The following is a 72,089-nucleotide window of genomic DNA, read 5'->3' as shown; positions in this document are numbered from 1 at the left end:
TTCTCACAGTTAGGCCGGATTCACACGAGCGTTGCGTTTTTGCGCGCGCAAACAACGCAGCGTTTTGCGCGCGCAAACACTATTTGACAGCTGCGTGTGTCATCCGTGTCTGATGCGCGGCTGCGTGATTTTCGCGCAGCCGGCATCATAGAGATGAGGCTTGTCGACGCCCGTCACTGTCCAAGGTGCTGAAAGAGCTAAATCTTTCAGCACCCTCGACAGTGAATGCCGAACACAACAGCGAAAAACCTGTTAAAAAAAAGATAAAGTTCCTACTTACCAAGAACTTCCCGGCCGTTGCCTTGGTGACGCGTCCTTGGTGACGCGTCCTTGGTGACGCGCCTCTCTTGACATCGAGCCCCACCTCCCTGGATGACGCGGCAGTCCAAGTGACCGCTGCAGCCTGTGATTGGCTGGATCTGTCACTTGAACTGAAGTGTCATCCCGGGAGGTCGGACTGCAGGAAGGAGACAGGAGTAATCGGTAAGTTAGAACTTCGTTTTTTTTTACAGGTTCATGTATTTTGGGATCGCAAGTCACTGTCCATGGTGCTGAAACAGTTTAACTCTTTCAGCACCATGCACAGTGAATGTCCCCCGACGTCGCGGACCGGAATTTTGTTTGCGGGGTTCGGCCAAAACGAGTTTGGCCGAACCCGGTGAAGTTAGCTTCGGTTGTCGGGGTTCGCTAATCGCAAAGACACTCCGTTTGGATGTTCGGAAACAGAAAAGCACGTGGTGCTTTTCTGTTTACATTCATCCTTTTGACAGCTGTTGCGCAAACACGCAGTTCGCACGGAAGTGCTTCCGTGCGACATGCGTGGTTTTCACGCACCCATTGACTTCAATGGGTGCGTGATGCGTTGAAAACGCTGAATCAACGGACATGTCGTGAGTTTTTTGCAACGGAGCAACGCTGCGCAAAAAACGCTGCCATGTCTGCACGGCCCCATTGTCTAATATAGCTACGGGCAACGCACGTGAAAATCACGCGCGTTGCACGCGCGTATTTTACGTTCGTCTGAATAAGCCCTTAAGGTAGCCCCGATGAGATGCACAACCAAATTTTCTGTCATTTTATAGATATTTTTGTCAGCTCCTTATGTAGCTGTTAATCTTTTCCTGAATAATTTTGTGATCTGGTGTGTTCAATCCCATTATTAAAAACCCCTCTCTCATTTTTGTTATTACCATCGCTAAATATCTTTCCGTCAAGACAAAAATGACCGACACCACAAGGTCATAGAGTACAATAGGTTTATTGCATGCAATAGATGAGCAGCTTTGAAACATAAATTACTTTTTTTTTTAATGTAAAAATACAAAGTGTCTGTAAAGTACAATTATACCGCATTTATAATAATACATTGCAACAACAATAAGTACAAGAGGCATTACAATGAATGTATCTTCACTGGCAGGGGTGCAACCACTTGGGTTTCCCAGTACCTGAGCCATTCATAAGGAGCAGACTTAAATTATAAAATTATGTCGGCCACCACTAGGGGTAAATCTCTATGCAGTGAGCTCCCCCTAGTGGTAGCTGTAGGCAAAAATGTTTTTATCATGTAACTTCTATGGCTGTGTTTCCGGGATCAGGGAATTTAGAGTTTTGTATCAGAAGAAAAATAAATCTGACCCGTATTAAGAGTTCTGGATCTATTTAGAATAAATCTAAGAAAATTATAGGAACATTATCCTAAACCACCTCTACTATCCCCTGCATTCTCCCAAACCACAAGGAATATTAGCTGTTAACCAGGGTTAACAATGGTCTGTAAAAATTCTTGGACATTCTGTAAAATGGGGTTAAGGCATTTTGCCATCTCCACCATGGGCACCTATGTGCTAACCCCCCCCCTCCCCCTTCAAAAGTTGTTTGCCCCACACTGGGGTGGTAAGCATAGGGTCATATTATAATCTGCTATCTAAAACTGCTAGAAAGGCACAAAATGTCCAATTGCTCCAGCAAGGCAACTCCAGCTCTTCATGAAACCCATACAAAGCATTGGCTCTATAGAGCCAACGAACTAGACTTCATGGTCCACATCTAGGGTGGTGTGTGACATCATTGCTGGTTACGCCCAGGAACTTGTATTTACACCTCTGATTATATTCATGATTATCTGCCTGTCTTAGATGAAGGATCTTTGGTTTTTGATGGGGATGAGTTATGAGCATGAGATCCACTGGTTGAGTTCATGTTGGAGGAAGAACCTAGGATAGAACTGCTATTGTTATTGTGACTAGTTGCGGAAGAATTAGATACTGGACCATGAAAGGTGATGTTAGAGTTAGAGTTAGATACTGGACCATGGGAGGTGATGTTAGAGTTAGATACTGGACCATAGGAGGTGATGGTAGAGTTGGAATTAGATACTGGACCATGGGAGGTGATGGTAGAGTTAGAGTTAGATACTGGACCATAGGAGGTGATGGTAGAGTTGGAATTAGATACTGGACCATGGGAGGTGATGTTAGAGTTAGATACTGGACCATAGGAGGTGATGGTAGAGTTAGAATTAGATACTGGACCATGGGAGGTGATGGTAGAGTTAGAGTTAGATACTGGACCATAGGAGGTGATGGTAGAGTTAGAATTAGATACTGGACCATAGGAGGTGATGGTAGAGTTAGAGTTAGATACTGGACCATGGGAGGTGATGGTAGAGTTAGATACTGGACCATGGGAGGTGATGTTAGCGTTAGAGTTAGATACTGGACCATGGGAGGTGATGTTAGGGTTAGAGTTAGATATTGGACCATGGGAGATGATGGTAGAGTTGCTGGTGGTGCCAGTGGCATTATTGGGAGAATTGGAGTTACTGGTTGAGTGACTGGTGGAGTTAGAGAAACTTGTACTGGCAACGCTAGAAACACTGCCAGCATTACTAGAACTATGACTGTTGGAGTTGCTGGAAGAATCGGCAGGGCCAGGAGGAACGTCAGCATTTAATTGAAGCCCAATGCGGTTACACAGGCCTGAACTGCAGCAGAGTACGGCTATGTTGCCTGACTGGGCGGCTGGGTCCGGGTCTTCACAATTGGAAGCACAGTTTCTGGAAACCTTCTCTTTTCCATCTGAAATACAAATCATGATGAGATGTCATTCTGCTTCCCTGTATTTTTGGGGGCAGGAACATTTTTGAAAATAGTGGTCAAAGGAATTCTGCAAAGTGGACATTTTTCTTGCTCGTTCACATTAATATGTTTATACTTCTATAGAAGAAAACCTGGCGCATTTTTGGAGCGCCAGGTTTTCTTCTATAATATTACGGAGTTGAGCCCTACCTGTGCAGCCCCTATCCCGAGTGCCGTGGTTTCTTCAATAATTATGTTTATACTTCTGCCTGACTAGTGTTGAACTGAATGGTCAGGTTATCGGACAATAGTCAAGACCCTGGAGACCACCTGAACTGTCAGAGGGGAGGTCTACCTGAACCGGTCAATGGAACTGATCATCACCATTGACAACCATACACGGCACCATCTTGAAGCCCTCAGAAGAGATGCCACTCCTTCCCTTTCGCAGAATGGATATGAAACAGGTCTCTTCTTGGTTGGAAGACCTTCCCAAGATAGGCTTGTTTAGGGTCAACGCTTGACCAAATCTAGGATCATAAAAAATAACCAACCCTGTAGGACAGTATCTTTTTTTAGTAGGGACATGGACTGTTATGCTGGACAATACTGGGATTCTGACATACGTGATACCTCCACCTCATCCTGGGGGGGTCTTACCCCTAACAGAGTGATGTCCACAGAGGGATCGACAATGTATCTTCACAGAACAGCCAGGACCATGTGCTCTGCGACACTCACCTGCACCCGCGCGGGCCACCATGGTCTTGCACGCTCTCTCCCCCGATGCGCACTCTTTTACATCTTTGCATTTTGCAAAGTTACCTTCCGCCGTACAATGATAACATTGCATGGACCGAGCTGTATAAAGAGAGTAGGAGGTTATTATGAATGGTGACCGGTTACGATCTGCAATGGTGGACACTTATTGACATGAGCTTATCGTGGAGCCATCAATGTTTCTGAGCAGCATAATGAATCAACAAATACTCAGCGGACATCGTAGTCATATGATTTGGGTAACCAATCTTCCCTGTGACTGGTCTCCAGATCCAGTATCCAGAAAAGTTGATATCCGGGAGGACTATCTGGAGGACTGGCACACGTCCTACCAACCAACACGTTGATCTTTTTAAGCGGTAGCCTGCCCATGATTGATATAGACCAGATTGTATGGATCGGATTGGCTCCTGTGCATTACTATATATAGATGGCAAAATTGTAAAAAATTTCTGAGTAATAAACCGGATCCCCCCTATTCTCCTGTAGTAATATGAGAAGAATGGCGCTGACCTCATATGGAGGTGAGATCTGGAAGACATAGTGATCCGATAATGTGCAGATGTCTCAGGTGTGGAGGGCGCAGCTGATATTATCCGGATCACTGAGCCAAGGAAAGGTGAGTCATGAGTGGAGTTACATCACCCCAATCCTTACCCGGCCAGGAAGAGGTTAATGGAGGCTTTTCCCGCTGTGCGATTGACTGGAGTTCTTCAGGTTTTAGCGCAATAATCCTGCAGGTGATAGCGAATAATTCTGCAAATACTTTCCTGCGCTTCTTACTGATATAAAGTTGCAGCATTTTATACTCCGGTCACATACAGAGCTGCATTCTTATGACTGCAGCCTCACTGCTGCCTCCTGCTGGTTCAGTATTTGTCAGCAGCATGCAGTCTTGTGACACTTTGTGGAGATGTATACAGGGTATAATCACAATGCTTAGGCCGGGTTCCCACGGGACGGATACGCTGTGTAAAAACAGCGTAGCGAATCCGACCTGGAACACGCAGTACGTTCCGTCCGAAAACCGCACCACATTGTGGTGTGTTTTTTTTAATGGAATTTTCGCTGCGGAATGCAACAGTAAAAACCGCTTATACTTACGTAGATTGTTGTTATTTGCCGTAGTTTTGATTTTTGCAGCGTAATCGCTGCGAAGACGCCACAAAAGTCGCAACGCTTGGCTTTCTGTTGCAGTTTTTGTATCCGCATTGAATTCAACGGGGAAAACCCGCAACCGAAAATCAACAAAAGCGCAGCATAAACTGACATGGAATTAAATTCCGCACCGCAGGACAATTTATTAACGTTTACGCTGCGTTATTTTTGTTAAATCTCCTCCACTTGGCTGCTACTGTAAATGCTGCGGAATCTCCGCACAGAATTCGGTTGCGGAAATTATGCAGCATTAACGCTACGTGGGAACCCGGCCTTAGCGTGAGGTACAAATCAGCTGCGCAGCTCTGGGTGTGACTCAAGTCCAAGATATGGTGTAATAGCTGAACTGTGAATGCAGCTCTGAATGTGACTATAGTGTAAGACATAGTACAATGCAGAATTCTGAATGCAGCTCTGAATGTGACTGAAGTATAAGATATAAAGTTACGGCGGAATTGTAAATGCAGCTCTGGATGTGACTGGAGTATGACATAAAGTAGTAACAGGGGAGGTGTCAGTGATTAAGAATACTTGATGTAATTACAACGCAGCTCAGTAATGGCGTCAAGCTTCATGGTCGTGGGTGGGGTCAGGATCGTGCAGGGAGACGCCCCGATGCAGCATTTAAAGGACCAAAGCAAAAGCTGCACGTGCCCATTCATGTGATTTTAGAAATGATCCTAGAAATGCTGTGATGAAGCTGTGGTCATGGTCTCTACATGTTTTCTCTGCCGTCTTCAGGTCAATAAAGGGGGGAGGGCACGCTGCAGCCTGAATACAGCCCCTTATCTCCACCAAAGACCAAAGAGAGGGGGAGGGCACGCTGCAGACTGAATACAGCCCCTTATCTCCACCAAAGAGAGGGGGAGGGCACGCTGCAGACTGAATACAGCCCCTTATCTCCACCAAAGAGAGGGGGAGGGCACGCTGCAGACTGAATACAGCCCCTTATCTCCACCAAAGAGAGGGGGAGGGCATGCAGCAGACTGAATATAGCCCCTTATCTCCACCAAAGAGAGAAGGGGGGTAACTGCAGCCTGAATATAGCCCCTTATCTCCACCAGAGAGAAGGGGGTGCCTGCAGCCTGAATACAGCCCCTTATCTCCACCAAAGAGAGGGGGGGTACCTGCAGCCGGTATTGCCCCCGCGCTTAAAATCCAGGGCCCTTTCTCAGGTATTTATGGGCGCTGTGTTTTACCAGCGGGGCCCGGCCTGGCACTATATCCTGTGGGGCACATCCTGGCACTGTATCCTGCGGGGCCCGGCCTGGCACTGTATCCTGCGGGGCCCGGCCTGGCACTGTATCCTGCGGGGCCCGACCTGGCACTATATCCTGCGGGGCCCGGCCTGGCACTGTATCCTGCGGGGCCCGGCCTGGCACTATATCCTGCGGGGCCCGGCCTGGCACTGTATCCTGCGGGGCCCGGCCTGGCACTATATCCTGCGGGGCCCGGCCTGGCACTGTATCCTGCGGGGCCCGGCCTGGCACTGTATCCTGCGGGGCACGTCCGGCTCTCGTGATATCCACATTTAATAACATGAATGATTAGAATATTGGAGGTTTTATAATTCAGGTTGACACATTCTTAACCCCTCCTTACCCTGAGGGAACCCCCTGACACCTACTTTACGTAACCTCACAAACAATTAATCTTCCCACCTCTGAGGTTGCGCAACGTGTCCTGCACTTTCATGACTGAGACGTTATACAACAAGTTCTTATTCTAGGATTACGCCTTAACCCCGTGTGTACCATGAGAAGTGCTACGAAAAATAATGGACGCCGTTAGAGCGCCAACATAGGTTATCATCCAGCTTTCCCCAACCCTGACTGGCAAATCTGCCTGATTATATAAGTGATTGAGTTCCAGAGGATTCCTACATGAAACTTATGTGGCTCTCACTCTGGTGGACCCATTCACTTGACTGGCCTCATGTAATACTGCAATTCCCCTGTAGTGGTCGCTGTAGAGCAAATGAGCAGCCAGTGGCAACTACCACCAGAAGACGTTTGCCGGGGTCTTGGGAGCCTGGATGACTTCTATATAAAAGTCATTGTCTGTGATGAGACATCGACATTAAGAGGTTAATAATATTTCTTACCGTGGTCAATAAAATCGAAACAAATCCTCCTCATTCCAAAGCCGTGATATCCACGTAATGCGTAAATTACTGCGCTTGTCTTTTATGCTGCACTGACATTAAATCCACCATTGGCGTTATATTAGAGACCATGAAATAGTAATATCTACTCCAATCGCATCCAAAGCTGCATTTTCTGGTACCGTTGTATGAGCTCGGATGACAATTACACAGTCAGAGCTCAGCTGTTAAATGTCTACGCAGTGCAGGTAAGCTGCAGTCTGACACCAAGTGTCAATCAGCAGAATTGTGAATGCAGCTCTGGATGTGACTGGAGTATAAAACATGATGTAAGCCTAACTGACAAAGTGGGTTAGATTCCGACTGGTCAGCAGCAAAAAAGGACACATATACGTCTACGGCTGAGACCTCCCCTGCGTTGTAAAGTTCTTACCCAAGTCCATGCAGAAGGCAGCGGCCACCAGACCGATCACAAATCCTTTCATCTCGAGTCTCTGGAAGGAGTGAATACGAGGAACACGCGGTGGTTCCCATATATATATAGTCCCTATTCTTCTACCTTATTATCATAAATGTATCAAAAAGAGATGTTTATCGTAATTAACGAAGGTAAGGCGTGCCGCGTAATTATAGAGGTGATAATATAATGACCGATTCCCACAGGGAACTGATTGTCTGATGGAGAGACGCGGCCTATTCATGGCGCCGCTGACGGGAGACGCCTCTGACGGTGACCCGGCTCCAGACACGTGGACCTTAGTCACAGTTGGGAACATGTTGGAGCCATTAGAGCTCGGAACGTTTTATATGATACTAAGTTTATATCTCGTCTTCTTTCTATTATTAGTTTATTGGTTATTATGTTGCAATTTCCTCTCTTATATTTCAAAATCACATTAAAGTCAATTTGGTTGCCGGCCCGAGATCAGGACGGGAGATGGTGAAGCCCAGTTGGGATGATGGGGGTTATTGATGCTCCATAATAAACAGATCATTTACCATTATTATGTGTAGGGCGTTTGTGAGCCCTTGGGTGAAAGCACGGGCGTAACTCTAGAGGGTGGGGACGGGCAACTATGACCTAAATCATCATCACGATTAATGGAACATGTGACCTCGATTACGATTATTGAACGATTATTTAGGTCACACCCCTTTTTGCATGCCACGCCCCCTATTTGCATGCTACGCCAATGAATTTATATTTATATCCTGAGCCTGCTGTATACAATATACACCCTGACACTGCCCCACACAGTATAATGCCCCCATAGTGCTCCCCACACAGTATAATGCCCCCATAGCTGCCCTCCACACAGTATAATGCCCCCATAGTGCTCCCCACACCGTATAATACCCCATAGCTGCCCCCACAAAGTATAATGCCCCCATAGCTGCCCCACACAGTATAATGCCCCCATAGCTGCCCCACACAGTATAATGCCCCCATAGCTGCCCTCCACACAGTATAATGCCCCATAGCTGCCCTCCACACAGTATAATACCCCATAGCTGCCCTCCACACAGTATAATGCCCCCATAGTGCTCCCCACACCGTATAAAGCCCCCATTGCTTCCCCCACATAATGGCCCATAGGTGCCCCCACACAGTTTAATGCCCAATAGCTGCCTCCACACAGTATAATGCCCCATAACTGCCCCCACACAGTATAATGCCCCATAACTGCCCTCCACACAGTATAATACCCCCATAACTTCCCTCCACACAGTATAATGCCCAATAACTGCCCCCACACAGTATAATGCCCCATAACTTCCCTCCACACAGTATAATGCCCCATAACTGCCCCCACACAGTATAATGCCCCATAACTGCCCTCCACACAGTATAATGTCCCCCATAGCTGCCTCCACACAGTATAATGTCCCCATAACTGCCCTCCACACAGTATAATGCCCCATAACTGCCGTCACACAGTATAATGCCCCATAACTGTCCTCCACACAGTATAATGCCCCTATAACTGCCCTCCACACAGTATAATACCCCCATAACTTCCCTCCACACAGTATAATACCCCATAACTGCCCCCACACAGTATAATGCCCCATAACTGCCCTCCACACAGTATAAAGCCCCCATTGCTTCCCCCACATAATGGCTCATAGGTGCCCCCACACAGTATAATGCCCCATAACTGCCCCCACACAGTATAATGCCCCATAACTGCCCTCCACACAGTATAATGTCCCCATAGCTGCCCCCACACAGTATAATGCCCCATAACTGCCCTCCACACAGTATAATGCCCCATAACTGCCCTCCACACAGTATAATGCCCCATAACTGCCCTCCACACAGTATAATGCCCCCATAACTGCCTCCACACAGTATAATGTCCCCATAGTGCTCCCCACACCGTATAATACCCCATAGCTGCCCCATACATTATAATGCCCCCATAGCTGCCTCCACACAGTATAATGCCCCCATAACTGCCCTCCACACAGTATAATGCCCCCATAACTGCCCTCCACACAGTATAATGCCCCCATAACTGCCCTCCACACAGTATATTGCCCCCATAGTGCTCCCCACACCGTATAATACCCCATAGCTGCCCCATACATTATAATGCCCCCATAACTGCCTCCACACAGTATAATGCCCCCATAACTGCCCTCCACACTGTATAATGCCCCCATAGCTTCCTCCACATAATGGCCCATAGCTGATCTCACACAGTATAATGCGCCCTTAGCTGCCTCTACATAATATAAACCCCCTATAACTGCTCTCACACAGTCAGTATAATACCCCATAACTGCCCCCATATATGCACCCCACAGTAAAAAGTCCCCCATAACTGCCCCCATGCTGTATAATGCCCCCACAGCTGCCCCCAAAAGTGGGTAAAATAATGATATAGATACTCCCCTAACCCCGTTTCAATGACGAGTGGAGGAGATCCCTCCGGTCTGTGCAGTTCGGCGCGGACAGGCACGAAGACGTCACTGCCTCGCGTCCGGCGATACATAGTGAATGGTAGAGCAGGGACCTTACAGCTCCCGGCTCTATCATTGGATTCAACTCTATCTGTGTCCTGAGGGTACAGTATAAAACCTGGAAAAAATAATTGGTAAAACCTAAATTCGCAAGATGACGCTGATTAATTGTGCTGAACTTCGATTTGGATTATTTTTCTATTAATTGCCCAGCCCTACTAGAGGGTGCAGAGGTGGCAACCACACCCGGGCCCTGGAGCCGGAGAGGGCCCAAATGCCCTATTAAACTATTAGGGGGCCAGGGAAATACTTGGAAGTCTTGGTCGTGCTCTTCCACTATTATAAGTGCACATGATACGTGGGGCCCTTGTACGGATTCTGCATTGGGCCCAGGATCTTGAATTTACACCTCTGGACGTGCATTGGGCTCCCCGTCTACCCCACCATTGGCTTGAGACGCATAGAGAAGGTTTATGTAGATCACCATGACCCCCTCCCCCCGAAGCCCAATGGTGTCCTGGCATATGCCTAGGTTTTTGCCGCTGCTGACGCCAGTCCTGATCATGTACTGGGCAGATATGTGGCATAGCAAGTCACTTCCAGTTGGACAGTATGGCGGAGAAGACAATGTTTGTAATGGGGCAGATATGGTGGTAATGTTGCTGCTGAAGCAGAGCCAACTGCTTCCGGCTCCGTACATAGTGTTATGTGCCATAACATCCGGTGCCCGCAAAGCACCGGAGCTGCTGATCGGTGCGGGGTCCCGGTGTCGGACCGATGATATACTGATGACCTATCCGATTGGTTAGGTCTTCAGTTGTCAGAAGGTGGAAAACCCCTTTAATAGAAATGAGTGCAGTGCATTTTGGGAAGGCTGCCTGCATGTCATGATGGGGATGCCTGCCCGAGGTCATGTCATCCTTTTTTAATCTGTAAAATGGCGTCCGGCACTCAACTGCGGTTGCATCTGAAACTTTCAGAATTTGCCGAACTACATTTTTTTTTAAAATTCGGACCGATTCGATTTGTGTAGAGTCCATACGCTCATGTCTAGTTCTTAATACACATTTTGATCAAACGGAATAAACCACTTTGGCCTCACGCGCACGATCGTAGTGGTGTGCACGGCCCGTGATTAGCGGCTCGGATGGCCGCGGAGTCTCATCCGCGGGCCGCTCGCAAATCATGGGCCGTGCACATTCATTTTAATGAGCCCAGACCGCAAAATGCGGCCGTTATAAGACACGTCCTACCTTTTTTCGGTCCAAGCTCCCGGGCAATGCACGGGCCGTGGAAACCACGGTCGTGTGCATGGGTCCATAGAAATGAATGGGACCGTAATTCACCCACAGATTTGCGGGTGAATTGCGGCCGCGAAAAACACGTTCGTGTGCATGAGGCCTAACCACTTCTCGGCAATCTCTTTTAAGTGGGTCCATACCTGCAAGGGGAGCAACCCAGCTGACCAACAGCACCGCGGCTACAAGGCTCAGCTACCTCTCTATATATTTTTGCTTAGCAGCAATAGATCACTGAACAAAATTGGATGTGAGGTCCATATCTATTTGTTCTTGTTGGTATATATTATGGATTACCAGACTAGGCTCCCAGGGATATATTATATTATTCATTCTCTAGACTCCCAGGGATTTTTTTTACCACTATACAACCAGGGATATATTACATTATTGACTCAATAGGCCACCAGGGATATTATTAACCACTACACAACCAGGGATATATTACATTATTGACTCAATAGGCCACCAGGTTTATTATTAACCATTTCACAACCAGGGATATATTATGTTATTGATCCAATAGACCACTAGGAATATTATTAACCACTACACAACCAGGGATATATTATATTATTGACTCACTAGACTCCCAGGGATATTATTAACCACTACACAACCAGGGATATATTATATTATTGACACCAGGGATATTATGAACCACTACACAACCAGGGATATATTATATTATTGACACCAGGGATATTATGAACCACTACACAACCAGGGATATATTATATTAATGACTCACTAGGCCACCAGGTATATTATTAACCATTTCACAACGTGGGATATATTATGCTATTGACCCAATAGGCCACCGGGGATATTATTAACCAATTCACAACCAGGGATATATTATGTTATTGACCCAATAGGCCACCGGGTATATTATTAACTACTACACAACCAGGGATATATTATGTTATTGATCCAATAGACCACTAGGAATATTATTAACCACTACACAACCAGGGATATATTATATTATTGACTCACTAGACTCCCAGGGATATTATTAACCATTTCACAACCAGGGATATATTATGTTATTGATCCAATAGACCACTAGGAATATTATTAACCACTACACAACCAGGGATACATTATATTATTGACTCACTAGACTCCCAGGGATATTATGAACCACTACGCAACCAGGGATATATTATATTATTGACACCAGGGATATTATGAACCACTACACAACCAGGGATATATTATATTAATGACTCACTAGGCCACCAGGTATATTATTAACCATTTCACAACCTGGGATATATTATGTTATTGACCCAAGAGGCCACCGGGGATATTATTAACCAATTTACAACCAGGGATATTATGTTATTGACCCAATAGGCCACCGGGTATATTATTAACTACTACACAACCAGGGATATATTATGTTATTGATCCAATAGACCACTAGGAATATTATTAACCACTACACAACCAGGGATATATTATATTATTGACTCACTAGGCTCCCAGGGATATTATTAACCACTACACAACCAGGGATATATTATATTATTGACTCACTAGACCCCCAGGGATATTATTAACCATTTCACAACTAGGGATATATTATGTTATTGATCCAATAGGCCACTAGGAATATCATTAACCACTACACAACCAGGGATATATTATATTATTGACTCACTAGACCCCCAGGGATATTATTAACCACTACACAACCAGGGATATATTATATTATTGACACCAGCTATATTAATGTTAAATCACTTAACAAAATGGAATTATGTTGATGAAACTACTATTTAGGTAGAACTGTATAAAAGGTTATAACAACCAGAATAGCAGACATAGCACTCGCTATACAATCCAGCTACTGGGCTGGCGTGCTATAAGGGTATATTCACAAGTGGCAGATTTGTTGCAGTCCATTTCATCCATCTGAATGGGGTTGTTTCTGCAGTATGTGTATGGATTTCTATAAACCCCCGCCAAGATAAATGGGACAGGCACAACAATTTCTTCAACAAATCTGCTGCATATAAATACATCCTTAGGCTAAGTTCACACGGGGCAGATACACTGCGTAAAAGCATGCAGCGTATGTCCGCTGCGGATAACTGTAGCACTGCAGGAGACCGCTGCAGCCTGTGATTGGCCTGTGATTGGCTGCAGCGGCAGTCACATGGGATGAAGCCTCATCCCAGGAGGCCGGCCTTCTGACGTCATCCAGGCCGGCCTCTTGGAATGATATTTCATCCCATGTGACTGCCACTACAGCCTGTGATTGGCCACATTGGTCACATGGTCATATCTGGCCCCACTGGAAGGAGGAACACAGACTTCTGGGTGAGTATGACATTTTTTATTTTTTCTGAGTTGCATTTTTTTGCGGTGGAATCCGCTCAGTATTTACGCAGCGTGTGGAGGAGATTTGTTTTATCTCATCCACTTTGCTGCTACTGTATTTGCTGCAGATTTTCCGCAACTAATTCTGTTGCGGAAAGACCGCAGTATTTATGGAAAGTGTGAACTGACTTAAGGTGCTTTCACTGCCTCACAATGTCCCCAGTAATGACTGAAACGAGTGCTCACGCAGACTTCTCATTTTCCTGTGTTAGAGAGGCTGTCAGATGAGAGCTGCTCCATTCTCACCTTCAATCTTTCATCTCAGGGTTTTCTGCATGAGGTTAGTGACTCACCAATCACAGCCCCACTTGAAGCTTTCCCATGCAAACTTAGCGCAGGAAAGCTGTGATTGGTGAATCCAACTCACTCACCCGTCACTCACTCCACACGCCCGCCACCACTACCCTCTCTACCTGATGTCACTCATATTTAGGAGCAGAAGGAGGGCGGACGGAGCCAAGTGAATGACGCAGTGGCGGTCTTAGTGAGGTCGGTGCCAGCCCTGGAGTGGATCAGTCCAGTCCCCTGACCTGGACTGGTCCAGGTCAGATGACTAGACTGTTCCACTCTTGGCACCGACCTCACTTGGCTCCGTCCGCCCTCCTCCTACTCTTTTCTTGTTGGCACTGCGCATGTACATTTTGGCGCATGGGCAGTGCAACGTTTCGGGGGATGGAGACTAAATCACAGACATTGTTGTTTTCAACCAGACACTATAGACAGCAATAAAAAAAAAAAAAAGTTTTTTGCAGACTGTCTGTAAATTTTTGGACGGTTGTCAGCCCTGCCCTGGACACCAGGCAATGAGTCAATAAACCACCTGACACCAGGGACTAGGGTATCAACCCACTAACCACCAGGGACTGAGACACCAAACCAATGAACATCAGCGATTGGGGAGCTAAACCATTGGTATCTATATGTCGCTAAAGATCTTGTCCCACCACGTTACACCATTGATGGCACCCAATGTCGCTGTAGAGTACGGGGGTCCGGTTTTGCCCCATTCGAAGTTAGTAAAACAATTGTGAGAGGAGTTTCTGTAGATTCAGCAAAAATCAACATGGACTTGGTTTTCTATTACAATTTATTGGGGTAGAAGGTTTATTATATAGAACAATAAGTCCTCTGTCCCAATAATGGGTAACGGGCATCATTAAATGGTCTACAGAAGGGGGCACAGTTACCATCTCACCAGAGTGACCCATGTCCATCTCCTGTATATAGAAGGTCTTGTGGCACATGATGGGAGATGGCACTTCTCTCCATGCGTCACCTTTAGATTTGAATCGGTTTAATAATTATTTAGGGACTATGATGTATTATAGAGTATAATGGTTATCAGATCCACGTAAGTTCATCCCAAACTTTTCCACCAGGACTGAAGCCCATGACGACGGCTAAATGAGGAGTCCAAGGCAGAGTAATGCCAGGCAGGGGATTAGTCCTCCGGAAAGTCCTCTCTTCATGATGCTGGAAGAATAATTTGGGGAGTGATCGGTATAATTTGCGTAGAGTTCATAGAGGTGATTACACAGATTCCCTTTGCAGCAGAACACCTGATTTTCTTGCCCGAGGGCATTGGGGTCACTTTGGAAGCAGCTTCTGGCACAATCTCTGGTCACCAACTCTTCTCCGGACACAAAAGGATATCCTGGAAAACAGGTGAAAACAAAGTTTCAACGAGTTGTTGTACTTTGTGTGCGCCCCCTATTGGCAAGAGGCATCAAAACAATAAGCCAAAGAAATACACTTTTTAACGACCTTATAGTTAAACCCCTTCCCATATCCCCTATTGGCAAAAGGGCAACCATGTATTACATGTCATGCTACAAAGCGTCCCCTGGTGGTAACAGCTGATTAAATAACATTCACCTCTAGGGGGAGCTCACTGCATCTTTCACACCCCCAAGCGGCGGCCTTAGGCAATCTTTTGTCTCCTTCGCGGCAGGGCCGTCTCTCCTTCACGGCAGGGCCGTCTCTTCTTCTGTACCGGTCTGTATCTCTGTCAGCTCATATTTATTGTACTTGCTTCTTGTTATTGTGTGTTCATACGTTATGTATTTACACCCCTCAGTATTTTATATGTACAGTGCCCCGGGAGTTAACATTTTGTTTTGTTATTGCTCCAATGTATCTAAAAATAAAGCAGCTTTGCAAATAATCCTCATGAAAATGTTCCTACCGTTTTGGGTCTACAGCTCCTATGCAGATTTATGCATCTCCATGGTAACAGACAACAAAGCCAGTGTAGTCTGATCCTGCAGTCATCCTCTCTTCTAGCTGTGCCCTTCTTCTTACTCACATGTATTTGATATATTGTCCAGAAGCAGGGGACATATATGACTATATGATAAGAGAATATGACTGCAGGATCAGACTACGCTGGGTTTGCTTGTTGTCTGTTGCCATGGAGATGCATAGAAATGCAAAATAGCCGTGCATGCAAAACGGTAGGAGATTTTTAACGAGGAATATTTGCAAGATTGTATCATTTTTTTCATTTTAGATGCATTGAAGAAATCAAAAAAATACTTGTTGCGGAGATGGATATCGTTTTTTACACCAGGGTAAGAGTCATGTGACTGGATCATATATTTAATAGACTTATTTTCTCTTTTAAGGCCTCATTCAAACATATTTTAGTCAGTATTTTGCATTATAAGTCAAAACCAGAAGTGAATCCTAAACAGAGAAAAAAATATTTGCACCCCTGCCGCGTTTTGAACTCCACCTTGGTTTTGGGTTAGAAATATGGATGCAGCAAACGGACCAAAATACGCACCTGTCATATATATAGAGCGTGTTCACAGGCTTACAAAAAAACATCCGAAAATACGGAGCTGTTTTGTAGGGAAAATAGTTCCTGATTTTCAGCCGTTTTTTAAGCCACTCGCGTTTTTCGCTGCGTTTTTTACGGCCGTTTTTTTAGCTGTTTTTCTATAGTCAATGAAAAATGGTTCCAAAAACAGCTCAAGAAGTGACATGCGCTTCTTTTTCACTGGTGTTTTTTTACGTGGCGGTTTTTCAAAACGGCCACATAAAAACAACGGCCCGTCGGAGCAGAACGCAGTTTTTCCCATTGAAATCAATGGGCAGATGTTTGCAGGCGTTCTGCTCCCGATTTTTTCGGCCGTTTTTCGGCAGTTTTACGGTCCGAAAAATGGGCAAGAATAAGCAGTGTGAACATACTCTGAAAAGCGGCTCCCGACCTGTAAAAGCCTTTGATTTAAAGGGAACTCCGCGTCTGCAAAATAGTTTGTCTACATAAAATGCAAAAAATGTTTCGACTTTTCGCTTTACTTATGTTCTGCTGCTTTTTTAATGATGTCATTCTTTACTTTCTGGAAGGGTGCAATGTTTGCCAATGTATAGGTATAGGGGGGCACACGTCGCCCATAGGTCCCCATTGTAAACAAACCCTACGGTATACTTTTCTTTACTGTATTCCTCTGTATAGGACTGAACAGTAGACTATATTTTCATATACGTGGAAAAAAAAGGTCTGCCGACACATATGGACCCAGCGGATGCCAAGCGGTAAACGGGGCTCTACAGATACGCCGACCATAGTGCAAAAACTATATACGAACAGAACCTGAGTGAGACCAGCTTGACACGAGCAGTCGTACCATCGTCCCTGTGTTTCTGGAGACTTAAAGGGTTTGTTCAGGATTAGAAAACATGTCTGCTTTCTTCCAGAAATGCGCCACACCTGGCCATGGGTTGTGTCTGGTATTGCAGCCTGGATCCTTTGAAGTGGCGCTGTTTTTGGAAGAAAGCAGACATGTTTTTATAATCTCGGACACCCCCTTACTTAGGAGCCTTATACACGGTAGTTGTATACGGATCGCCCCCTAGTGGTGGCTGAGATTTTTACAAGTGTGCGTGGGTGAGCAGAGGATCGACTCTCAGCATCTTAGAAGAAACGGGAGGTTCATGGAAACAAATGGTGATTTGTAAAGTAACAACTGGTTCACGTTAAAATAAAACAGGACGCGGTAAAGAACCTGCGCTATCGGGGCGGAGGACGAGACGGGAAGAGAAGGGAATCCTCAGCTGTGTGCACATGTGAAGGATCCCACACCCATCCAGCTCCTCATAACAAGATCTACCACTGGCACTGCCAGAATAATGCCCATTTATACAGTGCCAATTCTTATTCCTCACAGGTCCAAATCACAATGCACCCAACTTTCCAAAGCACTGAATGACATAAAACTCCAACTAGCCTCCATTCCTCTCCTTACATCACATAAGTGAACAGGTCAGCGCACCCTCTCCTGAATTACTCTGTGCTGCTGGGGGATACTGCTCTTTCCACTATATAACTCTCAGTCGGTGAGCTCCCACAAGATCAGCCCATTGGCTCCTGAAATACTCTGTGCTGCTGGGGGAATCTGCTCGTTCCACTATATAACTTTCAGTCTGTGTCCTCCCACAAGATCAGCACATTCTTCTCCTAAAATACTCTGTGCTGCTAGGCTAAATCCACTCCATACATATAAATGGGGCTGTTTCTGCAGCAGGTGCATAGATTTCTGCAAACTCCATTCAGAGGGATGCGTCAGTTGCAGACATTGTTTAAACACATCTGCCCTGTGTGAACACACCATAAAACTCCCAATCAGTGACCCCCACTTCCCTCCTCAGAGCATGACACTGCCCCTGTAACATGCAGTCCTGTCCTCACCAACATCATCACATGAGTGGACAGGTCACTGCCACACACCCTACCAACTCAACATACCCCTCTCCTGAAATACTCTGTGCTACTATCCTTTTTTCCCCCTTTAAACCATTTTCTTTAGGCTAAAGAAGGTGTATCATAGTTGATTCTGTTAGATAGGTAGTCACCTATAGGTGGCACTAGAGAGAAAGTTTTCTTCCTTCTGGAGGAGAGCTATTTTGCATAATTTTCCCAGGGAGCATTGCCCTAAAGGCTCTCCACAAGCTGCCTCTCTGCAAGGAGAATCAGTGGTTGTTGAACATAAACTAATGGTGTGTTGACCTGACGTGGTTAAAAAGTGTTTTTTGGTGTATTTCTGGAAAATTCTTTCTGACCTATAATTTCTCACAGCTGAGGGTTTGTCACAATTCTATCCAGTGCCGACAATACTGGCAGATATTCACCCACAAAGTGTCCACAGCTCCAGGGATAAGGCCCTGTTCACTGCCGATCAGGTCCTGGAAGCTCTTGCAGCAGTCACATGCCGGTGCAGCAAATCGCTGGCCTCAGTGGTAAAGAGCGTGGCCTCAGCGCTGGAGTGGGGGGCACTTCTATCTGCTAGTTCATTACTTTATACCAGCGCCTGCCCCATTTAAGTTTTATTTCTATGAGATTGGACCGGCCCCCTCGATCGTTCCACTCACCGGTGTTTACACTGAGGGTGACTGTCTTGCAACCCCTGGACTCCTCCGAACACTCTTTAACTTGTTTGCAGTTCTGGACTTCAGTTGCTTCATAGCAAAAATAACACTGAAGAGAAGAATGTCCTGGAAGGAGAAAAGGGAAGGAGAACTGTAAGTCACATGTAATAGCAGCGAAAGATCCGGACAGAACCGTCACTTATCAACTACCGAGCGCCCCGAGCTGCGAAGGAGGATCCCAACCGCGCGGCACGAAACAAGATCTTTACTGATACACAATGGCGGCCATAATGTGGACCCCAATCACCGAACACTATAATACACAGCGCCCGCCATATAAACACTATGGATAGAAAACGGCAGTCTTACTAGGACACACGCAGGAGTAAGATGCCACAGATTTATTTAGGGGCTCATGCCTCTTTGTTGCATCCTTGGCTGTCCGTGCGGCAATGAGTAATATATGCCAACCTGGAGCGGATGTAGATTTTCACTATAAATTTCCTGGGGAAAATGATAATAAATGTGTTGGGCTCCACCCCCTTCCACTATGCTCCACCCGCTTTTCAAAAAGTGTCAAGAGTGGCGGAAACGGACCAAAAGTCGCATAACTGGTGTAGAATTCCCCCTATGGGGCAGATTTACTAATACTGTGGGGAACATATTTAAAGGCTTACGCTGTAATAAATTTGGCGCATTTCCTGCCAACATAAATAAATATGAGACTGGCATTTGAAACACCAGTCTTAATATATCCCCCCTCCCCCCATTGTCCTAAATATAGACGGCTGAGAAGTTGACTGGATGCACCTGTTGATAAATATAAAGTAATGCTCCCAGGACACAATAATAGTAGTAACACATACACATGAAATGGTATAAAAGTGGGGATAACGGAACAAGAGAAGTACCTGGCTATTCTTGTTAGGGTAAGGCCACATGGAGCGGCTGTGACAAGGTCGCGACGCGGCCAGGCACAATATTCGGCGCGGCTGTCAAATACCCTATTAATGGGCACGCATTATTGCAGGTAAAACGGCCCTTAATCGTGCGGCCATAAAGGGTATTAATTAATGGGCGCGCAATTTTGCAGATATAGCAACGTTTTGACCGCATTAACGCGCGGTCATTAACAGGGTGTTTGACAGCCACGCCGAACATGGTGCCCGTGCGGTTGTTGGCCGAGTTGCAACCGTGTCAGGGCCACTCCTTGCGGACTTACCCTAACAAATAAGCTAAGGAGCCGTTCTCAATGTCAAGCAGCAGGTGCAACAGCAAATAGAATTTTAGGGTGTAAAAAAAACGGATAAAAACCCCATTAATCCAATGTAATATCACCTCCTCTATAAAAGTTTTGGGCTCTACAAAAGATATAGGAGAACTGGAGAGGGTTCAAAGTCGGGCGACTAGATTATTAAATGGGACGGGAGGTGTCGCTTACAATGAAAGGCTGGAGAAATTGGACTTGTTCAGCTTGGAAAAAAAAGACGTCTTAGAGGGGATCTTATTAATATGTATAAATATATGTGTGGTCAATACAGAGAACTAGCAGGGGATCTGTTCTTTTCAAGGACTCCACAAAAGGACGAGGGGACATTCATTGTGTGTGGAAGGAAGACGTTTCAGACATCAATATAGAAAAGGGTTCTTTACAGTTACTGTAGTCACACTATGGAATGTCTGACCCCAATAGGTAGTGATGGCGGATGCTACGTCAGTATTTATAAAAAGATGATTATATACTGACGAATGGCATTGAGGGTTATAATTAATCAAGGAATGAATGACGTGTAAGTTATTGAGAAAGGTTGACCTTGATGAACAGGTGTCTTTTTTCAACCTATATAACTATGTAACAGTGGCTCATGCTGGATGATAAATTTGGCGCATCAGAGACACTTTGCTTTATTCCACCTTTTGGTTGGCTTACTTTAGAGAAACTGAATCAAATGTTGGCACAAGGCGGCCTATATCAAACCACACCCCTTTTTATTTAAGCCACGCCCTTCTCGATAGGGGTTAAAAGTGTCTAAAACGGTTAAAACATTTGGCATACGACATGTGCACAAGAATTCTACCATATTTTGATTCGTGAATCTGCCCCTATGGTTCGTATTAATTGTAATTAAAGCTGGCGAAAATGTATGAGCTGAGAACACTATGGCAGCTATTAAGGAGTACCTAACTTTTCAGGTGACTTTTCATAATAATCTGTCATATGAGTGTACATGAGGAATAACGCTATTACTGACCGTTATATGACTTGTATTCTGCATCTTTTTTAGCAGTTTTCTCCTCGTCTGGCTTCATTTCTAATTTTCAGTTGTCTCTAAACTAGTCAGAAGAGCCTACGGTAAGGGTATGTGCACACGAGGTCATTACGTCCGTAATTGACGGACGTATTTCGGCCGCAAGTGCCGGACCGAACACAGTGCAGGGAGCCGGGCTCCTATAATCATAGTTATGTACGACGCTAGGAGTCCCTGCCTCGCTGCCGGACAACTGTCCCGTACTGAAAACATTATTACAGTACGGGATAGTAGTTCCACGGAGAGGCAGGGACTCCTAGCATCGTACATAAGTATGATGCTAGGAGCCCGGCTCCCTGCACTGTGTTCGGTCCGGTACTTGCGGCCGAAATACGTCCGTCAATTACGGACGTAATGCCCTCGTGTGCACATACCCTAAGGGCATGCCCCCACGTGGCGGTTTTCCTCCGCAACTGTTCCTCCTCCGTTGCAGATTCTGTGGCGGATCTGCCCAAAATGTGCAGTAAATTGATGCGGACTAGCTGCTGCGTATTGCGGTGAAAGTACTTCCCTTCCCTTTCCCTAGTGAAAGTTAAAGAATTTCATACTTACCGGCCATTGTCTTGGTGACACGTCCCTCTTTCGGCATCCATCCCGACCTCCCTGGATGACGCGGCAGTCCATGTGACCGCTGCAGCCTGTGATTGGCCTGTGATTGGCTGCAGCCTGTGATTGGCCTGTGATTGGCTGCAGCCGTCACTTGGACTGAAACGTCATCCTGGGAAGCCAGACTGGAGGAAGAAGCAGGGAGTTCTCGGTAAGTATAAACTTCTATTTTTTTGACAGGTTGCTGTATATTGGGATCGGTAGTCACTGTCCAGGGTGCAGAAACAGTTACTGCCGATCGCTTAACTCTTTCAGCACCCTGGACAGTGACTATTTACTGACGTCTCCTAGCAACGCTCCCGTCATTACAGGAGCCCCATTGACTTCCTCAGTCTGGCTGTAGACCTAGAAATACATAGGTCCAGCCAGAATGAAGAAATGTCATGTTAAAAAAGCAAGACGCATCCGCAGCACACATAACATGTACATGACAGCTGCGGACTTCATTGCGGAATTTAGAATCTCCATTGAAGTCAATGGAGAACTTCCGCAATGAGTCCGCAACCAGTCCACCGCTGGTCCGCAACATCCATTGTATGCTGTGGACACCAAATTCCGCACCGCAGCCTATGCTCCGCAGCGGAATTTTCAGCCTCGTCTAAACGAAACCTACTAAAAAGAAGTGGAAGGCAATGGAGAAACGGGTCCGCTGCGGATTAACGCTGCGGAGTGTCCGCAGCGGAATTCAAGAGCAATCCCGCCACGTGGGGCTTTGCCCTAACTGCTATCATGTCTCCTAAATACTGCACACAGAGAAGAGGAGAATCCTGCGCTCTTCTCTCTATCTATCAGAAATACAGAAGCTGCAACAGCAAGAGAAGATTATACAGCAGTAATGAGCAATAAAGCTGAGAATCCAGCACTGGGGTGAAAGATAAGGCAAGAAGTGACCTGCACTTCTTTTTCGCGGCCGTTTTTTTACGCGGCTGTTTTTCAAAACGGCCGCATAAAACAACCGGCCTGTCAATTTTTTGGCCATTTATAAAGGGCGAAGTATTATAGTAGTTTTGTTCTTGTATATAGGAGCAGTATTATAGTAGTTATATTCTTGTATATAGGAGGCAGTATTATAGTAGTTATATTCTTGTATATAGGGGTAGTATAACAGTAGTTATATTCTTGTATATAGGAACAGTATTATAGTAGTGATATTCTTGTATATAGGAGCAGTATTATAGTAGTTATAATCTTGTATATAGGAGCAGTATTATAGTAGTTATGTTCTTGTATATTGGGGCAGTATTATAGTAGGTATATTCTTGTATATAGGAGTAGTATTATAGTAGTTATATTCTTGTATATAGGGGCAGTATTATAGTAGATATATTCTTGTATATAGGGGCAGTATTATAGTAGTTATATTCTTGTATATAGGAGGCAGTATTATAGTAGTTATATTCTTGTATATAGGAGCAGTATTATAGTAGTTATGTTCTTGTATATAGGAGCAGTATTATACTAGTTATATTCTTGTATATAGGGGCAGTATTATAGTAGTTATATTCTTGTATATAGGAGCAGTATTATAGTAGTTATATTCTTGTATATAGGAGTAGTATTATAGTAGTTATATTCTTGTATATAGGGGCAGTATTATAGTAGATATATTCTTGTATATAGGGGCAGTATTATAGTTGTTATATTCTTGTATATAGGAGGCAGTATTATAGTAGTTATATTCTTGTATACAGGAGCAGTATTATAGTAGTTATATTCTTGTATATAGGAGCAGTATTATAGTAGTTATGTTCTTGTATATAGGAGCAGTATTATACTAGTTATATTCTTGTATATAGGGGCAGTATTATAGTAGTTATATTCTTGTATATAGGAGCAGTATTATAGTAGTTATATTCTTGTATATAGGAGCAGTATTTTAGTAGTTATATTCTTGTATATAGGAGGCAGTATTATAGTAGTTATATTCTTGTATATAGAGGCAGTATTATAGTAGTTATATTCTGGTATATGGGGGCAGTATTAGGGCGGGTTCACACATGGCGGAATTTCACTTAAATTCCGCTGCGGACACTCCGCAGCGTTAATCCGCAGCGGAGCCGTTTCTCCATTGACTTTCACTTTAATTTAGCAGTGTTCGTTTACACGATGCGTACAATTCCGCTGCGGAGCATAGGCTGCGGAGCGGAATTTGGTGTCCGCAGCATGCTCTGTCTGTTGCGGAGCAGTGGCGGACTGGTTGCGGACTCATGGCGGAATTTCTCCATTGACTTCAATGGAGAGTCAAAATTCCGCAATGAAGTCCGCAGATCTTATGTGTGCTGCGGAGCGTATTGTTTTTACTACCATGACATTTCTTCATTCTGGCTGGACCTATGTATTTCTAGGTCTACAGCCAGACTGAGGAAGTCAATGGGGCTCCCGTAATGACGGGAGCGTTGCTAGGAGACGTCTGTAAATAGTCACTGTCCAGGGTGCTGAAAGAGTTACGCGATCGGCAGTAACTGTTTCTGCACCCGGGACAGTGACTACCGATCTCAATATACATGTATCTGTAAAAAAATATATAAGTTCATACTTACCGAGAACTCCCTGCGTCTGTCTCCAGTCCGGCCTCCCAGGATGACGTTTCAGTGTAAGTGACGGCTGCAGCCAATCACAGGCCAAGCACAGGCTGCAGCGGTCACATGGACTGGAGCGTCATCCAGGGAGGTCGGGCCGGATGCCGAAAGAGGGACGCGTCACCAAGACAACGGCCGGTAAGTATGAATTTCTTTGACTTTCACTAGGGAAAGTGCTGTCCCTTCTCTCTATCCTGCACTGAATAGGGAGAAGAGAAGCACTTTTCCTGCAGTCCGCAGCGGCCAGTCCGCATCAATTTTCTGCACATTTTGTGCAGATCCGCTGCAGAATCTGCAACGCAGATTCTGTGCGGCATTGATGCGGACAGTTGCGGAGGAATTCCGCCATGTGTGGTCATGCCCTTATAGTAGTTATATTCTTGTATATAGAGGCAGTATTATAGTAGTTATATTCTTGTATATAGGGGGCAGTATTATAGTAGTTATATTCTTGTATATAGGGAGCAGTATTATAGTAGTTATATTCCTGTATATAGAGACAGTATTATAGTAGTTATATTCTTGTATACAGGAGCAGTATTATAGTAGTTATATTCTTGTATATAGGGGCAGTATTATAGTAGTTATATTCTTGTATATAGGGAGCAGTATTATAGTAGTTATATTCTTGTATATAGGGGCAGTATTATAGTAGTTATATTCTTGTATATAGGAGCAGTATTATAGTAGTTATATTCTTGTATATAGGAGCAGTATTATAGTAGATATATTCTTGTATATAGGGGCAGTATTATAGTAGTTATATTCTTCTATATAGCGGCAGTATTATAGTAGTTATATTCTTGTATATAGGGAGCAGTATTATAGTAGTTATATTCTTGTATATAGTGGCAGTATTATAGTAGTTATATTCTTGTATATAGGAGCAGTGTTATAGTAGTTATATTCTTGTATATAGGGGCAGTATTATAGTAGTTATATTCTTGTATATAGGGGCAGTATTATAGTAGTTATATTCTTGTATATAGGGGCAGTATTATAGTTATTATATTCTTGTATATAGGGGCAGTATTATAGTAGTTATATTCCTGTATATAGGGGCAGTATTATAGTAGTTATATTCTTGTATATAGGGGCAGTATTATAGTAGTTATAATACTGCCTCCTATATACAAGAATATAACTACTATAATACTGCCTCCTATATACAAGAATATAACTACTATAATACTGCCTCCTATATACAAGAATATAGTAGTTATATTCTTGTATATAGGGGCAGTATTATAGTAGTTATATTCCTGTATATAGGGGCAGTATTATAGTAGTTATATTCTTGTATATAGGGGCAGTATTATAGTAGTTATATTCTTGTATATAGGAGGCAGTATTATAGTAGTTATATTCTTGTATATAGGAGGCAGTATTATAGTAGTTATATTCTTGTATATAGGAGGCAGTATTATAGTAGTTATATTCTTGTATATAGGGGCAGTATTATAGTAGTTATATTCTTGTATATAGGGGCAGTATTATAGTAGTTATATTCTTGTATATAGGAGGCAGTATTTTAGTAGTTATATTCTTGTATATAGGAGCAGTATTATAGTAGCTATATTCTTGTATATAGGGGGCAGTATTATAGTAGATATATTCTTGTATATAGGGAGCAGTATTATCGTAGTTATATTCTTGTATATAGAGGGCAGTATTATAGTAGTTATATTCCTGTATATAGGGGCAGTATTATAGTAGTTATATTATTGTATATAGGGGCAGTATTATAGTAGTTATATTCTTGTATATAGGAGCAGTATTATAGTAGTTATATTCTTGTATATAGGAGCAGTATTATAGTAGTTATATTCTTGTATATAGGAGCAGTATTATAGTAGTTATATTCCTGTATATAGGGGCAGTATTATCGTAGTTCTATTCTTGTATATAGGGAGCAGTATTATAGTAGTTATATTCTTGTATATAGGAGCAGTATTAGGGCAAAGCCCCACGTGGCGGAATTGCTCTTGAATTCCGCTGCGGACACTCCGCAGCGTTAATCCGCAGCGTTAATCCGCAGCGGAGCCGTTTCTCCATTGCCTTCCACTTCTTTTTTGTAGGATTCGTTTAGACGTATCTGAAAATTCCGCTGCGGAGCATAGGCTGCGGTGCGGAATTTGGTGTCCGCAGCATACAATGGATGTTGCGGACCAGTGGCGGACTGGTTGCGGACTCATTGCGGAAGTTCTCCATTGACTTCAATGGAGATTCTAAATTCCGCAATGAAGTCCGCAGATGTCATGCACATGTTATGTGTGCTGCGGATGCGTCTTGCTTTTTTGACATGACATTTCTTCATTCTGGCTGGACCTATGTATTTCTAGGTCTACAGCCAGACTGAGGAAGTCAATGGGGCTCCCGTAATTACGGGAGCGTTGCTAGGAGACGTCAGTAAATAGTCACTGTCCAGGGTGCTGAAAGAGTTAAGCGATCGGCAGTAACTGTTTCTACACACTGGACAGTGACTACCGATCACAATATACAGCAACCTGTCAAAAAAATAGAAGTTCATACTTACCGAGAACTCCCTGCTTCTTTCTCCAGTCCGGCTTCCCAGGATGACGTTTCAGTCTAAGTGACGGCTGCAGCCAATCACAGGCCAATCACAGGCTGCAGCCAATCACAGGCTGCAGCGGTCACATGGACTGCCGCGTCATCCAGGGAGGTCGGCCTGGATGCCGAAAGAGGGACGCGTCACCAAGACAACGGCCGGTAAGTATGAAATTCGTTTACTTTCACTAGGGAAAGTGCTGTCCCTTCTCTCTATCCTGCACTGATAGAGAGAAGGGAAGCACTTTTACCGCAGTCCGCAGCAGCTAGTCCGCATCAATTTACTGCACATTTTGGGCAGATCCGCCGCAGAATCTGCAACGCAGATTCTGTGCGGCATTGATGCGGACAGCTGCGGAAGAAATACGCCACGTGGGGCCATGCCCTTATAGTAGTTATATTATTGTATATAGGGGTAGTATTATAGTAGTTATATTCTTGTATATAGGAGCAGTATTATAGTAGTTATATTCTTGTATATAGGAGCAGTGTTATAGTAGTTATATTCTTGTATATAGGGGCAGTGTTATAGTAGTTATATTCTTGTATATAGAGCAGTATTATAGTAGTTATATTCTTGTATAGAGGAGCAGTATTATAGTAGTTATATTCTTGTATATAGGGGCAGTATTATAGTAGTTATATTCTTGTATATAGGGGGCAGTATTATAGTAGTTATATTCTTGTATATAGGGGGCAGTATTATAGTAGTTATATTCTTGTATATAGGGGCAGTATTATAGTAGTTATATTCTTGTATATAGGGGGCAGTATTATAGTAGTTATATTCTTGTATGTAGGGGAAAGTATTATAGTAGTTATATTCTTGTATATAGGGGGCAGTATTATAGTAGTTATATTCTTGTATATAGAGGCAGTATTATAGTAGTTATATTCTTGTATATAGGAGCAGTATTATAGTAGTTATATTCTTGTATATAGGGGCAGTATTATAGTAGTTATATTCTTGTATATAGGGGCAGTATTATAGTAGTTATATTCTTGTATATAGAGGCAGTATTATAGTAGTTATATTCTTGTATATAGGAGCAGTATTATAGTAGTTATATTCTTGTATATAGGGGCAGTATTATAGTAGTTATATTCTTGTATATAGGGGCAGTATTATAGTAGTTATATTCTTGTATATAGGAGGCGATTTTTATTAGTAAAAAAACAAACAAATATAACATTCCATCAAAATTCTAAAGCAAATGATAATTTTAACAGAACTCATACATGACGATGTAAAATAAACTAGAAAATAACTTTAACTTAACAAGAGTCCATTGCTGTTAAAAAGGAAGGAGGGAGAAAAACCAACAACAAGTTTGCATTATACAGAGAACTAGCATTATTCCATATATACATTCCTCCATAATGCGGTGTTTTTCTCATTTTTCCTAATTTCTAGTGATTTGATCCACCTTAGCTCTGACATGATCAGGTTCACGGCTGACATATGGTGAAATGGCTCGTTATAAATGGACATTCTGGTTCTTGTATGCCACTGGTAATATTTGACTACATTAATTATCAGATACGAGGTCCCCCGGTCAATGTTATTTACATTAGCTGGTACTCCATAAATAATTTCTGGGTATTTTAGAGACTGTAGTCTTGGGATTTTTAACTTGCAGGATATTTCTTGCCATATATTTTGTCCTTCCCAGCACTCGGTTATAAAATGCTCCATTGTCTCCTCCTGTTGACAACCCAAGGGACACTTCCGATCTGACACACTCAAATATTTTAGATTCCCTTTAACATAAAGTTTCCAATGCAGTGACAGCCATGCAATGTCAAAACGTTTACCCGGGAGTCTCGCTCCATTGAGAAACCTCAGACTCTCCTGTAAGGTTGCTGTTGTGCAATCTTTAAGTACCGGCTGTAAACAAAAGAAAGTCCTACATATGGTGAAATATAGATCTCTCCTGGTCTTACTCTCAATATAGGACTTGTCTATTCCCCATCTCCTCAGACATCGAAGACCATAATCCAGATACTGGGGAAGGAAGTCTCGTGTCAATCGCCCCCTTTTGAGACTGCCGCCCCGTATCCAAGACTCTGCAAAAGGCAATATCCAATCCCTGATACTGTTTACCCACAGGGCACTGTTATTTACGTTTAGGTTGCCAAAATTTGTTTTAAGGAACAAGGAGTCAAAGAAAACCCTTGGATTCAACATACCCAACCCACCCTCTCTCCTCTGTAGGTAAATAATCCCTCTTTTTACTGGGTTCAACCTGTTCCCCCAAAAAAGTTGGAAGAACAGGCTAAAGAGCCTAGCGGAGAAAGATTCTGGCAAAGGAAAAATGACAGAAACATACAAGACGACGGGGACCAGGTAAGTCTTCAACATTTTAACCCTCTCACTATAGGTCAGCCTCCAGTTTCTCCATCGCTGAACCTTTGCATTTCCGGCTTCCAATTTCTGCTCCCAATTTAGTTTGGCATTATCATCCCTCCCAAATTTAATTCCCATTATCTTAATATCGGTGGAGGCTTTCGCAAATTGTGGCAGATCAAAGTCTGGATCACTGTGTAATACCCAGAAAGCTTCACTCTTCTCAAGGTTGACCAGAGACCCAGAGGCCTCAGAGTAGCTTCTAATGGCTGCAGACAACATCTGCACCTCACTAGGCTCAGATATCACTACCGTCACATCATCCGCGTAGGCGACAACACTCAAGGGTGAGCAACGCGGGATCGGTACGCAACGAAAATTACACTGCTGCAGTAACCGCAGAAATGGGTCTATGGCAAAAACATACAGAAGTGGACTCAACGGGCAACCCTGTCTCACCCCCGCCTCAACCCCGAAAGTGTCGCCCTGCCAGCCATTGATCAAAGGAAAGCTCTCTGCCTCACAATACAAATTTTTCAGCCAATCAATAAATTGTCCCGGAACACCGTACTTTAACAAAGTGGCCCATAGATAATCATGATCTACTCTGTCGAAGGCTTTAGCCTGGTCTAGAGCAACAACATATCTCCCACACCCAAGAGCTTTACATCTCTCAAACATTTCCCTGATGGAGATAACGGCCCCAGAGATGTTCCGCCCTTTTACTGTGCCAAACTGGGAGCCTGCCAACAGTGCTGGGGACAGACAGACCAATCTAGAATACAGAATTTTTGCCAAAATCTTTCTGTCAACATTCAAGAGGACAATTGGCCTCCAGTTCTTGATGTCACCAGGGTCTTTACCCTTAGACAGCAAAATCAACGAAGACACTCTCATGGAGGAAGGCATCAGGTGGTTTTCTAGGCAGCTTTTGTACACATTCACCAGAATTGGTGCTAAAAGGTTTTTAAATTTCTTATAAAATTCGGCTGTTATACCGTCCGGACCTGGTGCCTTCTTTTGGTGCAAGTTGTTGATGGCCTCAACTTCCTCCACTGTCAATTCTGCTGTCAAGGGTGAAAAATCCACATTAGCAGTATCAGGGCTTGGAGTTGCCCTCAAGAATTGAGTCATTTTCTCTTTATCCAATATCTTCTTCTGAAACAAGACAGAATAGTAGGATTTCACCACACCCAGAATGCCCTCCTGAGATTCCTGAAGAACACCCTGGGAATCCACCAAACCTGTGACCACTCTGTTTTTTACTTGGTCTTGGCAACTTTCAAACGGATCCGTCTTCCCTAAATGCCCATAATCCCTCTCCAGAAGCAGGGACGTGTACCTACTATACTGATACTGCTTGATCTCAGATTTCAGCCGAGCAATCTTTGCTCTGTCACCCTTATCCTCTGAACAAAGTGACTCCAGTTCCCTACGCAGCTTCAGATACTGGCTGTACTTACTCCTGCCTCTATTAATGGACAGTCTCTTTAAGAGCGATGCAATGTCCTTCTTGACATCCTCCCACCAGTCAGCAGCACCATCGTAAAAATCTACTCTCTACAATTGACTTTGCAAAAGGGAGACAACACAACTCTGCACATGACTATCGTCCAAGAGACTAGAGTTAAGTTTCCATAGCCCCCTACCAATATCTGGCCGTTTAGTGGCTCCTAAGCAGAAACACAGCGCCATATGGTCTGAATAAGGGACCACTTTTTCACTTATCCCAGTAACCATCTCTGTAGCGTTGACAATAGCCAAATCGATCCTACTGTTCCTGTCAGCACAACAATATGTGAATTTTGTCTTCCTACCACCCTGTGTGAAGACATCACTCAAGCCTGCCTGTAAGATCATTTTATTTAGGACATTCGAGTCCCTGGTCACTGCTCTGCCAGAGGATCTGTCACTTGCTGTCCTCGTGACATTGAAATCCCCAGCCATCACCACAGGAACAGAGGTAAAGACATATGGTTTCACATCATTAAAAAGCTGGACCCTGTCAGTCACAGTCTGTGGGCCATAGATATTAATGAGTCGGAGCCTCCTACCGTGGATTGTAACTTCTAGGACCAGACACCGTCCCATACACACCTCCGTTAACCTATGTACAGTCACATCATTGGTGTTAAACAGTATAGCGACCCCGGCATAAGGCTCCACAGCCAGTGACCAGAAAGAAGGACCGGACCTCCACTCTCTCTCCGCCTCACGTATAAGACCTATTGTGGTTAAACGAGTCTCTTGTAAGAAGATGACATCTGCATCCAGATATCGGAGATGATCATAGACTGTAAACCTCGTCTTCCTCACTTTAATACTGTTTACATTGCTGGAAGCAACTTTTAATGAAAACCCGGCCATCAGAGCACAACACAAAAAGAAAAGCAAATAAATGACCCCCATCATAATAACTAAGAATTGGGGTCACTCTGCCGACCACCTGTTTCCATACCTAACGGTCCTGGGGTTTCTACAGTGCAAGGTTTCTTTTTTATTAAGGGATGGTCCCTTGTGTCTTCTTCGTATTCACCATCTATTTTTAATAACTCTCATTCAAAATCCCCATCTGACTCTGACAGGACACTGAATCTATTAGATACGACCATTACTTCTGCTCTGTTCCCTTTCTTCCTGCCTCTTTCCTCCTCTCCCTCAGGCTTACGAGAGGACGGGTCTTTTTCCTCTTCTTATTCTGCATACCCCTCCTTTCCTCAGATGGTAATGCAGAAGAAGAGGCTCCCGGTGGCTGGTCCCGAGGGACAACTTCCATGGTCTCCTGTGTACTGTCCGACTGCTGGTGTTCTGGACCTGGATGACCTGACTCCTGCTGGACCTCCTGTCTGGTCATTATTGACCCTGACATTAGAGCCTCCTCCTCTACAGCATCCGTCTCAGTCATAAACTCCTCAACAGTCCCTGTGCGGGTGACCTACCCTCCCACACAGATTACATCGGACATTCTGACAGTTGGCACTTAGATGGCCAACTTCACCGCACAGGTTGCGCTTTACCACGGTGCAGATGTTTGCCAGGTGACCGGTCTTACCACACTTGAAGCACTTTCTGTGTTGACCAGGATAAAAGCAAACACCCTTTTCTCTCCCAATGAAGAAGGAATTGGGTAAATGTAAAGTCACATTGTTATGCTGGCACAGTTTTACCAGAACCCTCCACCCTCCAGTCCAGATACCATCAGCGTCTCTGTTCTTGGTCAGGTCAGACACCAGGTCACAGTGCCGCCTGAGCCAGACCACCATATCCTGGGGAGGAACAGCTTCATTCCAAAAGATGATGTTGACACCAACGGTATCTGGCTTGGACACTGGAATAAAACTAAATTTGTCCCAACCGGTTTTGTCCCTGAACTTGGAAAAATGTGCCCAGAATCTATCCAAGTCAGGTGTAAGTTTAAAGCTGACATCGTAGCCCTGTCTGTCTGGTAGATTTATTACTGCCAAGATATTTGCTGGCACAAAACCCATCTGGTGACACAGAAGTTCTCGGACCACAAACCTCCTATCTGGAAGGTCCTCCTTGGCGCCCTTGTGCTTGAACCTCGCCACATTCCTCCTTTTAAAGGCCTGGCCTGTATAGCTAGCGCCAGAGGTAAAAGATGGAGCACCGCGGCTCCAGGCATTTCTGGGAGGAGGCTGGCGGGTCTCACTGTCCTGACTTATAGGGCGAGTGTCTGATCTAGAGGGGTCTGTCACACCTTGTGTACTTACAATTAGAGGGGGGAAATCAAGCACATTATTCTGGACATCTTCTGACCCATCAACCTCTATGTCATCATCAGATAAACCTACATCATACACAAGCCGTGCGTTCCCTCCAACCACCAACCCTTCAGGTACATTCCCACTCTCCCCAGTCTGTGCCCCAGCAGTACAGCTCTGGGGTGTCAGCGCATCACCCTGACACATGGATGAACGTCCACTGTCCTGCTGTTGTGCTGAGCATCCTGGGACTTGTGGTGCCTGTGCTGGTATCAGACTTCCATGCCCCTGTTCAGACACAGCTGCAGATTTTTGCTGGTTTCCTTTCTCCTCTTTCTGTGCGTCCGCTTCTAGAAATGAGAACCTTGCAGGCTGCAGCACTGGTCTGGTCTCTGGCCGGGGATCGTCTGGGAAAATTTCTGACCCCGAGTCCGCCTCAGAGAATTTGAACTCTGGATCAAAGTTCTGTCTGTCGGTCATAGTAGAAAACCGTTCCTTGTTTATATAGGACTCTGCGAGTGGCCCCATCCTCTCCAGGACACCGTCCATCTCCCCCACCACTTGTGCGAGTTGCTTCCCGAGTGAGTAAAGCTGAGCAGCATATACGGCTTCATTCTTAGGATTGGCGTTCTTCAGTTTATATTCACAGTCAATTTGTATTTGCAGCATTTGTTTTTGGCTCTGTAACTCTCCCATCCTCTTCACCAGAGCAGGGATTTCCTCCGCCAGTTGCAGCTCAGGCGCACGCTCTGTCTCTTTAGACTGTGGGCTCTGCTGGTGCAGGGTCTCAGGCTGTCTGAATGCCGCTGACCCCTCCAGATTAACCGTCCCAGCTCCTCTGGTCTCACACCCTGCTGGATCACACTCTCCAAGGCTTGTAACAGTTGTAGAAACACCTTGAGTATTCCTTGCAGGTTTTGCCTCCACAGACTTTTCAATGTTTTTACTGCTGCTAGACCTTGTGCGGCCTGAGCACGCCACGCTGGCCACCCATTCACTCTGCTGCAATGTCAGTCTCTCCAGGGATGTTCTCCGCTGTCTGGATGCCGGAGGGGTGAGCTGCACCACAGGTGCCTGTAATGTGCTCTGCCCCCCCAGTGCTTCACTCTCACAAGTACTTCTTACTGCTGCAAAATTAGCTTTACTCACTTTACATTCTTCATCTTCCTTCCTTGTGCTGCTGGTGCTTCCATCCTGAGTGTTACAATGCTCAACATTCACTTTGGGGCTTGTATACACATTAGAAAGAGCCTGGGAGTTTTCTCCCAGTAGAGGCCTGAAAGCCTGGGCCTTGCGCGGGGAGAGTCCCCGCCCGGGGTGGCCCCGCCCTAGGCTATCTCCAGACATGAGGATAGCTACAGACACACAACCTCACAGCAAGGAGGCAGTATTATAGTAGTTATATTCTTGTATATAGGAGCAGTATTATAGTAGTTATATTCTTATATATATGGGGCAGTATTATAGTAGTTATATTCTTGTATATTGGAGCTGTATTATAGTAGTTATATTCTTGTATATTGGAGCTGTATTATAGTAGTTATATTCTTGTATATATGGGCAGTATTATAGTAGTTATATTCTTGTATATATGGGGCAGTATTATAGTAGTTATATTGTTGTATATTGGAGCTGTATTATAGTAGTTATATTCTTGTATATTGGAGCTATATTATAGTAGTTATATTCTTGTATATAGGGGCAGTATTATAGAAGTTATATTCTTGTATATAGGGACAGTATTATAGTAGTTATATTCTTGTATATAGGAGCAGTATTATAGTAGTTATATTCTTGGATATAGGGGGCAGTATTATAGTAGTTATATTCTTGTACATAGGGGGCAGTATTATAGTAGTTATATTCTTGTATATAGGGGCAGTATTATAGTAGTTATATTCTTGTATATAGGGGGCAGTATTATAGTAGTTATATTCTTCTATATAGGAGGCAGTATTATAGTAGTTATATTTTTGTATATAGGGGCAGTATTATAGTAGTTATATTCTTGTATATAGGAGCAGTATTATAGTAGTTATATTCTTCTATATAGGAGGCAGTATTATAGTAGTTATATTCTTGTATATAGGGGCAGTATTATAGTAGTTATATTCTTGTATATAGGAGCAGTATTATAGTAGTTATATTCTTGTATATTGGGGCAGTATTATAGTTATATTCTTGTATATAGGGGGCAGTATTATAGTAGTTATATTCTTGTATATAGGAGGCAGTATTATAGTAGTTATATTCTTGTATATAGGGGGCAGTATTATAGTAGTTATATTCTTGTATATAGAGGGCAGTATTATAGTAGTTATATTCTTATATATATATATGGGGCAGTATTATAGTAGTTATATTCTTGTATATTGGAGCTGTATTATAGTAGTTATATTCTTGTATATTGGAGCTGTATTATAGTAGTTATATTCTTGTATATTGGAGCAGTATAATAGTAGTTATATTCTTGTATATTGGAGCTGTATTATAGTAGTTATATTCTTGTATATAGGAGCTGTATTATAGTAGTTATATTCTTGTATATTGGAGCTGTATTATAGTAGTTATATTCTTGTATATAGGGGCAGTATTATAGTAGTTATATTCTTGTATATTGGAGCTGTATTATAGTAGTTATATTCTTGTATATTGGAGCTGTATTATAGTAGTTATATTCTTGTATATAGGGGCAGTATTATAGTAGTTATATTCTTGTATATAGGAGCAGTATTAGGGCATGACCACACATGGCGGAATTCCTCCGCAACTGTCCGCATCGATGCCGCACAGAATCTGCGTTGCAGATTCTGCAGCGGATCTGCACAAAATGTGCAGTACATTGATGCGGACTAGCTGCTGCAGACTGCGGGAAAAGTGCTTCCCTTCTCCCTATCAGTGCAGGATAGAGAGAAGGGACAGCACTTTCCCTAGTGAAAGTAAACGATTTTCATACTTACCGGCCGTTGTCTTGGTGACGCGTCCCTCTTTCGGCATCCAGCCCGACCTCCCTGGATGACGCGCCAGTCCATGTGACCGCTGCAGCCTGTGCTTGGCCTGTGATTGGCTGCAGCCGTCACTTACACTGAAACGTCATCCTGGGAGGCCGGACTGGAGACAGACGAAGGGAGTTCTCGGTAAGTATGAACTTATATGTTTTTTTACAGATACATGTATATTGGGATCGGTAGTCACTGTCCCGGGTGCAGAAACAGTTACTGCCGATCGCTTAACTCTTTCAGCACCCTGGACAGTGACTATTTACAGACGTCTCCTAGCAACGCTCCCGTCATTACGGGAGCCCCATTGACTTCCTCAGTCTGGCTGTAGACCTAGAAATACCTAGGTCCAGCCAGAATGAAGAAATGTCAAGTTAAAAAAGCAAGACGCATCCGCAGCACACATGACATGTGCATGACAGCTGCGGACTTCATTGCGGAACTTAGAATCTCCATTGAAGTCAATGGAGAAATTCCGCCATGAGTCCGCCACTGCTCCGCAACAGACAGAGCATGCTGCGGACACCAAATTCCGCTCCGCAGCCTATGCTCCGCAGCGGAATTGTACGCATCGTGTAAACGAACACTGCTAAATTAAAGTGAAAGTCAATGGAGAAACGGCTCCGCTGCGGATTAACGCTGCGGAGTGTCCGCAGCGGAATTTAAGTGGAATTCCGCCATGTGTGAACCCGCCCTTATAGTAGTTATATTCTTGTATATTGGAGCTGTATTATAGTAGTTATATTCTTGTATATAGGGGCAGTATTATAGTAGATATATTCTTGTATATAGGGGGCAGTATTATATTAGATATATTCTTGTATATAGGAGCAGTATTATAGTAGTTATATTCTTGTATATTGGAGCTGTATTATAGTAGTTATATTCTTGTATATTGGAGCTGTATTATAGTAGTTATATTCTTGTATATTGGAGCAGTATAATAGTAGTTATATTCTTGTATATTGGAGCTGTATTATAGTAGTTATATTCTTGTATATAGGAGCTGTATTATAGTAGTTATATTCTTGTATATTGGAGCTGTATTATAGTAGTTATATTCTTGTATATAGGGGCAGTATTATAGTAGTTATATTCTTGTATATTGGAGCTGTATTATAGTAGTTATATTCTTGTATATTGGAGCTGTATTATAGTAGTTATATTCTTGTATATAGGGGCAGTATTATAGTAGTTATATTCTTGTATATAGGAGCAGTATTATAGTAGTTATATTCTTGTATATTGGAGCTGTATTATAGTAGTTATATTCTTGTATATAGGGGCAGTATTATAGTAGATATATTCTTGTATATAGGGGGCAGTATTATATTAGATATATTCTTGTATATAGGAGCAGTATTATAGTAGTTATATTCTTGTATATAGGAGGCAGTATTATAGTAGTTATATTCTTGTATATAGGGGCAGTATTATAGAAGTTATATTCTTGTATATAGGGACAGTATTATAGTAGTTATATTCTTGTATATAGGAGCAGTATTATAGTAGTTATATTCTTGTATATTGGAGCTGTATTATAGTAGTTATATTCTTGTATATAGGGGCAGTATTATAGTAGTTATATTCTTGTATATAGGGGGCAGTATTATATTAGATATATTCATGGTATATAGGAGCAGTATTATAGTAGTTATAGTCTTGTATATAGGGGCAGCATTATAGTAGTTATATTCTTGTATAAAGGGGCAGTATTATAGTAGTTATATTCTTGTATATAGGAGCAGTATTATAGTAGTTATATTCTTGTATAAAGGAGTAGTATTATAGTAATTATATTCTTGTATATAGGGGCAGTATTATAGTAGTTATATTCTTGTATATAGGGGCAGTATTATAGTAGTTATATTCTTGTATATAGGAGGCAGTATTATAGTAGTTATATTCTTGTACATAGGGGGCAGTATTATAGTAGTTATATTCTTGTATATAGGAGCAGTATTATAGTAGTTATATTCTTGTATATAGGGGACAGTATTATAGTAGTTATATTCTTGTATATAGGGGCAGTATTATAGTAGATATATTCTTGTATATAGGGGGCAGTATTATATTAGATATATTCTTGTATATAGGAGCAGTATTATAGTAGTTATATTCTTGTATATAGGAGGCAGTATTATAGTAGTTATATTCTTGTATATTGGAGCTGTATTATAGTAGTTATATTCTTGTATATAGGGGGCAGTATTATAGTAGTTATATTCTTGTATATAGGGGGCAGTATTATATTAGATATATTCATGGTATATAGGAGCAGTATTATAGTAGTTATAGTCTTGTATATAGGGGCAGCATTATAGTAGTTATATTCTTGTATAAAGGAGTAGTATTATAGTAATTATATTCTTGTATATAGGGGCAGTATTATAGTAGTTATATTCTTGTATATAGGAGCAGTATTATAGTAGTTATATTCTTGTATATAGGGGGCAGTATTATAGTAGTTATATTCTTCTATATAGGAGGCAGTATTATAGTAGTTATATTCTTGTATATAGGGGCAGTATTATAGTAGTTATATTCTTGTATATAGGAGCAGTATTATAGTAGTTATATTCTTATATATATGGGGCAGTATTATAGTAGTTATATTCTTGTATATTGGAGCTGTATTATAGTAGTTATATTCTTGTATATTGGAGCTGTATTATAGTAGTTATATTCTTGTATATATGGGCAGTATTATAGTAGTTATATTCTTGTATATATGGGGCAGTATTATAGTAGTTATATTGTTGTATATTGGAGCTGTATTATAGTAGTTATATTCTTGTATATTGGAGCTATATTATAGTAGTTATATTCTTGTATATAGGGGCAGTATTATAGAAGTTATATTCTTGTATATAGGGACAGTATTATAGTAGTTATATTCTTGTATATAGGAGCAGTATTATAGTAGTTATATTCTTGGATATAGGGGGCAGTATTATAGTAGTTATATTCTTGTACATAGGGGGCAGTATTATAGTAGTTATATTCTTGTATATAGGGGCAGTATTATAGTAGTTATATTCTTGTATATAGGGGGCAGTATTATAGTAGTTATATTCTTCTATATAGGAGGCAGTATTATAGTAGTTATATTTTTGTATATTGGAGCTGTATTATAGTAGTTATATTCTTGTATATTGGAGCTGTATTATAGTAGTTATATTCTTGTATATAGGGGCAGTATTATAGTAGTTATATTCTTGTATATAGGAGCAGTATTATAGTAGTTATATTCTTGTATATAGGGGCAGTATTATAGTAGTTATATTCTTGTATATTGGAGCTGTATTATAGTAGTTATATTCTTGTATATTGGAGCTGTATTATAGTAGTTATATTCTTGTATATTGGAGCTGTATTATAGTAGTTATATTCTTGTATATAGGAGCTGTATTATAGTAGTTATATTCTTGTATATTGGAGCTGTATTATAGTAGTTATATTCTTGTATATAGGGGCAGTATTATAGTAGTTATATTCTTGTATATTGGAGCTGTATTATAGTAGTTATATTCTTGTATATTGGAGCTGTATTATAGTAGTTATATTCTTGTATATAGGGGCAGTATTATAGTAGTTATATTCTTGTATATAGGAGCAGTATTATAGTAGTTATATTCTTGTATATTGGAGCTGTATTATAGTAGTTATATTCTTGTATATAGGGGCAGTATTATAGTAGATATATTCTTGTATATAGGGGGCAGTATTATATTAGATATATTCTTGTATATAGGAGCAGTATTATAGTAGTTATATTCTTGTATATAGGAGGCAGTATTATAGTAGTTATATTCTTGTATATAGGGGCAGTATTATAGAAGTTATATTCTTGTATATAGGGACAGTATTATAGTAGTTATATTCTTGTATATAGGAGCAGTATTATAGTAGTTATATTCTTGTATATTGGAGCTGTATTATAGTAGTTATATTCTTGTATATAGGGGCAGTATTATAGTAGTTATATTCTTGTATATAGGGGGCAGTATTATATTAGCTATATTCATGGTATATAGGAGCAGTATTATAGTAGTTATAGTCTTGTATATAGGGGCAGCATTATAGTAGTTATATTCTTGTATAAAGGGGCAGTATTATAGTAGTTATATTCTTGTATATAGGAGCAGTATTATAGTAGTTATATTCTTGTATAAAGGAGTAGTATTATAGTAATTATATTCTTGTATATAGGGCAGTATTATAGTAGTTATATTCTTGTATATAGGGGCAGTATTATAGTAGTTATATTCTTGTATATAGGAGGCAGTATTATAGTAGTTATATTCTTGTACATAGGGGGCAGTATTATAGTAGTTATATTCTTGTATATAGGAGCAGTATTATAGTAGTTATATTCTTGTATATAGGGGACAGTATTATAGTAGTTATATTCTTGTATATAGGGGCAGTATTATAGTAGATATATTCTTGTATATAGGGGGCAGTATTATATTAGATATATTCTTGTATATAGGAGCAGTATTATAGTAGTTATATTCTTGTATATTGGAGCTGTATTATAGTAGTTATATTCTTGTATATAGGGGGCAGTATTATAGTAGTTATATTCTTGTATATAGGGGGCAGTATTATATTAGATATATTCATGGTATATAGGAGCAGTATTATAGTAGTTATAGTCTTGTATATAGGGGCAGCATTATAGTAGTTATATTCTTGTATAAAGGGGCAGTATTATAGTAGTTATATTCTTGTATATAGGAGCAGTATTATAGTAGTTATATTCTTGTATAAAGGAGTAGTATTATAGTAATTATATTCTTGTATATAGGGGCAGTATTATAGTAGTTATATTCTTGTATATAGGAGCAGTATTATAGTAGTTATATTCTTGTATATAGGGGGCAGTATTATAGTAGTTATATTCTTCTATATAGGAGGCAGTATTATAGTAGTTATATTCTTGTATAAAGGAGTAGTATTATAGTAATTATATTCTTGTATATAGGGCAGTATTATAGTAGTTATATTCTTGTATATAGGGGCAGTATTATAGTAGTTATATTCTTGTATATAGGAGGCAGTATTATAGTAGTTATATTCTTGTACATAGGGGGCAGTATTATAGTAGTTATATTCTTGTATATAGGAGCAGTATTATAGTAGTTATATTCTTGTATATAGGGGACAGTATTATAGTAGTTATATTCTTGTATATAGGGGCAGTATTATAGTAGATATATTCTTGTATATAGGGGGCAGTATTATATTAGATATATTCTTGTATATAGGAGCAGTATTATAGTAGTTATATTCTTGTATATTGGAGCTGTATTATAGTAGTTATATTCTTGTATATAGGGGGCAGTATTATAGTAGTTATATTCTTGTATATAGGGGGCAGTATTATATTAGATATATTCATGGTATATAGGAGCAGTATTATAGTAGTTATAGTCTTGTATATAGGGGCAGCATTATAGTAGTTATATTCTTGTATAAAGGGGCAGTATTATAGTAGTTATATTCTTGTATATAGGAGCAGTATTATAGTAGTTATATTCTTGTATAAAGGAGTAGTATTATAGTAATTATATTCTTGTATATAGGGGCAGTATTATAGTAGTTATATTCTTGTATATAGGAGCAGTATTATAGTAGTTATATTCTTGTATATAGGGGGCAGTATTATAGTAGTTATATTCTTCTATATAGGAGGCAGTATTATAGTAGTTATATTCTTGTATATAGGGGCAGTATTATAGTAGTTATACTCTTGTATATAGGGGCAGTATTATAGTAGTTATATTCTTGTATATAGGGAGCAGTATTATAGTAGTTATATTCTTGTATATAGGGGGCAGTATTAAAGTAGTTATATTCTTGTATATAGGGGCAGTATTATAGTAGTTATATTCTTGTATAAGAGAGCAGTATTATAGTAGTTATATTATTGTATATAGGAGGCAGTATTATAGTAGTTATATTCTTGTATATAGGGGGCAGTATTATAGTAGTTATATTCTTGTATATAGGGGCAGTATTATAGTAGTTATATTCTTGTATATAGGAGGCAGTATTATAGTAGTTATATTCTTGTACATAGGGGGCAGTATTATAGTAGTTATATTCTTGTATATAGGAGCAGTATTATAGTAGTTATATTCTTGTATATAGGGGACAGTATTATAGTAGTTATATTCTTGTATATAGGGGCAGTATTATAGTAGTTATATTCTTGTATATAGGGGCAGTATTATAGTAGTTATATTCTTGTATATAGGGGCAGTATTATAGTAGTTATTTTCTTGTATATAGGGGCAGTATTATAGAAGTTATATTCTTGTATATAGGGGCATTATTATAGAAGTTATATTCTTGTATATAGGGGCAGTATTATAGTAGTTATATTCTTGTATATAGGGGCAGTATTATAGTAATTATATTCTTGTATATAGGGGCAGTATTATAGTAGTTATATTCTTGTATATAGGGGCAGTATTATAGTAGTTATATTCTTGTATATAGGGACAGTATTATAGTAGTTATATTCTTGTATATAGGGGGCAGTATTATAGTAGTTATATTCTTGTATATAGGAGCAGTATTATAGTAGTTATATTCTTGTATATAGGAGCAGTAAAATAGTAGCTATATTTTTGTATATAGGGGTAGTATTATAGTAGTTATATTCTTGTATTTAAGGGCAGTATTATAGTAGTTATATTGTTGTATATAGAGGGCAGTATTATAGTTGTTATATTCTTGTATAAAGGGGGACCGCATTATAGTAGTTATATTCTTGTATATAAGGGCAGTATTATAGTAGTTATATTCTTGTATATAGGCGCAGTATGATAGTAGTTATATTCTTGTATATAGGGGTAGTATTATAGTAGTTATATTCTTGTATTTAAGGGCAGTATTATAGTAGTTATATTCTTGTATATAGGAGGCAGTATTATAGTAGTTATATTCTTGTATATAGGGGGTAGTATTATAGTAGTTATATTCTTGTATATAGGGGGACCGTATTATAGTAGTTATATTCTTGTATATAGGGGACAGTATTATAGTAGTTATATTCTTGTATATAGGGGCAGTATTATAGTAGTTATATTCTTGTATATAGGGGCAGTATTATAGTAGTTATATTCTTGTATATAGGGGACAGTATTATAGTAGTTATATTCTTGTATATAGGGGCAGTATTATAGTAGTTATATTCTTGTATATAGGGGACAGTATTATAGTAGTTATATTCTTGTATATAGGGGCAGTATTATAGTAGTTATATTCTTGTATATAGGGGCAGCATTATAGTAGTTATATTCTTGTATATAGGAGCAGTATTATAGTAGTTATATTCTTGTATATAGGGGCAGTATTATAGAAGTTATATTCTTGTATATAGGAGCAGTATTATAGTAGTTATATTCTTGTATATAGGAGCAGTATTATAGTAGTTATATTCTTGTATATAGGAGCAGTATAATAGTAGCTATATTCTTGTATATAGGGGTAGTATTATAGTAGTTATATTCTTGTATTTAAGGCCAGTATTATAGTAGTTATATTCTTGTATATAGGAGGCAGTATTATAGTAGTTGTATTCTTGTATATAGGGGGCAGTATTATAGTAGTTATATTCTTGTATATAGGGGGACCGTATTATAGTAGTTATATTCTTGTATCTAAGGGCAGTATTATAGTAGTTATATTCTTATATATAGAAGCAGTATTATAGTAGTTATATTCCTGTATATAAGGGCAGTATTATAGTAGTTATATTCTTGTATATAGGGGGCAGTATTATAGTAGTTATATTCTTGTATATAGAAGGCAGTATTATAGTAGTTATATTCTTGTATATAGGGGGCAGTATTATAGTAGTTATATTCTTGTATATAGGGGCAGTATTATAGAAGTTATATTCTTGTATATAGGAGCAGTATTATAGTAGTTATATTCTTGTATATAGGAGCAGTATAATAGTAGCTATATTCTTGTATATAGGGGTAGTATTATAGTAGTTATATTCTTGTATATAGGAGGCAGTATTATAGTAGTTATATTCTTGTATATAGAGGGCAGTATTATAGTAGTTATATTCTTGTATATAGGGGGTAGTATTATAGTAGTTATATTCTTGTATATAGGGGGCAGTATTATAGTAGTTATATTCTTGTATATAGGGGTAGTATTATAGTAGTTATATTCCTGTATATAGGGGCAGTATTATAGTAGTTATATTCTTGTATATAGGCGCAGTAAGATAGTAGTTATATTCTTGTATATAGGAGGCAGTATTATAGTAGTTATATTCTTGTATATAGGGGGCAGTATTATAGTAGTTATATTCTTGTATATAGGGGGTAGTATTATAGTAGTTATATTCTTGTATATAGGGGGACCGTATTATAGTAGTTATATTCTTGTATATAGGGGACAGTATTATAGTAGTTATATTCTTGTATATAGGGGCAGTATTATAGTAGTTATATTCTTGTATATAGGGGCAGTATTATAGTAGTTATATTCTTGTATATAGGGGCAGTATTATAGTAGTTATATTCTTGTATATAGGGGCAGTATTATAGAAGTTATATTCTTGTATATAGGGACAGTATTATAGTAGTTATATTCTTGTATATAGGGGGGCAGTATTATAGTAGTTACATTCTAGTATATAGGGGGCAGTATTATAGTAGTTATATTCTTGTATATAGGAGCAGTATTATAGTAGTTATATTCTTGTATATAGAAGGCAGTATTATAGTAGTTATATTCTTGTATATAGGGGGCAGTATTATAGTAGTTATATTCTTGTATATAGGGGCAGTATTATAGAAGTTATATTCTTGTATATAGGAGCAGTATTATAGTAGTTATATTCTTGTATATAGGAGCAGTATTATAGTCGTTATATTCTTGTATATAGGAGCAGTATAATAGTAGCTATATTCTTGTATATAGGGGTAGTATTATAGTAGTTATATTCTTGTATTTAAGGCCAGTATTATAGTAGTTATATTCTTGTATATAGGAGGCAGTATTATAGTAGTTATATTCTTGTATATAGGGGGCAGTATTATAGTAGTTATATTCTTGTATATAGGGGGACCGTATTATAGTAGTTATATTCTTGTATATAAGGGCAGTATTATAGTAGTTATATTCTTATATATAGAAGCAGTATTATAGTAGTTATATTCCTGTATATAGGGGCAGTATTATAGTAGTTATATTCTTGTATATAGGCGCAGTAAGATAGTAGTTATATTCTTGTATATAGGAGGCAGTATTATAGTAGTTATATTCTTGTATATAGGGGGCAGTATTATAGTAGTTATATTCTTGTATATAAGGGCAGTATTATAGTAGTTATATTCTTATATATAGAAGCAGTATTATAGTAGTTATTATCCTGTATATAGGGGCAGTATTATAGTAGTTATATTCTTGTATATAGGCGCAGTATGATAGTAGTTATATTCTTGTATATAGGGGCAGTATTATAGTATTTATATTCTTGTATATAGGGGCAGTATAATAGTAGTTATATTCTTGTATATAGGGAGCAGTATTATAGTAGTTATATTCTTGTATATAGGGCAGTATTATAGTAGTTATATTCTTGTATATAGAGGGCAGTATTATAGTTGTTATATTCTTGTATATAGGGGGCAGTATTATAGTAGTTATATTCTTGTATATAGGGGCAGTATTATAGTAGTTATATTCTTGTATATAGGGGGCAGTATTATAGTAGTTATATTCTTGTATATAGGAGCAGTATTATAGTAGTTATATTCTTGTATATAGAAGGCAGTATTATAGTAGTTATATTCTTGTATATAGGAGCAGTATTATAGTAGTTATATTCTTGTATATAGGGGGCAGTATTATAGTAGTTATATTCTTGTATATAGGTGGCAGTATTATAGTAGTTATATTCTTGTATATAGGGAGCAGTATTATAGTAGTTATATTCTTGTATATTGGAGCAGTATTATAGTAGTTATATTCTTGTATATAGGGAGCAGTATTATAGTAGTTATATTCATGTGTATAGGAGCAGTATTATAGTAGTTATATTCTTGTATATTGATGCAGTATTATAGTAGTTATATTCTTGTATACAGGGGGCAGTTTTATAGTAGTTATATTCTTGTATATAGGGGGCAGTATTATAGTAGTTATATTCTTTTATATAGGGAGCAGTATTATAGTAGTTATATTCTTGTATATAGGGAGCAGTATTATAGTAGTTATATTCTTGTATATAGGGGCAGTATTATAGTAGTTATTTTCTTGTATATACGGGCAGTATTATAGTAGCTATATTCTTGTATATAGGAGCAGTATTATAGTAGTTAGATTCTTGTATATAGGGGGCAGTATTATAGTAGTTATATTCTTGTATATAGGGGGCAGTATTATAGTAGTTATATTCTTGTATATAGGGGCAGTATTATAGTAGTTATATTCTTGTATATAGGGGGCAGTATTATAGTAGTTATATTCTTGTATACAGGGGGCAGTATTATAGTAGTTATATTCTTGTATATAGGGGGCAGTATTATAGTAGTTATATTCTTGTATATAGAGGGCAGTATTATAGTAGTTATATTCTTGTATATAAGAGCAGTATTATAGTAGTTATATTCTTGTATATAAGAGCAGTATTATAGTAGTTATATTCTTGTATATAGGAGGCAGCATTATAGTAGTTATATTCTTGTATATAGATGGCAGTATTATAGTAGTTATATTCTTGTATATAAGAGCAGTATTATAGTAGTTATATTCTTGTATATAGGGAGCAGTATTATAGTAGTTATATTCTTGTATATAGAGGCAGTATTATAGTAATTATATTCTTGTATATAGGAGAAGTATTATAGTAGTTATATTCTTGTATATAGGGGCAGTATTATAGTAGTTATATTCTTGTATATATGGGGCAGTATTATAGTAGTTATATTCTTGTATATAGGGGCAGTATTATAGTAGTTATATTCTTGCATATAGGGGGCACTATTATAGTAGTTATATTCTTGTATATAGGGAACAGTATTATAGTAGTTATATTCTTGTATATAGGAGCAGTATTAGGGCAAAGCCCCATGTGGCGGAATTGCTCTGGAATTCCGCTGCGGACACTCCGCAGCGTTAATCCGCAGCGGACCCGTTTCTCCATTGCCTTCCGCTTCTTTTTAGTAGGGTTCGTTTAGACGAGGTGGAAAATTCCGCTGCGGAGCATAGGCTGCGGAGCGGAATTTGGTGTCCGCAGCATGCTCTGTCTGTTGCGGAGCAGTGGCGGACTCATTGCAGAATTTCTCCATTGACTTTAATGGAGATTCTAAATTCCGCAATGAAGTCCGCAGCTGTCATGCACATGTTATGTGTGCTGCGGATGCGTATTGGTTTTTTAACATGACATTTCTTCATTCTGGCTGGACCTATGTATTTCTAGGTCTACAGCCAGACTGAGGAAGTCAATTGGGCTCCCGTAATTACGGGAGTGTTGCTAGGCGACGTCAGTAAATAGTCACTGTCCAGGGTGCTGAAAGAGTTAAGCGATCGGCAGTAACTGTTTCTGCACCCGGGACAGTGACTACCAATCACAATATACAGCAACCTGTAGAAAAAATAGAAGTTCATACTTACCGAGAACTCCCTGCTTCTTCCTCCAGTCCGGCTTCCCAGGATGACGTTTCAATCTAAGTGACGGCTGCAGCCAATCACAGGCCAATCACAGGCTGCAGCCAATCACAGGCCAATCACAGGCTGCAGCCAATCACAGGCCAATCACATGCTGCAGTGGTCACATGGACTGCCGCGTCATCCAGGGAGGTCGGGCTGGATGCCGAAAGAGGGACGCGTCACCAAGACAACGGCCAGTAAGTATGAAATTCTTTTACTTTCACTAGGGAAAGTGCTGTCCCTTCTCTCTATCCTGCACTGATAAAGAGAAGGGAAGTACTTTCCCCTCAATACGCAACGGCCAGTCCGCATCAATTTACTGCACATTTTGGGCAGATTCTGTGCGGCATTGATGCGGACAGTTGCGGAAGAAATACGCCAAGTGGGGCCATGCCCTTATAGTAGATATATTCTTGTATATAAGAGGCAGTATTATTGTAGTTATATTCTTCTATATAGGAGCAGTATTATAGTAGTTATATTCTTGTATATAGGGGCAGTATTATAGTAGTTATATTCTTGTATATAGGGGCAGTATTATAGTAGTTATATTCTTGTATATAGGGGGTAGTATGATAGTAGTTATATTCTTGTATATAGGGGCAGTATTATAGTAGTTATATTCTTGTATATAGGGGGCAGTATTATAGTAGTTATATTCTTGTATATAGGAGGCAGTATTATAGTAGTTATATTCTTGTATATAGGGGCAGTATTATAGTAGTTATATTCTTGTATATAGGAGCAGTATTATAGTAGTTATATTCTTGTATATAGGAGGCAGTATTATAGTAGTTATATTCTTGTATATAGGGGCAGTATTATAGTAGTTATATTCTTGTATATAGGGAGCAGTATTATAGTAGTTATACTTTTGTATATAGGGGCAGTATTATAGTAGTTATATTCTTGTATATAGGACAGTATTATAGTAGTTATATTCTTGTATATAGGGAGCAGTATTATAGTAGTTATATTCTTGTATACAGGGGCACTATTATAGTTGTTATATTCTTGTATATAGGGGCAGTATTATAGTAGTTATATTCTTGTATATAGGAGGCAGTATTATAGTAGTTATATTCTTGTATATAGGGGCAGTATTATAGTAGTTATATTCTTGTATATAGGAGCAGTATTATAGTAGTTATATTCTTGTATATAGGGAGCAGTATTATAGTAGTTATATTATTGTATATAGAGGCAGTATTATAGTAGTTATATTCTTGTATATAGGGGGCAGTATTATAGTAGTTATATTCTTGTATGTAGGAGCAGTATTATAGTAGTTATATTCTTGTATATAAGGGCAGTATTAGGGCATGACCACACATGGCGGAATTCCTCCGCAACTGTCCGCATCAATGCCGCACAGAATCTGCGTTGCAGATTCTGCAGCGGATCTGCACAAAATGTGCAGAAAATTGATGCGGACTGGCCGCTGCGGACTGCAGGAAAAGTGCTTCTCTTCTCCCTATTCAGTGCAGGATAGAGAGAAGGGACAGCACTTTCCCTAGTGAAAGTCAAAGAAATTCATACTTACCGGCCGTTGTCTTGGTGACGCGTCCCTCTTTCGGCATCCGGCCCGACCTCCCTGGATGACGCTCCAGTCCATGTGACCGCTGCAGCCTGTGCTTGGCCTGTGATTGGCTGCAGCCGTCACTTACACTGAAACGTCATCCTGGGAGGCCGGACTGGAGACAGACGCAGGGAGTTCTCGGTAAGTATGAACTTATATTTTTTTTTACAGATACATGTATATTGAGATCGGTAGTCACTGTCCCGGGTGCAGAAACAGTTACTGCCGATCGCGTAACTCTTTCAGCACCCTGGACAGTGACTATTTACAGACGTCTCCTAGCAACGCTCCCGTCATTACGGGAGCCCCATTGACTTCCTCAGTCTGGCTGTAGACCTAGAAATACATAGGTCCAGCCAGAATGAAGAAATGTCATGGTAGTAAAAACAATACGCTCCGCAGCACACATAAGATCTGCGGACTTCATTGCGGAATTTTGACTCTCCATTGAAGTCAATGGAGAAATTCCGCCATGAGTCCGCAACCAGTCCGCCACTGCTCCGCAACAGACAGAGCATGCTGCGGACACCAAATTCCGCTCCGCAGCCTATGCTCCGCAGCGGAATTGTACGCATCGTGTAAACGAACACTGCTAAATTAAAGTGAAAGTCAATGGAGAAACGGCTCCGCTGCGGATTAACGCTGCGGAGTGTCCGCAGCGGAATTTAAGTGAAATTCCGCCATGTGTGAACCCGCCCTTATAGTAGTTATATTCTTGTATATAGGGGCAGTATTATTGTAGTTATATTCTTCTATATAGGAGCAGTATTATAGTAGTTATATTCTTGTATATAGGGGGTACTATTATAGTAGTTCTATTCTTGTATATAAGGAGCAGTATTATAGTAGTTATATTCTTGTATATAGGGGCAGTATTATAGTAGTTATATTCTTGTATATGGGGGGGCAGTATTATAGTAGTTATATTCTTGTATATAGGGGCAGTATTATAGTAGTTATATTATTGTATATAGGAGCAGTATTATAGTAGTTATATTCTTGTATATAGGGGCAGTATTATATAGTTATATTCGTGTATATAGGAGCAGTATTATAGTAGTTATATTCTTGTATATAGGGGCAGTATTATAGTAGTTCTATTCTTGTATATAAGGAGCAGTATTATAGTAGTTATATTCCTGTATATAGGGGCAGTATTATAGTAGTTATATTCTTGTATATAGGGGCAGTATTATAGTAGTTATATTCTTGTATATAGGGGCAGTATTATAGTAGTTATATTCTTGTATATAGGAGCAGTATTATAGTAGTTATGTTCTTGTATATAGGAGCAGTATTATAGTAGTTATATTCTTGTATATAGGGGCAGTATTATATAGTTATATTCGTGTATATAGGAGCAGTATTATAGTAGTTATATTCTTGTATATACGGGGCAGTATTATACGACGCTAGGAGTCCCTGCCTCTCCTTGGAACTGCTGTCCTGTACTGATCCGGCAGCGAGGCAGGGACTCCTAGCATCGTACATAACTATAATACTAGGAGCCCGGCTCCCTGCAGTGTGTTCGGTCTGGGACTTCCGGCCGAAATACGTTCCGTCCATTACGGACGTAATATGCTCGTGTGAATCCAGCCTTATACTGAGAATACTACTATTATACTGGGAATACTACTATAATACAAGTTACTACTAGGAATACTACTATTATACTGGGAATACTACTATAATACAAGTTACTACTAGGAATACTACTATTATACTGGCAATACTATTATACTGGAATACTACTATTATACTGGGAGCTACTGGGAATACTACTATAATACAAAGAACTAGTAGGAATACCACTATAATACTGGGAATACTATTATAATACTGGGAATACTACTATAATACTAGGAATACTACTATAATACTAGGAACTACTAGGAATACTACTATAATACTAGGAACTACTAGGAATGCTAATATAATACTAGGAACTACTAGGACTGCTAATATAATACTAGGAACTACTAGGACTGCTAATATAATACTAGGAACTACTGGGAATACTACTATAATACTACTATAATACTGGGAATAATACTATAATACTATAAAACTACTATTATACTAGGAACTACTAGGAATACTACTATAATACTGGGAATACTATTATAATACTGGGAATACTACTATTAGGGCATGGCCACACGTGGCGGATTTCCTCCGCAACTGTCCGCATCAATGCCGCACCTAATCCGGGTTGCGGATTACGGCTGCGGATCTGCCCAAAATGTGCAGTAAATTGATGCGGACTAGCTGCTGCGGACTGCGGGAAAAGTGCTTCCCTTCTCCCTATCAGTGCAGGATAGAGAGAAGGGACAGCACTTTCCCTTGTGAAAGTAACAGAAATTCATACTTACCGGCCGTTGTCTTGGTGACGCGTCCCTCTTTCGGCATCCAGCCCGACCTCCCTGGATGACGCGCCAGTCCATGTGACCGCTGCAGCCTGTGCTTGGCCTGTGATTGGCTGCAGCCGTCACTTAGACTGAAACGTTATCCTGGGAGGCCGGACTGGAGACAGACGCAGGGAGTTCTCGGTAAGTATGAACTTATATGTTTTTTTACAGATACATGTATATTGGGATCGGTAGTCACTGTCCAGGGTGCAGAAACAGTTACTGCCGATCGCTTAACTCTTTCAGCACCCTGGACAGTGACTATTTACAGACGTCTCCTAGCAACGCTCCCGTCATTACAGGAGCCCCATTGACTTCCTCAGTCTGGCTGTAGACCTAGAAATACATAGGTCCAGCCAGAATGAAGAAATGTCATGGCAAAAAAGCAAGACGCATCCGCAGCACACATAACATGTACATGACAGCTGCGGACTTCATTGCGGAACTTAGAATCTCCATTGAAGTCAATGGAGAAATTCCGCCATGAGTCCGCCACTGCTCCGCAACAGACAGAGCATGCTGCGGACACCAAATTCCGCTCCGCAGCCTATGCTCCGCAGCGGAATGTTACGCATCGTCTAAACGAACACTGCTAAATTAAAGTGGAAGTCAATGGACAAACGGCTCCGCTGTGGATTAACGCTGCGGAGTGTCCGCAGCGGAATTTAAGTGAAATTCCGCCACGTGTGAACCCAGCCTAATACTGGGAATACTAGGAACATTACTCTAATACTAGGAATACTACTATAATACAAGGAACACTTAGGAATACTACTATAATACTAAGAATACTACTATTATACTGGGAATACTACTATAATACTGGGAATACTACTATTATACTGGGAATACTAGGAACATTACTCTAATACTAGGAATACTACTATAATACAAGGAACACCTAGGAATACTACTATAATACAAGGAACACCTAGGAATACTACTATAATACTAAGAATACTACTATTATACTGGGAATACTACTATAATACTGGGAATACTACTATTATACTGGGAATACTACTATAATACTGGGAATACTACTATTATACTGGGAATACTACTATTATACTGGGAATACTAGGAACATTACTCTAATACTAGGAATACTACTATAATACCAGGAACAATTAGGAATACTATTATTATACTGGGAATACTACTATAATACTGGGAATACTACTATAATACTAGGAACTACTAGGAATGCTAATATAATACTAGGAACTACTAGGACTGCTAATATAATACTAGGAACTACTGGGAATAATACTATAATACTACTATAATACTGGGAATAATACTATAATACTATAAAACTACTATTATACTAGGAACTACTAGGAATACTACTATAATACTAGGAATACTACTATTATACTGGGAATACTACTATAATACTAGGAATGCTAATATAATACTAGGAACTACTGGGAATAATACTATAATACTACTATAATACTGGGAATAATACTATAATACTATAAAACTACTATTATACTAGGAACTACTAGGAATACTACTATAATACTAGGAATACTACTATTATACTGGGAATACTACTATAATACTAGGAACTACTAGGAATGCTAATATAATACTAGGAACTACTGGGACTGCTAATATAATACTAGGAACTACTAGGACTGCTAATATAATACTAGGAACTACTGGGAATAATACTATAATACTACTATAATACTGGGAATAATACTATAATACTATAAAACTACTATTATACTAGGAACTACTAGGAATGCTAATATAATACTAGGAATACTACTATTATACTGGGAATACTACTATAATACTAGGAATGCTAATATAATACTAGGAACTACTAGGAATGCTAATATAATACTAGGAACTACTAGGAATGCTAATATAATACTAGGAACTACTGGGAATAATACTATAATACTACTATAATACTGGGAACTACTAGGAATGCTAATATAATACTAGGAACTACTAGGACTGCTAATATAATACTAGGAACTACTAGGACTGCTAATATAATACTAGGAACTACTGGGAATAATACTATAATACTGGGAATAATACTATAATACCAGGAACAATTAGGAATACTATTATTATACTGGGAATACTACTATAATACTGGGAATACTACTATAATACTAGGAACTACTAGGAATACTACTATAATACTGGGAATACTACTATAATACTAGGAACTACTAGGAATGCTAATATAATACTAGGAACTACTAGGACTGCTAATATAATACTAGGAACTACTAGGAATGCTAATATAATACTAGGAACTACTAGGACTGCTAATATAATACTAGGAACTACTGGGAATAATACTATAATACTACTATAATACTGGGAATAATACTATAATACCAGGAACAATTAGGAATACTATTATTATACTGGGAATACTACTATAATACTGGGAATACTACTATAATACTGGGAATACTACTATAATACTAGGAACTACTAGGAGTACTACTATAATACTGGGAATACTACTATAATACTAGGAACTACTAGGAGTACTACTATAATACTGGGAATACTACTATAATACTAGGAACTACTAGGAATACTACTATAATACTGGGAATACTACTATAATACTAGGAACTACTAGGAATACTACTATAATACTAGGAACTACTAGGAGTACTACTATAATACTGGGAATACTACTATAATACTGGGAATACTACTATAATACAAGGAACTACTAGGAATACTACTATAATACTAGGAACTACTAGGAATACTACTATAATACTAGGAACTACTAGGAATACTACTATAATACTAGGAACTACTAGGAATACTACTATAATACTGGGAATACTACTATAATACTAGGAACTACTAGGAATATTACTATAATACTGGAATACTACTATAATACAAGGAACTACTAGGAATACCACTATAATACTAGGGGTACTAATATAGTGCTAAGAACTACTAGGAATACTACTATTGTACTGGGACTACTACTGTATTACAAGGAACTACTAGTAATACTACTATAATAATGGGAATATTTTCTATAATACTAGAAACTACTAGAAATAATATTACTAAAATATCTAAACAACAAGGAATACTACTATAATAATAGGAACTACTAGGAATACTACTATAATACTAGAAATTACTAAGAATACTGCTATTGTACTAGGAACCACTAGAAATAATACTATATTATTAAGAACTACTATAATAGTTGAACTACTACTCCTCCTCCTCCTCCCCCCACAAGGAGAACACCCAAGATAGAACTTAGGCGCATTCAACATCAATCTATCTATCTATCTATCTATCTATCTATCTATCTATCTATCTATCTATCTATCTATCTATCTATCTCATATCTATCTATCTATCTATCTATCTATCTATCTATCTATCTATCTATCTATCTATCTATCTATCTATCTATCTATGATCAGTTATCCAATTATGCTGTTATCTAATGCTCACAATCTGTTAGGGCACATTCAGACTCTGGAATTCCGCAGCGGATAATCTGTCCATTGGTTTCCACACCTTTTTAGTTTTCTTCGTGCAGACGTTGCAGACAACTCCGCTGCGGACCATAGGCTGCGGTGCGGAATTTGGTGTTCGCAGCATACACTGGCTGTTGCGGACGTGTAGCGGACTTGATGCGGAATTTCTCCATTGACTTCAATAGAGTTTCAAAATTCTGCAATGAAATCCGCAGATGTTATGTGCGTTGCGTATTGGTTTTACACACAGGATATTTCTTCATTCTGGCTGGACCTATTTGTTTCGAAGTCTATAGCCAGACTGAGATGGAATGTTTTAAAAGACAGCAGGAAGTACTCTCCACCTGAATCCGCAACGGCTAATCCGCAACAAATTACTGCACATTTTAGGCAAAGCCGCAACAGAATCTGCAACGCGGATTATGTGCGGCATTGATGCGGACAGTGTCTGCAGGAATACTCCACGTCTGAACATGCCCTTATTGTGTCATCAGTGAGTAATTATGTAGCAGATCATTGATTTTTATCTGATCGTATATTTGATCTATTATTATTATTAGTAGTAGTATTATCTTACGTATGGGGGTCTGGATATCGTTTTCTGTCTGTCGCAAGATTTTCTAATTTATTAAATGTCTCAGTCGAATGAGAATATTTCCAGTGTCTTACCCACATCCATAGCCAGAGCTACAGCCAGGAGGAAGGTGATCATAAATCCTCTCATCTTGACGTCCTGGCCAGTAATAAGAACCCTGGATAAAGGGCCGGATAGATTTATCAGATTTATAGTCCAGCCCTCCCCTCCGGATTATCATAGACACAAAGCAAAATAAAGTAAATAGCTGAAATACCGAAGCGCGTGGTGATTATTAGGTTACATCTCGCAGCGTCAGACCCAGAATTATCCAATTCACCTGTGACATTCGAGCTACTGTTTCCAATAAATATTCAGTCACAGAAAATATGCACAAAGAAACGACAAATAATAATAATTAATAAAGAAGATTTTACTACAGTCCCGGGAAATATCATAAAGGCAGTGGTGGAGAACAACAAGTCGTGTCTGCAGCATCCGAAGTGTCACAGTCTAGCCAAATAAACCTGGGACCAAAAATATATTTCACAGTAAATATGCAGTAAGATCTAACTAAAGCTCCCCCTAGTGGTGACTGCAGGCACCAGAATGTAATCATGTAACTCTATGGGAGCTGTATATATCTGTATGTAGTGAGCTCCCCCTAGTGGTGGCTGAAGGCAGCAGAATCTTATCATGTAACTCTATGGGAGCTGTATATATCTGTATGTAGTGAGCTCCCCCTAGTGGTGGCTTCAGGCAGCAGAATCTTATCATGTAACTCTATGGGAGCTGTATATATCTGTATGTAGTGAGCTCCCCTAGTGGTGGCTGCAGGCAGCAGAATCTTATCATGTAACTCTATGGGAGCTGTATATATCTGTATGTAGTGAGCTCCCCCTAGTGGTGGCTGCAGGCAGCAGAATCTTATCATGTAACTATGTATATGCAGGGGATTTGGTGCTCTGTTTTGGAAAACGAGCTTTGACTGCTAAAATGATATATTAAGAAATTTATTTGCACAGAATATGTGACAAAAATAATCAGATCATGAGAAAGCTACATATTGTCCAACCTAATGTGCCACAATCCTCCTTTCTCCTTCAACAAATCCGGCGACCAGTATCATATTCCTTTCCTGCTGGTACCATTGAACAGTTTGAGGCCAATATTGGGCAGATTGGACTTATTTTGACATTGGGGCCTACCAAGACGCCTGAAGCCTGGGACTAAATTAGCGACTGGTGCCCGGAGACTATGATCCTGCACACTCCCTGGGCCCCTCTGGAACACCTGTAGCTGGAGCAGGGATGGATGAAGGATACTAAGGGCCCTAGACTGTATGGAAAGTGTCCAGGAGACTCTGCAAAAAGACCCGCAGATACCTGTAGACCCGGGCAGAAAAGAGAACTCGTTCATAAGCTGGACTGTCCGTCTGGTGCATGGGAAGCAGGAGACCATGACAACCAGAGAATCCACCCGCCACAGCATCTTCATCTCCTCCCATCATTTTTGGGCCTGATTCACGCTTCGCATATTTGTTGCAGATTTTGATGCAGATTTTTGTGTCAAAGCCAGAAGTGGATCCAGGAGGAACTATAAGTACTTGGGACCACTTCTTTCTTTGGCTCAAAAATCGGCACCAATTTCTGCAACAAATAATATAATCTCATTATTTCAATTCTCTCGGACTGACTGCTCACCTTAGGCTGTCTTCACACTGTGCGTTTTTGTTTCCTGTTTAGCATGCAGTTTTTGTTTTGGTAAATAAATTTCCATGTTTCCCAATGGGGGTTCATGAACGCAGCCTTAAAGGGCCATACTGCCTATCCATCTCGCCAGCTTTTTCTCACCTCCGTGCACGTCCCCCTTTCCTCCCTCAATACCACTATAGCCTCATGTGATCTGCTACAGACGGTAACCCCATGTCCATGGCTGGAGCTCTGCTATATGTTTTAACCCCTTCCCGACGTATGATGTCTACTAACGTCTTAGCCGGGTAGGGGATGTATGGAGCAGGCTCACGGGCTGAGCCCGTTCCATAAAACGCAGGTGTCGGTTGTACGTTACAGCCAGCACTTTACTGTAATGAGCGGGATCGAGCTCAATGCGAACCCACCCACTTAACCCAATAGCGACCACGGCATTTAAAGCATTAGAAAGAGGGATTGACGGGAAAGGGTTAATAGGATACTTAGACCTCGTTCACACAGTATTTTATCATTCTGATTTTGACGCGTTTTCCAAATTGGAATTTTTCTGCTGGCTGAAAAAAGAAACTTCCTGCTCTATTTTGGGGCAGATTCCGCTCTTGAACCTCCTATTGAAATCAATTGGAGGCATAAAAAAACAGCACCGTGCGGCCCGATGCTGATTCTAACGCCTCAGAAAACTAATGGAAAACCACCAGTGTTTGCATTTAGCATTACCCTTATAAATATTTTTGTGCACTACTATGATATATTATTGTATCTTTGTAGTACCCACTTTATATGCCAACCTATCTGTTAAAGGAGCCTGTGAGACCACCAGGCAGATGGGTCTTGGTGCAGTTTTGGACCAGTGTTCTTGGGCCCACCATAGGAGATAATTCTGAGGGTCTGCCCTCCAGCTATACAGGACATGTGCACGTACTTTATAATTATATCCTAATCTTTACTGCTATCATTGTCCCCCCAGGACAGATCAATCAACCCTTATTTGTGAATCATCCCATAACAAAAGGACCGAGTGGTAAGTGACTGGTTCTAAAGTCATCTCCAATGGGGTTGTCTTTCACTAGACCTTGGGAATCATTCTTGTGTCAGGCCTGTGCCGACGGGAGGATCCTCTGCTACTCTGGTGGGCAGTCCAGTTACCCCACTGGTATATACATGACATGATCTCTCTACATCTTGTAGGGCCAAACCCGTGTGTTAACCATGGAAGGTTTTTGTATGGTAGACCCAATATTTGCTGTAATATATACCGTCATGGGTATTATAATTGTTATAATTATCATGGTCATGTATTGTAGACTGTACCCACATATATGGACTGAAGGCAGAATGTCATGTAGAATATCTTTATTAACACTTGATTGTAATATCTCTGGGAAAATACAGAAAAAAATCAGTTGGGTTGGAAAAATTGTCAAGATAATCTGTCGTTATTTATACTGATGTGTATTTATTTTCCAGGATCCCTGATCCAGTCCGGTGTTCATGAGACCGCCGCCAGCCATTCCAGCAGGACCCAGCACTGGGGCACAAGGAACTTCTTGGACTCAACAGAATCAAAACGCCAATATTAATACTCGACCCCCTGATATCCAGCTCGTTACAATGTGGCTACTAAAATTGGAAGGTCCCGTCCACGAGAACTAACAGGCTCAGTGTCCCTTTAAGCCTACATATAAAGACACTATGTATTATTTTTGTATATATGAGCCCATTGGATATCACCCATAAAGAAACTTAGAATATTAGATTTGAGCATGTCTAAATCTGTAGAAGACCTCTGATGACCACTGCACCCATTGCGAGGGTCATGTGTGTTGAAACCATGGAAGCTGAGTTAGTGGGTCCTTGAGTTTTAGAGGGCACTTGGGTGGCAGACCTAGTGGTGGCTTTAGTGGTGGAATTTGTGGTGGCATTGGTGGTAGGTTTGTCTGTGCTTTCTTCCACATTGCCACCAAGAGGAAGACCCCCATTGTTACAGAGATCTGTTTCGCAACAGTTGACCTTCTTCCCTCCTAGAGCGTTCGGGTCAGTTGGTTGACAGTTCTCGGCGCAGTCCTTGGTTACCACCTCTTCTCCATTGAATGGAAATCCTGTGGTAGAATATGAATTTGAAAACTGTGGATCAACCGGATTGATGCGAACAATGATGTACTCAAACATGATGGACACTATGACGAAAAAGAAAGTAACGTAAAAAACCCTAAAGAGGAATTCTGAGAAACGTAAAAGTAAATACTTGTTGAAGTCCACGATGGTCGGTGTAGGTTGCTTATGTCCCAAATTAACCAGGTTGTACAGGATTAGAAAAACATAGCTGCTTTCTTCCAGAAACAGCACCACACCTGTCCATAGGTAGTATCTGGTATTGCAGCTCCGTTCCATTGAAGTAAATTGGAGCTCAGTTGCAATACCACACACAAACTTTCGACTGGTGTGGTGCCGTTTTTGGAAGAAAGCATCAATATTTTTCTAATCTATATTCTATTTTCTTTTTTTAATAACTTTATTTAATTTTTCTCAAATACAAGAATAAGTAAAATGCAATCATGTCACTTTCATTATATACTTTTCACACCTCTGATCCCACCCCACACCCTGCTCCGCACAGAAATAAAGCAAAAAAACAAATGCTAAATCATTGGTTATTCTTTGCCAAATCAATTTTCTCATATTTAATGGCTTTCTTTACCAAATGTAACCAATTTACTGGATCAGGAATGGTTATCGACAACCAAATCCTAGTGATCGCTAAATTGAATTATAAAGTGATTAGAATTACATAACGAAAACGTAATATTTAGCAAAATTTTATCCAAACGTGCACCATTTATTTCTCAAAATCCGACCTCCTATTTGTTACCTCTGATAAGGGCATGTCCAGACGTGGCAGAATTTTTCCGCTGCAAATGTTGGTGCAGATTTGGGGCAATTACGCAACGAATCTGCACCAACATTTGCATATTTGACAAGTAATTCAGACGTTGCAGATATCACAGCGGACTTGCCACAGATTTCAGTTTTTGCATTGCAAAGGCTGAAATCCGCAGTGACATTCCGCTTCTTCTCGGCAACAGTCAGTGCATGCTGTGGAGGGAAAATTCCGCACCGCAGACTATGGTCCGCAGCGGAGTTTTCCGCAACGTCCGAACGAACTTGCCTAAAAATTTATAGAAACAACTGTAAAAAATGTCCGCTGGAGAATTCCACTGCAATTCCGCCACGTCTGAATGTGCCCTAAAAGTGATATTCTTCAGGACAGCTTTTAATAAGTGCCTATATATTAGTGCCTATAATAAGTGCCTATATATTAGTGCCTATAATAAGTGCCTATATATTAGTGCCTATAATAAGTGCCTATATATTAGTGTCTATAATAAGTGCCTATAATAAGTGCCTATATATTAGTGTCTATAATTAGTGCCTATATATTAGTGCCTATAATAAGTGCCTATATATTAGTGCCTATATATTAGTGCCTATAATAAGTGCCTATATATTAGTGCCTATAATAAGTGCCTATAATAAGTGCCTATAATAAGTGCCTATATATTAGTGCCTATAATAAGTGCCTATAATAAGTGCCTATATATTAGTGCCTATAATAAGTGCCTATATATTAGTGCCTATAATAAGTGCCTATATATTAGTGTCTATAATAAGTGCCTATAATAAGTGCCTATATATTAGTGTCTATAATTAGTGCCTATATATTAGTGCCTATAATAAGTGCCTATATATTAGTGCCTATAATAAGTGCCTATATATTAGTGCCTATAATAAGTGTCTATAATAAGTGCCTATATATTAGTGTCTATAATAAGTGCCTATATATTAGTGCCTATAATAAGTGCCTATATATTAGTGTCTATAATAAGTGCCTATATATTAGTGCCTATAATAAGTGCCTATAATAAGTGCCTATATATTAGTGCCTATAATAAGTGCCTATAATAAGTGCCTATATATTAGTGCCTATAATAAGTGCCTATATATTAGTGCCTATAATAAGTGCCTATATATTAGTGTCTATAATAAGTGCCTATATATTAGTGCCTATATATTAGTGCCTATAATAAGTGCCTATATATTAGTGCCTATAATAAGTGCCTATATATTAGTGTCTATAATAAGTGCCTATATATTAGTGCCTATAATAAGTGCCTATATATTAGTGCCTATAATAAGTGCCTATATATTAGTGACACAGATTTTTACGCTTTATGACAGTAGATAGAACATTGATATCGAATTCAAAAAAATTACACATTTACTTATCAATAGTGAAAAACGTAATAATATGTAACAAAAACCCTTTTTTTCAATATTAACGACGACTTATAAAGAGTTTCAAACGACTTCATTAAAAAAAATGGGGCACCGATGTGATACCTTGTTTTTCCCCAAATTATTTTACCTCAATATATGAAATATTCTTAAAATTAGAAATACACCATAACGGAGTGCCCCTTTTATTTCCAAATTATTTTTTTTAGTTGCATCCAACTTTTTTCTAGGGGCTTTACTCAAGGAATATGCATTGAACTTCCCAGTTGAAAGTTCACCTGATGCCAAAACTTGAAATATATTCTCATATTTTCCCTTAATTTCTTAAACTTTAAAAAACTAAATTCACCCCAGATCATCAAGAACGGTAATTGTGACATAACATAATTGCATGTTATAAAACAAAATCTCCTTCCCCCGTTGTTTCTCCGGGCTGCTTAGAAAAACTCGTTTCACACGCTCATCTTCTGCTCCTTTGGCACAAGTTTTAAGTTTTCAGCTGGAGTATGAAAAAATAACATGGATATGAATTTTGTAAACTTCACTTAGCGGCAACTGCTCAAATTGGGACGGTGGAGATGGTCCCGGTAAATGAACCTCACAAATTTGAATAGGATCTAAAGAATGGTAAATAAATTGACTTCTCTTTATCAGAATTGGCCTTTATAATTCACTCCAAGGATTCCATACACAGACAATATCCATTCCTTAAAGGGATGGTACAGTTTAGAATATCCATTGTCAAACACCCTATAAGTGAGTCCTGAGTTAATATCAGGGGGTCCTCTGTTCAGGATCCTCATCTCTTGGTCAGAGTAGACAGCGGTTACATAGAGCATCTCTCTCTCTGGAGGACCCGTCCTGTCCTGTATTACACAGACAACACATTGACATGAATGGACACTGTGTAATACTTCATTTCTCCTGTGGTGGTGCTGCAGGGAAATTAAACACTTACTGCCAGGTTTCCCCATAGATCACAGCTGATCGCTGGGGGTCTCCGGATGATTGTTAAAGGATCCTTCTAACACGTAGGTGTTATACAAAGCGGAGGACCCTTTTAACTATTGTATGTCCAATTTGTTTGCAATGGACGATATTTCTTTTGACTAAACATGAGCATTTGGGAAAGTTACTAACAAAGATCTCCTGGACCCCAATGAAAAATTTGTCACAGGGTCCACTACTGTGATGTACCATTGATAGTGCTGCTGTCTGATTATGTGGCATTAGGGCAGTTGGACCCTTTAGACCCCAGGACTTGAGTTTGACTGCAACCTCTGCGCCCGCTATAGCTAACCTGTCCGAAGTTATTGCATGTAGCTATAGAAAAACTTTACCTTCTAAAACAAAAATATTTTTCAGTATACACAACATTAATAAACTTTGCTTTAATTATCTGGTACTGATCTTGAATTGCTCCATAACTACTCCAGTCACATCCAAAGCTGCATCCAGAACTCTACTGGCTTCCTGCAACCAGAGTGCAATGCATTATGGGAGCTGAATTCCTGTTACAAAAAAGCTGTTAGGTGACTTGACTGTCTAGGGAATGCAGATAAACGTAACTCTGGTTCCAAGAGCAGCCAGCAGAAATTTTGCAGCTGCTCTGGTTACAAATAGAGTACAGGGTTTCCTATGTAAATAACTATGGCATTTTGATACAGCTGGAGTTCTCCTTTAATAGTTATATTACTAATTATTCCCAGACCGGATCTGTGATTTCCGGATGACTGTACTCACCAACTTCACCACTTTGAGCCATGGTTCGACATGACTTTTGGGTCGGCGGACACTCCATTGTCTCATTGCAGTTTCTACTGGGTTTTTTAATGCAGGTGTAACACTTCAAAGCCAGGGCTGAAATGAGATAAAACAAAAACACAACATTTTTAGTTGAAGAACAAATTTCTATCAAAATTGAAAAAAATCTATATTAAACTGTCTCTATGAACCACTTATCCACAGTGTAAAGGCTTTGAACCCCATGTAGTCACTGATACAGTCTGGTTATTGCTTTGTAGCAGCTCATGGCCGTTATTTCTATGCCAAATATTTTCCCATGCCAGCAAACTCAGTTGGCCGGGGCATATTGATCGCTGACAACTTTAAGCTCCACATATCATGGGAGAAAAATGGCATTTAGGCATTATGTATAAATAGTAAATAACTAATGTACAGAAGAATGTATTTATACATTTCCATTCTACAATTCTAAAGTCTGATCATCATTAGTTTCCTATAGTCAGCACATTAATGTAAAATTATAGGGTGAATTGAGTTGTTTCTCAAAGCGTATGTTCACCTTTGAACAGATTACACATAGAATTAATCCACATAAAAAGTTGTCAATTAGTGTACATACATACATTACTTATCCTGTACTGATCCTGAGTTACATCCTGTATTATACTCCAGAGCTGCACTCACTATTCTGCTGGTGGAGTCACTGTGTACATACATTACATTACTTATCCTGTACTGATCCTGAGTTACATCCTGTATTAGGGCGGGTTCACACATAGCGGAATTTCACTTAAATTCCGCTGCGGACACTCCGCAGCGTTAATCCGCAGCGGAGCCGTTTCTCCATTGACTTTCACTTTAATTTAGCAGTGTTCGTTTACACGATGCGTACAATTCCGCTGCGGAGCATAGGCTGCGGAGCGGAATTTGGTGTCCGCAGCATGCTCTGTCTGTTGCGGAGCAGTGGCGGACTGGTTGCGGACTCATGGCGGAATTTCTCCATTGACTTCAATGGAGAGTCAAAATTCCGCAATGAAGTCCGCAGATCTTATGTGTGCTGCGGAGCGTATTGTTTTTACTACCATGACATTTCTTCATTCTGGCTGGACCTATGTATTTCTAGGTCTACAGCCAGACTGAGGAAGTCAATGGGGCTCCCGTAATGACGGGAGCGTTGCTAGGAGACGTCTGTAAATAGTCACTGTCCAGGGTGCTGAAAGAGTTACGCGATCGGCAGTAACTGTTTCTGCACCCGGGACAGTGACTACCGATCTCAATATACAAGTATCTGTAAAAAAAAATATAAGTTCATACTTACCGAGAACTCCCTGCGTCTGTCTCCAGTCCGGCCTCCCAGGATGACGTTTCAGTGTAAGTGACGGCTGCAGCCAATCACAGGCCAAGCACAGGCTGCAGCGGTCACATGGACTGGAGCGTCATCCAGGGAGGTCGGGCCGGATGCCGAAAGAGGGACGCGTCACCAAGACAACGGGCGGTAAGTATGAATTTCTTTGACTTTCACTAGGGAAAGTGCTGTCCCTTCTCTCTATCCTGCACTGAATAGGGAGAAGAGAAGCACTTTTCCTGCAGTCCGCAGCGGCCAGTCCGCATCAATTTTCTGCACATTTTGTGCAGATCCGCTGCAGAATCTGCAACGCAGATTCTGTGCGGCATTGATGCGGACAGTTGCGGAGGAATTCCGCCATGTGTGGTCATGCCCTTATACTCCAGAGCTGCACTCACTATTCTGCTGGTGGAGTCACTGTGTACATACATTACATTACGTATCCTGTACTGATCCTGAGTTACATCCTGTATTATACTCCAGAGCTGCACTCACTATTCTGCTGGTGGAGTCACTGTGTACATACATTACATTACTTATCCTGTACTGATCCTGAGTTACATCCTGTATTATACTCCAGAGCTGCACTCACTATTCTGCTGGTGGAGTCACTGTGTACATACATTACATTACTTATCCTGTACTGATCCTGAGTTACATCCTGTATTATACTCCAGAGCTGCACTCACTATTCTGCTGGTGGAGTCACTGTGAATATACATTACTTATCCTGTACTGATCCTGAGTTACATCCTGTATTATACTCCAGAGCTGCACTCACTATTCTGCTGGTGGGTCACTGTGTACATACATTACATTACTTATCCTGTACTGATCCTGAGTTATATCCTCTATTATACTCCAGAGCTGCACTCACTATTCTGCTGGTGGATTCACAGTGTACATACATTACATTACTTATCCTGTACTGATCCTGAGTTACAGCCTGTATTATATTCCAGAGCTGTACTCACTATTCTGCTGGTGGAGTCACTGTGTACATACATTACATTACTTATCCTGTACTGATCCTGAGTTACATCCTGTATTATACTCCAGAGCTGCAATCACTATTCTGCTGGTGGTCACTGTGTACATACATTACATTACATATCCTGTACTGGTCCTGAGTTACATCCTGTATTATACTCCAGAGCTGCACTCACTATTCTGCTGTTGGAGTCACTGTGTACATATATTACATTACTTATCCTGTACTGATCCTGAGTTACATCCTGTATTATACTCCAGAGCTGCACTCACTATTCTGCTGGTGGAGTCACTGTGTGCATACATTACATTACTTATCCTGTACTGATCCTGAGTTATATCCTGTATTATACTCCAGAGCTGCACTCACTATTCTGCTTGTGGAGCCCCTGTGTACATACATTACATTACTTATCCTGTACTCATCCTGAGTTACATCCTGTATTATACTCCAGAGCTGTGCTCACTATTCTGCTGGTGGAGTCACTGTGTACATACATTACTTATCCTGTACTGAACCTGAGTTACATCCTGTATTGCACTCCAGAGCTGCACTCACTATTCTGCTGGTAGAGTCACTGTGTACATACATTACATTACTTATCCTGTACTGATCCTGAGTTATATCCTGTATCTCTTTATTTTATATAAATTTACAAAACATAAACTGAAAAACAAATACATAACTAATTCCATATAACCAAAAAGTCACAACCCAATTCTTATAAACAAATTTTCTTATATACATCTCTGTATATGAGAAGAGAAAACGATACCAGACCCGGCCACATACACCCCACTCTTATATACTTACATCTACACTTCATCCGAAACTAAACAATAACTAGAATATATACAAACATCATATAAACGTAATCCAAAGTACCAACAGAAAATCCCCCGACCCGCGTCAACCAAGGGCCTAAAGAAACAACATAATAATGATGATAATAATCAAACAACATAATAATGATGATAATAATAATAAAACAACAACATAATAATAATAAAATAATAATAATAATAACCCCAAAAATCCAAAATATAATAATACTAATCCCAATTTTTTTTTTTTTATATATATATATTTTTTAATCACACTATACACATCCTGACTTTCCCTAACCTTACCCTTCTTACCTAAACTCCACCACCCCAGCCAGCATCTCGCCTCATGTCCTCTCACGTCCGCATAGTCCAGATGCTGGCCCCCACCACCACACCCAACACCCCAGCCCAGCCCCCCGCCCCATGTCCTCCCATGTCCTCCCATGTCCGCATAGTCCGGGGCTGGGTCAGGCAAACCCCCCCCCCCCCCGACCCCCTCCCAACCTATCTATTAACCCCCTTAAGTCTATCCCTATTCTAACAACATTTCTACATTATAATACAATACACGTCACCAACCTGTCCAAATACCAAACCATATACAAAATACACCGTACCCGAAAGCACCAAGTTCGGTCGCTTGTAAACCTTTTTCCTGCCATTTCAATCCTAAACAAAACAAAAATCTTCCAGTGCTTACCTAGCCCATCACCAGATAGAGAGAAGGGAAAGCCCCCCCCAGCTCCCCCCCAGAGGCCAAGGTACCACGTCCACCGCTGCACCCTCCCTATCGCTTGCCCTATCTCCTTACCCTATTACTAACCCTTTCTTGACCCTATTGAAAGCTGACCCTATGCTGACCCTCACCTTTCCCTTATTCCGAGTCCTATCGCTATATTTTTTGTTGGTGCCTCAGCGGAACGCAGACCCCCACCTCCAGTTGAGCACCGGTGACGACTCCCCCTCCCTCATGAAGGCAGACACATTAAGGCACCCAAAAGGAAAAGCCCCTCCAAAGACGAGAGGCTTTGGATGCTCCCAATCTGCCAACCTCCAAAGAATGCACCTTCACCAGGTCACCCATGATATTGCTAACAACCTCATCCACTAGGAGGATTTTCTTCTGGGTAGAAACTAGACATCGTGCATTCCACATAAAGTGCCTGACCACTATACTGACTAGAAACAAGGTGCAATGGTCCCTACCACCGAGGTCTCCGAACACTCCATAGGCCCACCCAGCATAGGAGAGGCTGGTTAGGCCTGGCCAACCAATGGAGGCTCCCACCCTTTTGTATACCTCTGTATTGAAAGGGCAATGAAGCAGGAAATGCTCCATGCTTTCCAGCACTCCGCCGCACTCCTCCCGGGGGCAATCCCGATCATCAGAGCTTCTGCACTTTAGATTGTCCCTCACATACAGTCTCCCATGGAAGCAACGCCAAGCCAGATCCCAAAACTTCTGGGGAATCCTCGCTGAATTTAAAAGTTTTAATCCCACCCCGAGGTCACTACTTGGGCAGTCTTTGAGCGCCAGGGGCTTCTGGAAGTGGGTCATCAGGACCCTCCTGTCAAGAAATTTTCTCGACATGGTCCTGATCTCCCACACCTCCAGACCCCACCGGCGAACAATCTTCAGCGCCAGGGTGGCATAAGCCGGGAGATGTCCGTGAGGTGTACGCAGGTCTTTCACTTGCCCTCCTCTCTCCCATTCCTGGAAGAAAGGCCGAAACCACCCCCTGCAGGAGGATATCCACCAAGGAGCCCTCTCTTGCCAGAGGTTTGCCAGGTTGATCTTAACAAAGGTGTTCACTAGGAACACCACCGGGTTAACCATACCTAACCCGCTTAGTGTCCTTGGTAGGTAAGTAACCTCCCTCTTGATTAGGTTGAGCCTGTTCCCCCATAACAGCTGGAAGAACAGGCTATAGACCCGAGTCCAGAGAGGTTCTGGCAAGATGCACACACTGCCCAGGTAAAGCAACATGGGCACCAGGTAGGCCTTGGCCAAGTGAACCCTTTCCCTCAGGGTTAAGGACCAACCCTTCCATTGGTCGACCTTCTGGGCAACTAGATTCAGCCTATCCTCCCAGTTCTTCTTGGGGTAATCACCCGGGCCAAATTCGACTCCTAAGATCTTAGCAGACCCCTGAGGCTCTGGAAGGGTGTCCGGGAGATCAAAACCAGGATCTCCTCCTCCCAGCCAGAGACTTTTGCACTTATCCCGGTTGATCTTGGACCCAGATGCCAATGAGTAACGCTCCACTTCCGACATCACCCACTCTGCCTCCCCTCTCGAGGAGACAAAAATGGAGACGTCGTCTGCGTACGCAACCACCCTCTGAGTGGCCTCCGGCCCCTCCAGGCCGGCCCCGACTCCCGCCAATGGCCCACGATCGATCCCTTTAAGAAAAGGATCAATTGCGAACGCATATAGCAAAGGGCTCAAGGGACAACCCTGGCGGACACCAGACCCAACCTCAAAGGGGGTTCCAACCCAACCGTTCACCAGCGCAAAAGTCTCAGCCCCAGTGTATAAGGTCTGTAGCCAATTGACAAACCCCCCCGGTAGGCCGTACCTCAGAAGGACCGACCAGAGGTACTCGTGGTCCACCCGGTCAAAAGCCTTGGCCTGGTCCAAGGACAGGATGTACCCCTCCCACCGACCAGAATTTCCCTGCTCCACTGCCTCTCTGACACTGAGGACAGCACTAAATGTGCTGCGGCCTGGAACAGAGCAATGCTGGACCGGCGAAAGGAGCCGGGATGCAAACTTCACCAGCCGATTAAACAGCACCTTTGCGAGAACCTTTCTGTCCGTATTGAGCAGCGCTATGGGACGCCAATTCTCAATACGGGTCGAGTCTTTACCCTTCGATAAAACGATCAAGGCCGACCTCCTCATTGACATTGGCAAAGTACCCGAGGAAAGGCACTCATTAAACACCTCAGTCAAGAGGGGAACTAGGGTTCCTTTAAAAGTCTTATAAAACTCGGATGTTAAGCCATCCGGCCCTGGCGATTTTTTGAGGGCAAGCCCATCAATCGCCAATCCCACTTCCTCTTCCTTGATCGAATCTATCAAAACACCGAGAGAGGGGTCTACCCCTGGCTCAGGGATGGTTTCAGCCAGGAAAGCCGACATCTCGTCTCGGTTTGGATTTTGCTTCCACAAGAGGTGCGAGTAGAAGGATCTGACGACCTCCAAGATCCCTGATTTGGATCTCTTCAGAGATCCTGTACTATCAATCAGTCCTGTCACAACCTTACGACTCACTGACATCTTACAGTTCCTGTAGGGGTCGGGCGAGCGGTACCTCCCGAAATCCCTCTCAAGAACTAAAGATGTGTGCCTATCATACTGACACCTCCTGAGCAAAGCTTTCACCACGGAGATCTCCTCCCCACTACCCCCGGTTGAGACCAGATGTTCGAGTTTCCTCCTCAGTTCCTGATATAGGCGGTACCTACTCATGGACCTGAGGCTCGAGAGCCTGCGGAAAAATCCTGCCACCCGGACTTTAAACAACTCCCACCACTCAGACTTAGTACCACTGAGATCCAACAAAGGTACCTGGCTCTGAAGAAAATCCTCAAAGGCCTGTCTTATCTCCGCTTCTTCCAAGAGAGTAGAATTCAGCCTCCATATACCTCTTCCCATCTGGAGGGACTCTGCAATGTTCAAAGAGAAAATAATCATACAGTGATCGGAGAACTCCACCTCAACAACGGACACTGGTGAAGAGATGGCTTCCTCCTTCAAAAAAAACCTGTCTATCCTAGACCTACAACTACCTCTACGATAGGTGAAACCCGAGTGGCCTGGGGTATGCCTGATGTGGATATCCACCAGGCGAGCATCGCTAACTATATTTTTTAATGCTACACTATCGTAGGTCAATTTTTTATCTCCGGAACCTCCTCTATCTCGGGGTCTCATGACAGTATTGAAGTCCCCTCCAAAGATAACTTGTCGACCTGAAAAAAGGAAAGGCTTAATCCTCATGAAGAGACTTTTACGGTCCCATTTGCTCTGGGGTCCGTATATATTGATTAGTCTTAATTCCTGTCCCCTCATGAGGACATCTAAGATCAAGCACCTCCCCATTTCTAACTCAATCATCCGTCGGCATGTTACCGGTGCGGTGAAAAGGACCGCCACTCCGCTATAGGGCTCAGCCGCAAGAGACCAGTAGGAGGGCCCGCGTCGCCACTCCCTCCTAGATTTAACGACGTCTGCCAAAAGTGACAGCCTGGTCTCCTGCAAAAACAAAATGTCGGCTTCAACTCGGCCAAGAAAATCAAAGGCTGCAAATCTCGCCCTATCTGACTTAATGCTGGCAACGTTAATTGATGCCAGCGTCAACGGAGTGGGTGCCGCCATCATGGATGTTTGAGTTAGACGGCTTTCTTCTTCCCACCCCCCCTCTATCTGATGAGGACCCCCCTTCTTTGCCTCGCTTCTTGCAAACTGAGGAGTCCATATTCACCACCCTATTCCCATCTTCATCCCCAAGTACCGGGTCAACCTCCCCCTCTGGGGGCAACGGCCCCTGCAGCAGGGGAGGCTCAACGACTCTAGGATGCCCTACCATGCCCTCCCTCTTAGTATGAGAGGCTGGAATGTCCACGAGAGCATGGTATCGATCAGTAGAGCGCACCAGGGGGGTACAGGATTTACCTTCCTGGGCCAGGGCGGGGCCAGATGTATTTGGCCCTTGGGTTTTGCCCGGTGTCCCTTTTGCTGTAGGCTGAGTCCTCTCTTCCTCTCCCACACTTTCATAGTGGGAGGACTGAGAGTCCTCAGCCCTCTGCTCCCTTTGGATCCTCCTCATCTCCCCATTCAATTCGGCCTCCCCAGGGGCATCAGATTCAGGGGGGGCATCCAGATCCGAATCAGAGGTTGTCCCAGTTTCCTGGAGCGCCCTCCAAATCCTCTCCTTCCTTCGCTTCTCCGCCCTTCTCTGGCGAGAAGGGGGACCCTTCTTTGCATTCTTCCCTTGCCCCTGTGCCCCATCGTCCCTGCCCGCACCCTCACCCACGGAGGCCTCCCTCCTTTCATCCTCCGCAGGTTTGGAACAAGCATTGACAACAGAGCGAGGACACCGACTGAACGGGTGACCTAAGTCACCACACAGG

At 41.0% G+C, this 72,089-nt stretch overlaps 1 protein-coding gene across 1 annotated transcript; it reads right to left on the bottom strand.

Annotated features, from left to right (window-relative positions):
- Positions 1 to 15,055: 15,055 nt before the first annotated feature.
- Positions 15,056 to 57,559, bottom strand: LOC142652291 (ly6/PLAUR domain-containing protein 2-like). Its single transcript, XM_075827942.1, has 3 exons — positions 57,422 to 57,559; positions 19,152 to 19,274; positions 15,056 to 15,432 (listed from the first exon to the last, which is right to left on the bottom strand). The coding sequence occupies exons 1-3, from the start codon at positions 57,531 to 57,533 to the stop codon at positions 15,179 to 15,181; spliced, it is 489 nt and encodes a 162-aa protein (XP_075684057.1). The 5' UTR covers positions 57,534 to 57,559; the 3' UTR covers positions 15,056 to 15,178.
- Between the last annotated feature and the right edge of the window lie 14,530 nt (positions 57,560 to 72,089).

The sequence above is a fragment of the Rhinoderma darwinii genome, chromosome 5 (genome assembly GCF_050947455.1).
Source record: "Rhinoderma darwinii isolate aRhiDar2 chromosome 5, aRhiDar2.hap1, whole genome shotgun sequence".
In the NCBI taxonomy this organism is placed as follows: domain Eukaryota; kingdom Metazoa; phylum Chordata; class Amphibia; order Anura; family Rhinodermatidae; genus Rhinoderma; species Rhinoderma darwinii.
The sequence above is the reverse complement of the archived record's forward strand: the minus strand, read 5'-3'. Positions and strand labels throughout refer to the sequence as shown.

Excerpts from the sequence above, each read along its gene's own strand:
- LOC142652291 (XM_075827942.1), bottom strand. The coding sequence starts at position 57,533 with ATGAAGATGCTGTGGCGGGTGGATTCTCTGGTTGTCATGGTCTCCTGC. Across the intron at positions 19,275-57,421 it reads TTTTCTGCCCGGGTCTACAG|GACATTCTTCTCTTCAGTGT; the intron begins GTATCTGCGGGT and ends TTCTCCTTCCAG. Across the intron at positions 15,433-19,151 it reads CACCCTCAGTGTAAACACCG|GATATCCTTTTGTGTCCGGA; the intron begins GTGAGTGGAACG and ends CCTGTTTTCCAG.